We start from the raw sequence: 72,089 nt of genomic DNA, 5'->3' as shown, positions 1-72,089 counted from the left end.
CTGACTGAGGAGAGAAACCAGTTACAACACCCTGACTGAGGAGAGAGATTAGTTACAACACCCTGACTGAGGAGAGAGACCAGTTACAACACCCTGACTGAGGAGAGAAACCAGTTACAACACCCTGTCTGAGGAGAGAAACCAGTTACAACACCCTGACTGAGGAGAGAGATTAGTTACAACACCCTGACTGAGGAGAGAAACCAGTTACAACACCCTGACTGAGGAGAGAAACCAGTTACAACACCCTGACTGAGGAGAGAAACCAGTTTCAACACCCTGACTGAGGAGAGAAACCAGTTACAACACCCTGACTGAGGAGAGAAACCAGTTACATCACCCTGACTGAGGAGAGAAACCAGTTACAACACCCTGACTGAGGAGAGAAACCAGTTACAACACCCTGACTGAGGAGAGAGATTAGTTACAACACCTTGACTGAGGAGAGAAACCAGTTACAACACCCTGACTGAGGAGAGAAACCAGTTCCACCTGCTGTTCAAAGAAGGTAGAGCTGGTGGTAAAGGAGAGGGCAGGCAACGTGGGTGTGTGTTTGGGCTCAGTGAAAGACGTGGTGGGGTGGTTGTGAGCTCTACAGCCCAGGGCCCGGTTTCCCAAAAGCATCGTAAGTCTCCATCATTATTACCACAGGATCCTTTTGTTCTAAGATGAACTTAGACTTAAAATTATTTTGGGAAACCGGGCCCAGGTCTCTGTCACCAACACTACAGCTGTACCTGTAGTTAGTACTACATCCACCCAGGTCTCTGTCACCAACACTACAGCTGTACCTGTAGTTAGTACTACATCCACCCATGTCTCTGTCACCAACACTACAGCTGTACCTGTAGTTAGTACTACATCCACCCAGGTCTCTGTCACCAACACTACAGCTGTACCTGTAGTTAGTACTACATCCACCCAGGTCTCTGTCACCAACACTACATCTGTACCTGTAGTTAGTACTACATCCACCCAGGTCTCTGTCACCAACACCACAGCTGTACCTGTAGTTAGTACTACATCCACCCAGGTCTCTGTCACCAACACTACATCTGTACCTGTAGTTAGTACTACATCCACCCAGGTCTCTGTCACCAACACCACAGCTGTACCTATAGTTAGTACTACATCCACCCAGGTCTCTGTCACCAACACTACAGCTGTACCTGTAGTTAGTACTACATCCACCCAGGTCTCTGTCACCAACACTACAGCTGTACCTGTAGTTAGTACTACATCCACCCAGGTCTCTGTCACCAACACTACATCTGTACCTGTAGTTAGTACTACATCCACCCAGGTCTCTGTCACCAACACCACAGCTGTACCTGTAGTTAGTACTACATCCACCCAGGTCTCTGTCACCAACACTACAGCTGTACCTGTAGTTAGTACTACATCCACCCGGGTCTCTGTCACCAACACTACAGCTGTACCTGTAGTTAGTACTACATCCACCCAGGTCTCTGTCACCAACACTACATCTGTACCTGTAGTTAGTACTACATCCACCCAGGTCTCTGTCACCAACACTACAGCTGTACCTGTAGTTAGTACTACATCCACCCAGGTCTCTGTCACCAACACTACAGCTGTACCTGTAGTTAGTACTACATCCACCCAGGTCTCTGTCACCAACACTACAACTGTACCTGTAGTTAGTACTACATCCACCCAGGTCTCTGTCACCAACACTACAGCTGTACCTGTAGTTAGTACTACATCCACCAGAGGGCCACCTTTGACTCTGTCCCTGTATCTCAGGATCTGTGTGATGCTTTCTCTCCTCCTGTGGAATAGAGTAGAGCTATGGAGTTGTATAATAGTTAATGTAGGTAGATGTCATGTGGAACAGTGGAATCAGTGCAGAGAGAGTTGTGTCATTAGATGTAACCGGTATGTATATGTTATGTTGTACTGAAAGACAGGGTGGAAATATGAACGTTTTTGTCATAAAACATGTGAAGGGTTTTAATTCCTCTTTCTATTCTATTACATCTGTCAAACTGAAACTATAGAGATATTGTCAGAACGTCTGCTTTTTCATTCTGAGAAACTCTTAACCCTCAGCATAGTTAAAAAAAGACCCCTACTATAAATGGCCATTGGTGGCCGGTCACACCACGGGGGGAAGTCTCCCCTAGGTACAGATCTAGGATCAGGTTTCTCTCCCCCAATCTTAACCTTAACCATTAGTGGTGGAAATGTAAAACCAACCTAAGATCAGCATCTAGGGGCAACTACACTACTAGTCACAGAGTGAGATCCATAATGTGGTCTCCATTTGAAGGCTGGGGGTGCTGTAAACTCAGTCAGGACATATGTAGTGTACATGTCAATTAACAGGATCCCAATTTATTTTAGCAGATACAAAATTGTGACCCTATGAATTCATACATACATCATATAATATGATATAGAGTCACATCATGTATTATATTATCAAACTAAGGCTGGTTGGAGTCATATCATGTATTATATTATCACACTAAGACTGGTGGGAGTCATATCGTGTATTATATTATCAAACTAAGAATGGTCGGAGTCATATCATGTATTATATTATCAAACTAAGGCTGGTGGGAGTCATATCATGTATTATATTATCAAACTAAGACTGGTGGGAGTCATATCATGTATTATATTATCAAACTAAGGCTGGCGGGAGTCATATCATGTATTATATTATCAAACTAAGACTGGTGGGAGTCATATCATGTATTATATTATCAAACTAAGGCTGGTGGGAGTCATATCATGTATTATATTATCAAACTAAGGCTGGTGGGAGTCATATCATGTATTATATTATCAAACTAAGACTGGTGGGAGTCATATCATGTATTATATTATCAAACTAAGACTGGTGGGAGTCATATCATGTATTATATTATCAATTAAGACTGGTGGGAGTCATATCATGTATTATATTATCAAACTAAGACTGGTGGGAGTCATATCATGTATTATATTATCACACTAAGGCTGGTGGGAGTCATATCATGTATTATATGATCAAACTAAGGCTGGTGGGAGTCATATCATGTATTATATTATCAAACTAAGGCTGGTGGGAGTCATATCATGTATTATATTATCAAACTAAGACTGGTGGGAATCATATCATGTATTATATTATCAAACTAAGGCTGGTGGGAGTCATATCATGTATTATATAATCAAACTAAGGCTGGTGGGAGTCATATCATGTATTATATTATCAAACTAAGACTGGTGAGAGTCATATCATGTATTATATTATCACACTAAGACTGGTGGAGTCATATAATGTATTATATTATCACTTCAGTTCAATCACATGTTTAATACTGATGAGCCCTGTGGGAAACATACATGTTTAGATTAGACACTAAGTCACGTGGTGACCAGGGTTGTGTTGATTTGACAGTTTCCTCTTCACTGTGGTTGACTATTTAAAAACATGTATCACTATAATAAGTCATACAGACCCAGGACAGTCCAGAGAGAACACCTAGATACAGACGTACATTAGAGCTGAGATAAGTAGAAGTTACTGTATTGGACCACAAGTGTGTTAAGATGTCAGAGGGAGACTATGAAAACACAGATGGATTTGAAGACGAGGAGCCTGATGCAATGAAGAACACAGACATTGATGGCCAATTATATGCCAATATAAGAGTATTCAAGCCCAGGCCAAGAGATGGAGTTGTTGCTTCTGGTAAGATTGCACGAACACACACACACACAAAAACATTTACAGGTGTGATGACCTTGTAGAACTCTAGCTTTATTTGTCTCAATCCTGGATGAAACATGACCAAAGATCTTTAATCATTTGTTATTCAGTACATGTTCAGTGGTGGAAGAGACCCTCTGGAGTTGCTGCAGTGTGTCTGGGGCTGCTGTGTGTTCTCCTACTGGCTGGGATCATAGGCCTGTCTGTCTACTGTAAGTTTAGTATGTTGTCAGTGAGACTTAAGGAGCCTACTTAATCATACTTACTCATTAAAGGTGTGGTAGTTACATGTTTGATTAACTTTTCCCTTTTACAGATCGAGTCATTGGTCATCACGACTCAACAGAGAGAGAAGAGCTACAGGACGTAAACAGCCTTCTGACTGAAGAGAGAGACCAGCTACAGACCAGATACAACAACCTGACTAAAGAGAGAGACCAGCTACACACCAGATACAACAACCTGACTAAAGAGAGAGACCAGCTTCAGACTAGTTACAACAACCTGACTGAAGAGAGAGACCAGCTACAGACTGAGAGAGATTTTCTTAATGGGAGGTTTACCAATCTCAGTGAGTAAACATACAATAGTACATTTTCTTTAATCCCACACGCTTTATTGTGTGTCTGAATTTTTAACTTTAGTATCTTGTGTGGTAAATTGAAGGAAATTCACGTCTTCATCTTGTAGAACAAACCTGTCCTGAAGGCTGGCAGAAGTTTGAATCCAGTTGGTACTTCCTGTCTACTGAGACTAAAACCTGGAACGAGAGCAGAAAGGACTGTCTGGAGAGAGGAGCAGACCTGGTGATCATAAACAGTAATAAGGAACAGGTGAGAGAGAGAGAGAGAGCGAGAGAGCGCGAGAGAGAGAGAGATAGATAGAGATTATATATATATAAATATCTATCTATCTATCTATCTATCTATCTATCTATCTATCTATCTATCTATCTATCTATCTATCTATCTATCTATCTATCTATCTAGAGAGAGAGAGAGAGAGAGAGAGAGAGAGAGAGAGAGAGAGAGAGAGAGAAAGAGAGAACTGTATGCTGTTGTATGTGTTACAGTATGTTGTCATGGTGATGTTAAAGAGAGGGTATGGGTGTGCAGGCGGTAAATATGATCAAACATATACGTATATATATATTTATCTTTTTCAACAACAGGAGTTTCTCTTCAACCTCAACAAGGGAGTCTGGATTGGTCTGACTGACTCTGTTACTGAGGGGAACTTGATATGGGTGGACGGCACACCACTGACCACCCCAAGGTAATATACTACTGCTCTAATAACACTGACCACAGAGTAAGGAGAAGGACTGATTATCTGTGTTGTTCATACTCTAGGTCCTCCATACTCAACTAGTGGACCAACACTGACCACAGAGTAATAGATGATAACTACTCTGACAATAAGGCTCCAATGTTCAGTTCATTCAACCTTTATCTATACAGGTTATTGTCATTGATGGCAGCAGTCAACAAAGTTGAATTTAAGGTGAAACATTTCTGTATATTATTTAGGATTGTGATGTTCTAACTGTGATATCTGACTGTTGTTAACCCTGTAGGTGCTGGTATTAACCATGATATCTGACTGTTTTTAACCCTGTAGGTACTGGTATTAACCATGATATCTGACTGTTGTTAACCCTGTAGGTACTGGTATTAACCATGATATCTGACTGTTATTAACCCTGTAGGTACTGGTATTAACCATGATATCTGACTGTTGTTAACCCTGTAGGTGCTGGTATTCAACCATGATGTCTGACTGTTGTTAACCCTGTAGGTACTGGTATTAACCATGATATCTGACTGTTTTTAACCCTGTAGGTACTGGTATTAACCATGATATCTGACTGTTTTAACCCTGTAGGTACTGGTATTAACCATGATATCTGACTGTTTTTAACCCTGTAGGTACTGGTATTAACCATGATATCTGACTGTTTTTAACCCTGTAGGTACTGGTATTAACCATGATATCTGACTGTTATTAACCCTGTAGGTACTGGTATTAACCATGATATCTGACTGTTGTTAACCCTGTAGGTGCTGGTATTAACCATGATATCTGACTGTTTTTAACACTGTAGGTACTGGTATTAACCAGGATATCTGACTGTTTTTAACCCTGTAGGTACTGGTATTAACCATGATATCTGACTGTTTTTAACCCTGTAGGTACTGGTATTAACCATGATATCTGACTGTTTTTAACACTGTAGGTACTGGTCTCCACATCAGCCTGATAATGGTGATGGCAAACCAGAATATGGTGAGGAGGACTGTGTTCAGATACATAAACAACAGAGTCCTCTGGAGTCATGGAATGACATGTCATGTGACAGAAAACTCAACTGGATTTGTGAGAAAGTGCTTTAGCATCACCATGACAACATACTGTAACATATACAGCAGCCCGCAGTACACACACCTTCCTCTTTCATTCTCTCTCTTTCTGTCTCTCTCTCTCTCTTTCACACTCTCTCTCCATCTCAACCCCCCCCTCCCCCACCACACACACACACACACACACACACACACACACACACACACACACACATCGTCTCACCTAATTATCCCCAGTTTACAATTGGCTCATTCATCCCCCTCCTCTCCCCTGTAACTATTCCCCAGGTTGTTGCTGTAAATGAGAAAGTGTTCTTAGTCAATTTGGCTGGTAAAATATGGCAAAAAGCATTTTTAAACACATGCACGCAAACGCACCTATTGTTGTATTTGTTTGTATTATCATATTAATAAAAGTTCTACTTATTTCCTGTTTGTTGCTTCCTGTGTACCAGTAGTTATGTTTCACACGTCATCAGAGTCAACATGAAGTTAGTACATTTGTGACCAGTTTCCGGAAACTAGGCATATGTCGCGGGTCACTACTTCACAGGAGAGCCGTTTCAACGTACAATTAAAAAGAACATCTAAATTAGTTTTCTGTGGACAGAAATGCCTTCTCCAACATGTGACCTTTCATGTGCCTGAATAACAAACTTGTATGCCACCTGTAAATATGAATACAATTGTTAAATTACGAGCCTTGTTGGTTTAGCCACAGAAAAAGCCAGCAACCTTCCCGCTAGCCATGATTGGCGAAGATAAAGTATAGGCTGGACATGAGTTTGGATTGGTCTGCCATATAGCACGATTCGAGCTGGTCAGTATGTCTAGGTAATCCTAACTAACGCAGCTTTTTAAAACATCTATCATGTAGTGAACGCTGTTTATATAATAACGCTGTTTATATAATAGCCTCAGAAATTAGGTTTACATCTAATTGTTGTATAAGATGAATGAGTGAAGATGATACTGTTTGTAAAATTGTGTAATGTGATTTTGGACTGTTTAATGAAGGAAACTCCAATTCCCCTTTGAGTTTAACTAAATCAGAGGACCGTCCATGAGCCCAGTTCGGACCTGGCGTCATGAGACAGCCTTTTTCTGCTCTCCCGAATAAAACCCCCACTTTGAGAATTTCTCAACAGACCATGTTGCTCTCAATTACGAGAGGACAAAGGTTGCAGACCTGCTTACCTAGATAACAAGAGGGCCAAGGTTTGAGTAGAAGGGCTCTCCAGTTGTACTACCAAAATATACATGTTCTCAAAAGTGAGTTTACAAGTTTATCAACTTTCAAAGCAGAATTACTTTTCTATTGTTCCTCAAATGCAGTGTAGTGTATGATATACCATTTTGTAGCTCCAAGTCTCTACTTTTATCCAATGTTAAAAAAACACAATTTAACATTTTGCTACAAAAGACCGATTTGAGCAAGTCGGTTACATTTGACTTTGTGCACACTCTGCGTGCATTTCATTTCATTAATTCCAATTCAAATACATTCTTCTTACTTACTAGAGATATCTACATGCTCCAATTTAGGCCTGGTGATAACATTCTCAATAGTACCAAACCACCATTACATACACTGTATAGGAGTTGACTGTATCACTAATCAATGAGTATAGTAGAGATATCAAAGGGTATCAAAGGATGTTACTTAAAAATCTTTGACCATCAGTCTTTGTTGTCAAGTTACATGTTACGCTTTATTGTGTGTCTGAATTTTTAACTTTAGTATCACTTTACCACTTGTGTGGTAAATTGAAGGAAATTCACGTTTTCATCTTGTTTAACAAACCTGTCCTGAAGGCTGGCAGAAGTTTGAATCCAGTTGGTACTTCCTGTCTACTGAGACTAAAACCTGGAAAAAGAGCAGAGAGGACTGTCTGGAGAGAGGAGCAGACCTGGTGATCATAAACAGTGATAAAGAACAGGTGAGAGACAGAGAGCGAGAGAGCGAGAGAGAGAGATAGATAGTGAGAGATTATATATATATATATATATATATCTATCTATATATATATATATATCGAGAGAGAGAGAGAGAGAGAGAGAGAGAGAGAGAGAGAGAGAGAGAGAGAGAGAGAGAGAGAGAGAGAGAGAGAGAGAGAGAGAGAGAGAGAGAGAGAGAGAGAGAGAGAGAGAGGATATGGGTGTGCAGGCGGTAAATATGATCAAACATATACGTATATATTTTTTTTTCTATGTCAACAGGAGTTTCTCTTCAACCTCAACAAGGGAGTCTGGATTGGTCTGACTGACTCTGTTACTGAGGGGACCTGGAGATGGGTGGATGGCACCCCACTGACCACCCCAAGGTAATACACTACTGCTCTAATAACACTGACCACAGAGTAAGGAGAAGGATGTAGATGCTGGTATTAACCATGATATCTGACTGTTTTTAAAATCTGTTTGTACTGTTATTAACCATGATATCTGACTGTTGTTAACCCTGTAGGTACTGGCATCAACCACAGCCTGATAATGGTGCTGGCAGACTAGACTATGGTGAGGAGGACTGTGTTGAGATACGTAAAGATCAGCGTCCTCTGGAGGCATGGAATGACTTGTCATGTGACAGGGAAATCTACTGGGTTTGTGAGAAAGTGGTTTAACATCACCATGACAACATACTGTAACACATACAGCAGCACACAGTGCACACAACTTCCTCCTTCATTCTCTCTCTCTCTCTCTCACAGACATTCTCTCTCTGTCTTAAACCCACATACACAACCTCACACACACATCCACACACACAGCATGCACACATGCATGCAAACGCATCTTTTGTTGTGTTTGTTTGTAGTATTATATTAATAAAAGGCCTACTTATTTCCTGTTTGTAACTTCCTGTGTTTAATACGTCATCAGGTTCAACATGAAGTCAGTACATTTGTATTTTCTATACACATCATTTCTAATTCAAATATATTCTACAGATATTTACATGTTCCAATTTAGGCCTGGTGATAACATTCATTCTCAACAGTACCAAACCACCATTACATACACTGTATAGGAGTTGACTGTACCACCAATCAATTAGTGTAGTAGAGATATCAAAGGATATTCTCTAAATAATATTTAACAGTCAGTCGTTGTTGTCAATTTACATATAAGCACAATATCAAATGCTCATACTTGACTGCTGTTCTCCTTTATGGGTCCCAAAAGAGGGAAGTGTAATGGATATTTTCAGTGGTTCAACCAGCTGTCACTCAAAAACTCTTCAACCAATCAGGTTCATTAAGAGAGAGGGCAGCAGGTAGCCTAGCGGTTAAGATCGTTGGGCCAGGAACCGAAAGGTTGTTGGTTTGAATTCCTGAAACGACTATTTGAAAAATCTGTTGATGTGCCCTTGAGCAAGGCACTTAACCCTAATTGCTCCTGTAAGTCTTTCTGGATAAGAGCATCTGCTAAATGACTAAAGGGTAAATGTAGAGGTGAGCCACGATGGTTTCTGTTGTCATCTCATCCTCACTGGTTAAGACAACCCACCCTCAATATCCACTTGGACCAGTTTGTAGTGTCACATTTATTGTCTGGACATTACAATGACCCATGGTTGTAGTCCTGGACCTCCTGAACATGTTGATGTATATTTGGGAGTAAACAGAGGGTCCAGATCAGCAGAAAGGTGAAAGGAAGGAGGAGTTCTGGAAACTCCCTGAATTATCTTGGGGCTGTTACATATGATATTTAATATATGTTAACAACTAGCCTTTGTTGTCCACTTCCCCTCTATGATCTATATATTCCTGGTATGACAGTGTCCTGTCCATCATCACAAATAGCAAGTCCCATTCCCTGGACAGGAGGACTGTGTTGAGATATACTCTGGACAAGATGACCATGTAGAGACATGGAATGATTTATATTGTGCTGCAGAAAATGGTTTAACAATAACCACTCTAACAATCTCTCACACTCACAAATATGCACACAAGTATGCCAACTTGTTCTATTTTTTGTATTAGCATAGCCACAACTACCCGTGTCATTTTGCTGATACTTCCCTAGAGTTAATACCTACAGATGTCACACAGACAGAGACACACAGATGACTCAGAGACAGAGATATCAGTAGAAGCAGAGACTTAACGTATAGAGGACTTGCAGTTGACGTACGACGCCTCCTGGCGGCCATGTTGGAAGACCACATTCATTCTAGAAGCGGAGACTTAATGTATAGTTGAGCTACATAGAAAGAAAGACCCAGGTATTGTTAAAGATGTCAAAGGTCATCTATTCTGAACCAGATATGAACAAGAAGGTCAAGTTTAACAGAGGTGAGACGGAGGAGAGGATTGTGGATATCTACGTCAGTGCAGAAAACCAGAGAGACGGTGAGACCAGCACCAAGAGAGAAGAGACAGCAGACACTGCTCCTATTAATGGACCAGGAGACCAGCACTCAGGTAACACACACACACACACACACAAAACATAACAGTATCTTGTATGTGTCCACAGAGCTCAGGGAAGAGACCCTTCCTAGTTGCTGCAGTGTGTCTGGGGCTGCTGTGTGTTCTACTGGCTGGGATCATAGGCCTGTCTGTCTACTGTGAGCAGCTCAACATTATGTTACACTAAACCTCACATAGACTGTGTCATATCAGTATGTGATTTCTGTGGAGCAGTGTATGTTATTAATAAAGGAGAGCCGCACACTCTAGGAGCTCAGATGCAAAAATGTAATGTCCAACGTTTCGACAGCCAAGCTGTCTTCATCAGGGTATGATCAAACACTGCGGTATGACTCGTTTATATAGTGTCAAAAGACACAGGTGTCTGTAATCATGGCCAAGTGTGGCCTAATATCATTGGTTAATTATCAAATATTAAAATGGTATACAAAGAACAGCATACAAAAAAACAAATGGATAGCATACAATCATAGATTCATTTTAGACTACACAAGCTTACAAACAATTACAATATGCAACACGAATGAATGCCAAAATAACATGCAAAAAATAGGCCAATTATAAATGACGGGTCACCACTGCAACAGAGGTAGTTTTGTGTTGTTCAGCTTCAGGACTTGTGTTTGCAGACCGTCTGATAAAATCTACTTAAACCTGGTCAGAGATCTGACTTTACAAGCAGACTGTAACGGATGTCGTCGGAAGGAAGAGACCAAGGCGCAGCGTTCTTAGAGTTCCACATCATTTAATCACGAAGTGAAACTAAAACAGGACAAAACAATAAAGAATACAACGACCGACCAGCTTCGATGTGCAAACTCCCTGCACACAAACAAAGAACAAGATCCCACACAGAAAGAGGGAAAATGGCAGCCTAAGTATGATCCCCAATCAGAGACAACGATAGACAGCTGCCTCTGATTGGGAACCACACTCGGCCAGAAACAAAGAAATACAAAACCTAGAATACAGAACATAGAATGCCCACCCAAATCACACCCTGACCAAAACAAAATAGAGACATAAAAAGGATCTCTAAGGTCAGGGCGTGACACAGACATGACTACAAACCATGTTCCCACACTGAAGCACCACATACGTGCACAAAGTCATGCAGACCTTCATGTCTGAACATCAGTGGCGGCTGGTGGGAGGAGCAATAGGAGGATGGGCTCATTGTAATGGTTTGAATGGAATTCATGGAACTGAGTCAAACGTGGTTAACATATGTTTAATGTGTTTGATACCGTTCCACAAATTCCATTCCAGCCATTGCAATGAGCCCGTCTCCTATAGCTTCTCCCACCAGCCTCTTCTACAGCACATGCACACACACAAACACACACGCACACACACACACACACGCGCACGCTCACTCACAATCACGCATGAGAATGTACACAGCTCTACCTTGGTTCACCACAGGCCCATTTTACACTAAAAGTGAAGCTGCTGAGAAAGAGTTAACTCTCCCCCGTTCTGTCTTTCTGACCCTCAACTCAGAGTCAACCACTACACCTTGTGGTCAGTTACCAGTTGTCATGGTCACCGTCTCTCAGGTTGTGTGACTGGTAGTGACGTCACTGGATGAGTTCTAGCTATTTCTGAGTAACAGGTTTAATTAAAAAATGTTGTGGCAGAATCAAGTATGATAATTTCAATAGAATAAAATAGAACATTGTCCATGAAAATATTTGATATAATATATCACATTAGTTAAATATGGAATGATACCAGTCATCAGTCAGTCATCAGGGGGACTTCACTCATAACCTCTGACTGCTGTTTAGCGATTTCCTACCCTGAGTCCCAGATCTGTTTGTACTGTCTTGATAATTCATATATTGTTGTCACGCCAAACAATGACAGCACAAAATATATGTGACTCAGGCTAGCTGTTTCCCACTAACAAGTATATTTTTCTGTTATTTTCCCCCTCAGATCCCACACTAAAGTTTGAGGCCCTGTTGAAGGTGTGACACAGTCATCATCAGACTGAATTTGGTGTAAACTTCAACCACAACACAAACAACTTGACAAAGATAAATGTCTTTCAGTTTCCCAGATGTAACTATGCAGGTGTCATCATTACTGTACAGTGTTTTATACATGGGGTGGCCAGGGGGTGGCCAAGGCTACTTCAGGGGGTCAACAGACCATGACAGAAAATTGGTGTGTAACCTTAACCTGGCATCTAAGGAGCATGAATGAATCCTATGATTGCTGATTAGTGGTAGAAGTGATAATTCACTTAACCCAGAGTTCTTCAATGTGGCAGATAGTGTGATCCAAAAGGGTTTCTTTGCTAGAATTCTTCTTAGGGATAGCCCAATTTTTTAAATTTTTGCCTAAAATGACACCAAATCTAACTGCCTGTTGCTCTGGCCTTGAAGCAAGGATATGCATATTCTTGGTACAATTTGAAAGGAAACACTTTGAAGTTTGTGGAAATGTGAATTGAATGTAGGAGAATATAACACAATAGATCTGGTAGAAGAAAAAAACAAATAAAAACACAAAAAAACAGTTTTTTCTACCACCATCTTTGAAATGCAAGAGAAAGGTCCCCGTTCTAGCCATCCCTCTGGTAATTCCGATGGTGTCCACAAGATGGCAGCAGTGTATGTGCAAAGTTTCAGACGGATAACTTGAAGTATGAGCGAACTACATGACATTTAGCGTGAAGTCACCCAGGCACATTTGGGCAAATCGTGAAGGAGACATTTTTTTGCAAGAATATCGTCATATCTGTATACTTGGACTTTGATTTAGCTTTTCCAGTATTAGAAGCCATAATATAAGTTCAACATTTGCAAAACAGACAGTTTTCATAACTTCAAAACTCATTTTTGTCCAAAAAGGAAAAGGCATGCTGTTGCACAAGGTTGGCAGCTACATTTGACCACAGATAACAGGGTTTCCAGATAATCCCGTAAAGCCCAGCTCATTGGCTATCTAGCTAGCTTTGTTTGACCCCGATTGGTGCATATTTGACAAAGTTAGAGTCGTTCAAGTGAAGACTGCCCGCGTCATCGGCGTGCCATGAAGGCGTCGCTCTCTGACCAAATATGGTGTCCTATAGGATATACTACACCCCGAATGATATAGTGAAGTCTGGTTACGTTCTAGGATCTCTGAGGAATACATAAAAACGTGATTTGACTGGTTGAAACAACGTTTAGGGTTAGATTTTCCCCTATTCCTTTCTTTGCGAATTGAACGAGTGGAAATACAAAATTGATCGTGCGTGCTATATGGACCGTTTCAGGATATGAACAAAACGACACTTCATGTTATCTCTGGGACCCTTTGGATGAACCTGTTATGGCTGCAGCCCGACGCCGGTACACCTATGACAACATCCAGCTCAAGTGCAGGGCGCGAAATTCAAAATCTATTTTTTTAAAATATTTAACTTTCACACATTAACAAGTCCAATACAGCATTTGAAAGATAAACATCTTGTCAATCCAGCCAACATGTCCGATTTTTTAAATGTTTTACAGAGAAAACACCACATATATTTATGTTAGCTCACCACCAAATAAAAAAGAGGACAGACATTTTTCACAGCACAAGTAGGATGCAAGTAGGATGCACAAGCCAACCTAACTAACCTAGAACCAACCTAAATAACCTAGAAAAAACTACCTCAGATGACAGTCCTATAACATGTTACACAATAAATCTATGTTTTGTTCAAAAAATGTGCATATTTTAGCTATAAATCAGTTTTACATTACTGCTACCATCATAGCTACAGTCAGAAATCGCACGGGAGTAGCCAGAGAAAATACAGACACCAACGTCAACTACTAATTACACATCATAAAACATTTCAGAAAAATATATGGTGGATAGCTAATGAAAGACAAAGATCTTGTGAATAGAGCCAATATTTCCGATTTTTGAAGTGTTTTACAGCGAAAACACAATATATCGTTATATTAGCTTACTACAATAGCTAGCACACAGCAGCATTGATTCTAGTCAAACGGGAGCGATAGCACAGTTCGACAGATATATGAAAAAGCATCCCAAATTGGGTCCTTATCTTTGTTGATCTTCCATCAGAATGTTCTCCAAGGGGTCCTTTGTTCAGAACCGTCTTTATTTGGATCCAGAACGAACGATTTCCCTCTTGAATTAGCAAGCACACTGGCCGTGCGGTGCTAACCTCTCCGTCTTGACAAAATTCTTGCGTCGCATCACGTCTAAAGTCCAGAATAAATTTCAATAATATAATTAAACTATATTGAAAAAACATACTTTAGGATGATATTGTGACATGTATCAAATAAAATCGAAGCCGGAGATCATATTCACCTATAACGAGGGTTTTCCAGGAGCCGAGTCCAGGTCCTACTTCGCGCCCAGAAAAAAAAATAAAGTGCGCAACTCTCACTCCAAGAGGTTGTGTTCAATCCCAGGACGAGATAATCAAGTCATTTCTGCTCTCACTTCCGCATGACACCCAGGGGAAGGCGTATGACGTGTTTCTACAGTCTTAAGTGACATGCCCTTTTATAGACAAGCTCTTGAAGAGAGACATCGATTTTGGAAATCTCACTTCCGGATAGGAAATGGGCTGTAAAAAGAGTTCTGTTCCACTTAGAGAAATAATTCAAACGGTTTTAGAAACTAGAGACTGTTTTCTATCCAATAGTAATAATAATATGCATATTGTACGAGCAAAAATTGAGTAAGAGGCCGTTTGAAAATGGGCACATATTTTCCAGTTTTTCAATACGCCCCCTGCAGCCATAACAAGTTAAATCAGAGCAAGATTTCAGAATGTAACTACACATTTTACCTTCAGAGGTGAATTTATCAAACCTGTCGCGGTGAAAAAAGTGTTTTGTTGTTAGGAGCATGGCTGTCACGTTCTGACCTTTATTTCCTTTGTTTTATCTTTATTTAGTAGGGTTAGGGCGTGAGTTGGGTGGGTTGTCTATGTGTGATTTTCTATGTTGGGATTTTGTGTTCGGCCTGGTATGATTCTCAATCAGAGGCAGCTGTCAATCGTTGTCCCTGATTGAGAATCATACTTAGGCAGCCTGGGTTTCAGGTGTGTTTTGTGGGTGTTTGTTTCCTGTGTCAGTGTTTGTACCACACGGGACTGTGACGGTTAGTTTGTTTGTTAGTTTGTATAGTGTCTTGTTTTCATGTATATTAAATCATGGAAACTTACCACGCTGCACATTTGTCCTCCGATCCTTCTCGCCTCTCCTCGTCCGAGGAGGAGGAAGAGCTAGACAGCCGTTATAATATCATGTATTATATTATCAAACTAAGGCTGGTGGGAGTCATATCAATTATTATATTATCAAACTAAGGCTGGTGGGAGTCATATCATGTAGTATATTATCAAACTAAGGCTGGTGGGAGTCATATCATGTATTATATTATCAAACTAAGGCTGGTGGGAGTCATATCATGTATTATATTATCACACTAAGACTGGTGGAGTCATATCATGTATTATATTATCAAACTAAGGCTGGTGGGAGTCATATCATGTATTATATTATCAAACTAAGGCTGGTGGAGTCATATCATCTATTATATTATCACACTAAGACTGGTGGGAGTCATATCATGTATTATATTATCACACTAAGGCTGGTGGAGTCATATCAAGTATTATATTATCAATCTAAGGCTGGTGGGAGTCATATCAAGTAGTATATTATCAATCTAAGGCTGGTGGGAGTCATATCATGTATTATATTATCAAACTAAGGCTGGTGGGAGTCACGTGGTGGCCAGTGTTTCTAATCCACTGTGGTTGACTGATAAAGAGTTTCACTATCATACAGTATGTCAAGGTATGCTTGTAATCGTTAAAGACTGGGGAGATTTTCAGAAGAAAAAAACTAAACTGAATGGAGCTCAACACAGGAAAAATCCTAGAGGAAAACCTGTTTCAATCTGCTTTCCACCAGACACTGGGAGATTAATTAATTCGCCTTTAAGCAGGACAACAACCTAAAACAGAAGGACAAATATACACTGGAGTTGCTTACCAAGAAGACAGTCAATGTTCCTGAATGGCCAAGTTACAGTTTTGACTTAAATCTACTTGAAAATCTATGGCAAGACCTGAAAATGGTTGTCTAGCAATGATCAACAACCAATTTGACAGAACTTAAAGAATTTTGAAAAGTATAATGGGAAAATGTTGCACAATCCAGGTGTAGAAAGCTCCTAGAGATTTAACAGAAATAGTCACAGCTGTAATCGCTGCCAAAGGTGCTTCTACAAAGTATTGACTTAGGGGTTTGAATTCTTATGTAAATTCTATATTATATTTCATTTTCAATACATTTGCAAACATTTCTAAAAATATGTTTTAACTTTGTCGTTATGGGGTGTTTTGTGTAGTTGAGTGAGAGAGAAAATATATTTACCACATTTTAAATTCAGTCTGCAACACAACAAAATGTGTAAAAAGTCTAGGGGTGTGAATACTTTCTGAAGGCACTGTATGTTAAGATAAATGCTCTAATTGTAAGTCTGATAAATGACTCAAATGGAAATGTAATAGAAATTCATGGTAAATAATGTATTGTGTAACTTTGGAGTCACTTTTATTGTAAATAAGAATAGAATACGATAAAGCTACCTGAGTTAAAGAGTTACAACGGTTAACAGAATCATCTTAAATTGGATTATCTTAAATTTGTTTGTCTTTATTAAAATTGCATGGCATGCACAAGTCATCTCCCGACATGGATCAATGTTGAATATTGCAGGTCCTCCGGTCTGACCATGCTGAATAAGAGGTTATACACCACAGTCTATTTCACAACAGGAGGATTTCAACCAAACCAAATAGAAGGGATGTTGTACCCTCTAAATAATCACACACTCTATCCAACACATTTACATGTGTACTACATTTAGTGTGTATACTTTATACGTTTTCTTACATGAGCTTTATACATTAGGTGAAGAAGTCAAAACAAGGGCAGGTATTTATGACATAAGCTACTGAAAGAATGTTGATGCTAGTGTTGAAGAGCAAGTCTCCCTTGAGCCGCATGATTGAAGTTGGGCCGAGTGCTGCACCTGTTGAGGCAGGTCTGAGGTTGTTGGGGCTGGGTCTTGTTCTGCCCATGTTGAGACTGGGCCTGGTTCTTCCCATGTTGAGGCTGGGCTGGGGTTGTTGGGGTTAGGTCTTGTTCTGCCCATGTTCAGACTGGGCCTGGTTCTTCCCATGTTGAGACTGGGCCTGGTTTATCTCATGTTGAGGCTGGGCTGGTGTTGTTGAAGCTGGGCCAGGTGCTGCCCCTGTTGTGGCTGGGCTCGGGGTTGTTGGGGCTGGGTCTTGTTCTGCCCATTTGAGACTGGGCCTGGTTCTTCCCATGTTGAGGCTGGGCTGGGGTTGTTGGGGTTAGGTCTTGTTCTGCCCATGTTCAGACTGGGCCTGGTTCTTCCCATGTTGAGACTGGGCCTGGTTTATCTCATGTTGAGGCTGGGCTGGTGTTGTTGAAGCTGGGCCAGGTGCTGCCCCTGTTGTGGCTGGGCTCGGGGTTGTTGATGTTGGGCCCAGTGCTTCCCCTGTTGAGGCAGGTGTGAGGGTGTTGAGGCTGGGCTGAGTGTGTTGAGGCTGGTCCAGGTGCTGCCACTGTTGAGACTGGGCTATGGGTTTTGAGGCTGGGCCTGGTACTACCCCTGTTGAGGCAGGTCTGAGTGTTTGGAGGCTGTCCAGGTGCTGCCCCTGTTAAGGCTGGGGCTGATGCTGGTGGCCCTGTTAGGCCCTGTGGGCTGGGGCCTCCCGCTCTCTTGCCCTGTAGGGTGAAAGGAACCGTACACATAAATAGCAACACAAGAACATAGATGGCGAGAGTAAGCAGTACCTGAACATATAGAAGAGCATGTAGGCACTCCGGGCTCTGGTCCTCAGCACAGTGGCTTCATTGGACATTGACACCTGGCTGTCGTTACAGCAGAACCAGTTTCCACTGACATGCAAGATGTCACTAATGTAGTGCCCTGTGGAACAAGGAAGACAGACTAGAGGTCAAAGGTCAGGTTATTGTGGGTAATAGAGTGTGTTGTAACAGTTAAACAGTTCATTTGGGAGGTATTTTATCTGTTACATGTGTCGAGTTTTGAAATCAGAGATAAACAAATACACGTTGCATATAATTAGGCATGCCTCTCCATTCTTTTGAATTAAATTGCGTAAACTCTAAACATATTGCAGTGCTTGTTGGGATGGCACTTCACTCTGAAGCCTGCAGACTTGCTCGCTTGGCCGAAGTGGCTATTGGAGGGTCTAATTATCCCCTACTCCAGGGTTTCACAAATGGCGGCCCGCGGGACAAATTTGTCCCAAGTGTGATTTTATTTGTCCCCCCATGTTTCTGACCAAATAAAATGTAATTGTTAAAAGACTGTAAAAACACCAGCAAATCAGCTCCAAGTGATTTTCATTTTGGAAATCTGTTTCAAAGTATTCCCACGCACAATAAAGAGATATGTGATTGTGACAAATGTAAGCAATGTTTGAAATGAGTCAAATATTATATCTGTCTGGCCTTCTTACAGTCAATTTGCGGTCTACAAATTATTTGTAATTTTGTTCCATACCGTTGCCCATCTGGCTAAGAAAAAAAATGGACCCGAGTATGAATCTTGTTGATGATCCCTGGCCCTCAATAATATTCACTCCCTCAGCTTTGGGATACTTGTGTATACGGCAGAGGCACACGTGAACGCGTAAATTGAGAGCCGAGGAGAAGGAAGTGATTTGGAATTAATCTGATGTCATATGTATTGTGCATCTGCATGTGTGTGTTTTATGGTATTTACTTACCGGAGTTTGCGGAGCCTCCCAAATGAGAGACTACGCCAGTCAGCTGGTAGTAACCATTCACTGACTGCACTGGCTGCTGCTTCTGTAAGAAAACACATGTGATCGTAGGATTCTCATTTCCTCTACAGTCCACCACACTGTCTACAGTCTACTACAGTACTAGTCTACTACAGGAGGTCTACTACATCGTGTACTCCTCATAACTATCTCAGTGTTCTGTCATAACTTATTTTTCACTGGTTTCACTCTCTATCTCTCTCTCTCTTCTCACCACTGAGGCTGTCAGCAGCACTTTTCCTGGTTCCTGGTCATTTGAATCTGAGGGGTCAAATATACATATCAAGAGCTGTGAAAACGTGGTCACTTGTCTGAAATGCTCTGGACTAAAACAGCTCCCATACATCACTACAGATGTCTGAGAAACATTTTAAATTGCAGCTTCCAGCTTCTCTGTCAGCAGGACCGTTTTGGGAGTGGGTGGTTTGTGTGGTGTTGGAGCAAGAAGAGTGTTATGGTGCCATGACCTACCTGAACAGCAGAGGGCGCTGTATTTGGCCTCTCCAGGTGGGCTGGAGACTTGGCTGGCGAAGGTCTGGGGGATGGACCCCTGGATGCTGGGGGCCTGGTTGGTGAGGGCCTGTGGGCTGGCACTGTGCAGGAGTGGCACCATGTCCCCACAGAGGGTGGAGAGCCTCAGCTCCGAAGGAAACAAAAGAGGAGCCTCCAGCTTCTCCAACCCCCCAGGTCCTCCAAACCTCTTCAGATGCAGAACCAGCACACTGCCCAGAGACAGAGAGGAAGATAGATGAACAGACAGACAATGAAACCAGTCAACAAAATAACAGAGGAGTGAAATGTGTTCGGTGGTGCTCATCCCTAAGTCCTACAACCTGCTCAGGAAGGTAACTACTCCTAAAGGCTCAGGACACAATGACCACTCATTTCATGAAACACTGCTAGTCCTATGAGAGGTTATAAAGGGACAACTCACAGAGGCAGTGTGTGGAACTGCTCCACCTTTAAGGCGTGGAGGCCTTTACAACCCTCACATGTGAATTCAACCTTTTCACCCTGGTTAGAAACAAAAGCATTACAAAATGAATGACACCACTACAATAATAAGAGCGTATTCTGAGGCAGTGGGCAGCTTGCCCTGGGTGTTAGTCTCTACATGCAGGGCTGAGCCCTAAGTGCTGACTTTGAAAGTGAGTGCTAGGCTGCTCAGCAAGGTGCGCTCAGGGCTGAAGTCCAATGAGAGGTGGTTGTAGTCCTCTCTGGTGGACGACTCGCGCCCACAGCTTCAGAAGCAGCACAAAGAGAAGGAAAATGCATCAAGTCTGTTTCTGTGTCAGGTCTCTACAATGTTTCTGTTATGCCATGTGTTTTGTGATATTATTTGTAGAAAGATCATGTTCACAGTAGATACATTACAACCAATGGGAGCTCTTACCTGGTACATGTGCGCACCGACACAAGCTGGAACTCCAGCTGAGAAACAGGGCAGGTATAGTTCACCCCGAGTGTCTTCAGTATCATGCCCTCCTCCTTCAGCTGGCACAGCATGTTCACAAGTAACTCGTGTGCGTCCTATGATGAGGAAGAGAGAGAAACACACCAAGATAAAAGCAAATGATGAAGATAATAAACCCTTTCAAAAAGAGTGCTCGTACACAAGAGAGTAGTGCCTCAGTTACCTGTTGCGTGTCCCCCAGATACTTCAAATCGTATCCCGACAAGGAGTACTTGACCTTCCACATGAGGTCTGCTTTTGAGGTCTGGTTTGCACCACTGTCAGGTAGACTCAAACGGTGCACATCAGAAAGACACCTGTAGGGGAGACAGAGAGTAAATTAGCAGCTGACTGGATGGTGTCAACCTACTGGCTTACGCCTGAAGAGGCAGATGAGTATATACAAATATGTTTTATCTAGCGGCACCCCATCATTAGAAATGATTAATTTGAGTCAAAGCAATTTCACCTTTGAGGACGGACAATGAAGCCAAACAACAAAAATGTGTTGTTTATTCTCCTAAGATATTTGGTTTGGATACTGCTCTCAATTCCAGAGCATTTTAAAAAACGAACAAATTTCCCACGGTAAGGTGGAATGTTCAGTCAATGAGCATTATGGGTCATGTAGTCATTCTACACTTTCCAAATTGGCCTACAAATGCCTACATCATAATCATTGTGTCATTGTTGTTCCTCTTGGTTATGAAGATTCCGAAAACAAAAAGAAACTGGAAAATAAACCAAAAATACAATACACAGCAAAATATGAAGTGGTTAAGGTTAGGAAAAGGGTTAGGATTAGTGAAAATGCTCTCCTAACCTGCTACGACAATCACTTTCTATAGAAGTGGCGTGAAAATAGTGTCCCTTCTTTAATTTATGACCACAAATAATGGGTGTGTGGGGTGAGTGTCTGCTTTTGAGCCTTCCTTACCTGAGCAGGTTGGAGAAGGGGGAGGAGCTCCAGAGTTGTTCCTGGTGCAGGATTGCCTTTGAGAAGGACGGCAGGACCAGGAGGCACTGCAGGGTGGCGTTAAGGAAGCAAGTGTTGCCAATGTTAGGCAACCTGTGAAGAAGAAGCAGCCATCAGTACACACATAGAGATGAATCATAAACCTTCATATCTCTATAAAGTGGTGATAATGGCAGCCATCTTGGTCAGGGATAAATGATATTTAACACAAAGAAGTGGATGTCCTTTAGACCAAGGTTGACATAGTTCATGGGTTTATAAATATCTAATAAAACGAACATGCTCGATAGTAAGCCCTATCCCCATAGTATATCAGACACTTATCTTTAAACAATAAAGAACTTATATTCAATACATTTGCAGTGTGTTGTGGTTTACCCAAGAAGTTCCATGTTGACCAGTGCCCCCCGTTCTCCTCTGGCCCCCTGGGTCTCTTCTGGCCCTCTGGTGGCTGAGCTGGCCCTGGGAAGAGTCATGCTTCTGGTGGCTGAGCTGGCCCTGGAAAGAGTCATGCTTCTGGTGGCTGAGCTGGCCCTGGGAAGAGTCATGCTTCTGGTGGCTGAACTGGCCCTGGGAAGAGTCATGCTTCTGGTGGCTGAACTGGCCCTGGGAAGAGTCATGCTTCTGGTGGCTGAGACTGGCCTCTGGGGTCTTGGGCTAGAGTGTTCCTGAAGAGACAGAGGTCTGGAGGAAGGAGAGAAACAGGTCTAAAGCCTCCAACACAGAGATAGTATCACTCTACACAGTCTCTCTATTAAATACTATACTGTTCTATAAACACAGTCTGAGTAGTTATGCATGTACTGATGTCCATATACATGCAGTGTACCAAGTATACCAGGGCAATAGGTTAGTACTCTCTTTATCCACTAGATGTGGATAGAAGAGCCTAAAACTACAGTTTGAGGAAAATAACTTTCTGGGACTGTGTTTATCAAGCGTCTCAGAGTAGGAGTCTGATCTAGGATCAGTTTTGCCTTTTAGATCATAATAAATCAGATTATTAGGGACAGAGAGGACCTGATCCTTGATTAGCACTCATACTCTTGATAAACACTGGCCCTGGTCTTGTAGCACTAAACCCAACTCTCCAAAGAGACTCTAGGATGGCACTGTACTTTATGTTTGAATTACCTGACTGTTGCGCCCTCCTGGCTGGTGTCTCCATGACAGTCCAGAGGGTTGGTAGGAGTGGGAGAACTAGGATGGGACACCACTGGACAGGATTTCACTGGGGAAGGGTGTTTGGCAGGTGACCGGGGTACAAAGGGCCATTTAGCAGGAGAGCAAGGCTGAGAGGAACATTTAACAGGAGAGGGAGGTGGATGGAGGGAGGAGAGTTGGTCAGAGGGTGAGGGGTCAGAGGTGGCGAAGCCATTCTGTTCAGAACGGTCAGATGGAATTGGAGAGGGGGATGAAGTGCCCCTCTCCTTCTTCTTTCTTGTCTTCTGCTCCACATCAACTGAATTTGCTTTCTGACGTTTTTTCTGTTGACAAGAAAATGTGATAGTGCTAAATACTTTTTTCCTTGATCCCCAGCCAATGGAAGAGGGGGGGTCATCAGAATAGGAAAAGGCAGGCCTAAATTAGAGGAACTTAGCTATCTATCCTTAACCTCAAATAACACAGTATAGACAGGTTACATTGAGTGACATTTGCAAAAGCCAAACTTCATATACATTTCATGTACACTTTATGTATTTGTCAATCAGAATGTACTTTAACTTGTACTCATCCCACTAGGTCTATATAAAGAATACTACTCCAGAATATAAGTAGTTGTAAATCGATTAAATGACCTGATTTCATACCTTTTTGCAGCAGCAGAAACAAGCCATGTCAATAACCAATGAAGACTGATACATTTCCTCATTAACCCATTGTTCAAATTGGCTTTAAGACCATTGTGATGTCATCGGTCATGTATGACACCACCATCTGGCAACCCAATCTATAATATTTTAAAATATATTGTTCAATGAACAAATATGTTTTATTGAAGAGCAAAGTTATGCAGTATACATACAATATTGTAGATAATATGTTCCATTGTTTTCTTGTTTCTTTTTTTACATTCATTTTTTGTGTGTTGTTTCATTGAACGTACGACCACAATAAAGGCATTTTAAGTGCCTTCATCTTCCTTGTTTTTTGACAGCTTCCATGTTGTTTGTGGTTTGGTCATCGGTTTATTTAAATGCTCAATGCTTTTTCTCTTATTCACCAGCAGATGGACAAAGGGTTGGTTAAAAGAATGTGAACAGGTGATAGAGATTTAGCCTAAACCTCAAACAACAATCCAGATTGGTTAGGGACAGTTATCCTTATTCAATCTTGCCCTGAGGGCAGCTCTTCCTCAAGGACATAATGAATGTGATTGGTTCAATTAAAGCTCAATGGTCAGTGGGCAGAGCTTACAGTGCCCAGTGCGAGTTAAATACACTTACTAGGTGATAGGTTGGTGGTGAATGTAAGGCATAACACAAGGTTACTGGCTTGAATTTTGTTTTCTAACCTCACTCCAACCCCTAAACAATTCTTCTTACCTAAACTTAACCCAACCCTAGCTAGAGTCCCAGATCTGTTTAGTGCTGTCTTGCCAACTCCTACAGAAGTTCTTCCTTAAAAACCTCTCTGGGATAGCGGGACGGTAGCGTCCCACCTGGCCAATAGCCAGGGAAAATGTAGAGCGCCAAATTCAACAAAAATTATATAAAATCAAACTTTCATTAAATCACACATATAAGATACCAAATTAAAGCTACACTCGTTGTGATTCCAGCCAACATGTCAGATTTCAAAAAGGCTTTTCGGCGAAAGCATAAGATGCTATTATATGATGATAACACAATGTCAACAAAGAGAGTGAATCATTATTTCAACCATGCTGGCGCTACTCAAAACGCAGATATAAAATATAAAACATGCATTACCTTTGACGAGATTCTTTTGTTGGCACTCCAATATGTCCCATAAACATCACAAATGGTCCTTTTGTTCGATTAAATCCGTCCATATATATACAAATTGTCCATTTATTTGACGCCATTGATCCAGAAAAATACTGCTTCCAATTTGCGCTAAGTCACTACAAAAAATCTAAAAAATTACCTCTAAACTTTGCCAAAACATTTCAAAGTACTTTTGCAATACAACTTAAGGTATTTGTAAACGTTAATAATCGATCAAATTGAAGACGGGTCTATCTGTTTTCAATACAGGAGATCAACAAACAAACGCTACATTTTTTAGTCTTGCTCAACTCTCAAACACATGACGTTCCTCTACTTCCTGATGGCCTTCTTCTTCATTGCAGAAATGAATAACCTCAACCTATTTCCTAAGACTGGTGACATCCAGTGGAAGCAGTAGGAACTGAGATCACAGTGATTAGAAATCTGGCTTTCCAATGAAATCTCATTGAACAGACAGTGACTTATAAAAAAATAAAAAAATAAAAAAAAATGTTTTAATGGTTATGGGTTTTGCCTGCTACATATGTTCTGTTATACTTACAAATATGATTCAAACAGTTTTAGAAACCTCAGAGTGTTTTCTATCCAAATCTGCTAATAATATGCATATCTTATATTCTGGGGATGAGTAGAAGGAAGTTGAAATTGGGCACGCTATTTTTCCCAAAGTGAAAACTCTGCCCCTATCCTAGAGAAGGAAAAAAAGTTGCATCATACTGCAGCACAACTTGCAGGCTGCCGCAGAATTCTATGACACGTTATTTAAGTGTCAGACATTGTTGTCATTAACGCTAGTTAGAGCTAGTTTGACCACCAGAGGGCGTCTTTGAGAAGCGTTTGACTGTTTTTAATATTAAACTAATGGTTGGATAACAGATCGGCTCTCGGAACTCATTAACACGCCTTACTGTGTGTGTTTTGATCCTCTCTCTCTCTCTCTCTCTCTCTCTCTCTCTTTCTCTCTCTCTCTCTCTCTCTCTCTCTCTCTCTCTCTCTCTCTCTCTCTCTCTCTCTCTCTCTCTCTCTCTCTCTCTCTCTCTCACTCTCTCTCTCTCTCTCTCTCTCTCTCTCTCTCTCTCTCTCTCTCTCTCTCTCTCTCTCTCTCTCTCTCTCACTCTCTCTCTCACTCTCTCTCTCTCTCTCTCTCTCTCTCTCTCTCTCTCTCTCTCTCTCTCTCTCTCTCTCTCTCTCACTCTCTCATTCTCTCACTCTCACTCACTCACTCACTCACTCACTCACTCACTCACTCACTCACTCACTCACTCACTCACTCACTCACTGTCTTGACCTCTGAATGCTCGGCTATGGAAAGCCAACTGACATTTACTCCTAAGGTGCTTACCGGTTGCACCCTCTATATCCACTCTTTATATTTACAGTACAGTAGTTTACATTTTGTTTTTCACAAGCTAGCAGGCTGTGAATTCTGCCAACAAGCCAACCTAACTAAGAAATACATTTCATTGGTTGCCATGGTGAATAATCCAATAATAATTGGTTGGACACATGAAAGGAAACATCAAAGAGTTTACCGGAATCTCTAAATGAAAATACTTACAGATCAATGCAGATCAACAAATTACAGTAGTAGATCTAATTACATTTAGAGGATTCTAAATTAATATCTAATGGGCTTTTATACAATTATGATGCAGGGCTAATATTAAATTTATATATTTGTAGGGGTTGGGCAAATCTGGTTTGAGAGTACTTAATCATTGAATACATTGCAAGTTTGCCCATTTTTGCCTTTAGGCTGCACTTTACAATAGGACTCATCTCTGACTGACTGCAACATCTACAGTGGTACATTATAAATATATTTTTGAATTACTTGTATATGTTTATTAAGTAGTCTTGCTTGTCTCAGAGCAGCACAAAACGGTGCTGAAATAGTTGACCATACGCGGGTAGGCTTTTGCTTCAAATCCCATTGTAACAATTGGATGACTTTGGAAGTTTCAGTAAGCAACAGTTTGTTGCCTTCATTAGCCTACTTTATTCTTAAAATAACTCCAGCAGAGAGAAGAGAAAGGAGCCTTAAATAATTAAACATTAAAGTGATTTAATTCACAAATCCATTTGACTGTATTTAATATTGGCCATCAACCAAAAACACACCGTGGTAGAACATGTTATTGAAATCCATAATTTTTTTTACTACTTCAAAATGCATATGTTTATTAGGCTACTGTGCAGTCTGGCAATAAACATAGCCTACAGTACATAGCAAACATGGCAAAGATGCCTAATTCCTTTCATAAGGGAGAGCAGGCCATGTCCAGACTTTCTCGTGACCTCAAGTCCTCATTAACTCTGTCTTTATTGCTTTTTTGGGGTTGCATCAGTCATGGACAGAAACTTCTGAGACACAGTATTAATGATGAACACCTGGAGGTTCACTGGTGAGCCACATTTTCCTCGGGATCCATCCCGGTTGGTATTCTGTCTCTGCTAACGACGAGTAATACTGATCCACGTGCACCTTCATCAGATGAGCAGAATGGTACTGCTCTGAGCCACCATCAACTACAGTGGGCTATGATAGAAACAGTAGATCAATTAAGAATTAAATGTGAATCCAACACACAAATTCTGTGTACAGAAACACATTATAAGAATCTTGCAAAACCAACCGCCTTCTTGGGAACCATGTGTTTTTTCAGTGCGGACCATTGTCCAGTCCTTTGTCCACCGATCTCAATGGATGGTTGTCTGCATGGTTTACACAGTATGTCTACACATTGATAGGCTTTATGCATTTAAAAAATATATATATAATGCATTGAAACTAAAACACCTTTAGTTTTGGTGATTCTCTCAGCTCCGGCATATTTTGAAGTCCTCTGGTGGTTACAGTCCTAACCCTGGAATGGGTAGCAACATAGAAAGAAGCTGGCTTGATAAAACCTATGTCCATTTCGTCTGTTACCATTCAAAAACAGATCGTTGTATTAATTGCAGTAATTTATCATTCTCATTCTCAAAGTGGAAACACTGTTTACAGAGTTCGTAATCTCATTTTCAAGTCCTTGTTTAAAAAAACAATGATATTTTGAAGACTATTTACTTTTCAAATAACCGAAAGTGAGCGGTTGTAATTTGAATAAAGGGAAAAAGGCCACTCTTGAACATGGGGCTAGACAATAGGAAAAAACACGCTGGTTGACTTGAACATACAAGACGAACTGGCACAGAGAGACATGAAACACAGGGATAAATACACCGGGGAAAATAAACGACACCTGGAGGGGGTGGAGACAATCACAAGGACAGGTGAACCAGATCAGGGTGTGACATCTTCATCCTCATCATTCAGTTCATTGAAATCCAATTTTGAATGAACAGTTATGAGTTTCTATTTGGTTTATACCGCCCATTCATTGACAGCATTAATTCAGGTAGAGACACATTAGGCCTTGGGACCCAAAATAATAATCAGTCCTCTACCTCCCCCTTGTGGTCTGGAGCAATGAAGCCGTGACGCAAGGTAACATACTAAACCACAAATTACCTCTAAATCCTGCGGCATAATCTCAAAACGTTTAATTGAGGAACTACTGTAAGGCACACAGACGCAGGACAGTGCAGGGAGAAGACACAGCTACAGATGTATATTAGAGTTGAGGTAAGAAGTAGAAGTTACTGTATTTGATCACACTCACATACTCACACACACAAACACCAGCAACCGTAAGTAAACTGTAAGTTTAGTATGTTGTCACTGAGACTTAAGGAGCCTACTTAATCATACTTAATTAATAATGATGTGGTAGTTACATGATTGATTAACTTTTCCTTTATACAGATTGAGTCATTGGTCATCACGACTCAACAGAGAGAGACCAGCTACAGAACAGTTACAGCCTTCTGACTGAAGAGAGAGACCAGCTACGGACCAGTTACCACAACCTGACTAAAGAGTGAGACCAGCTACGTACCAATTACAACACCCTGAGTAAAGAGAGAGAACAGCTACAGACCAATTACAACACCCTGACTAAAGAGAGAGACCAGCTACACACCAGATACAACAACCTGACGAAAGAGAGAGACCAGCTACAGGCCAGTTATAGCCTTCTGACTGAAGAGAGAGACCAGCTACGGACCAGTTACAACAACCTGACTAAAGAGAGAGAGCAGCTACAGGCCAGATACAACAACCTGACTAAAGAGAGAGACCAGCTACACACCAGATACAACACCCTGACTAAAGAGAGAGACCAGCTACAGGCCAGTTACAACAACCTGACTAAAGAGAGAGACCAGCTACACACCAGATACAACAACCTGACTAAGGAGAGAGACCAGCTACGGACCAGTTACAACACCCTGACTAAAGAGAGAGGCCAGCTACGAACCAGTTGCAACACCCTGACTAAAGAGGGAGACCAGCTACGGACCAGTTACAACACCCTGACTAAAGAGAGAGACCAGCTACGGACCATATACAACACCCTGACTAAAGAGAGAGACCAGCTACAGTCCAGCTACAACACCCTGACTAAAGAGCGAGACCAGCTACGGACCATATACAACACCCTGACTAAAGAGTGAGACCAGCTACGGACCAGTTACAACACCCTGACTAAAGAGAGAGACCAGCTACGGACCAGTTACAACACCCTGACTAAAGAGTGAGACCAGCTACGGACCAGATACAACAACCTGACTAAAAGGAGAGATCAGCTACGGACCAGTTACAACACCCTGACTAAAGAGTGAGACCAGCTACGGACCAGTTACAACAACCTGACTAAAGAGAGAGACCAGCTACGGACCAGTTACAACAACCTGACTAAAGAGAGAGACCAGCTACACATCAGCTACAACAACCAGACTGAAGAGAGAGACCAGCTACGGACCAGTTACAACAACCAGACTGAAGAGAGAGACCAGCTACGGACCAGTTACAACAACCTGACTAAAGAGTGAGACCAGCTACGGACCAATTACAACACCCTGAGTAAAGAGAGAGACCAGCTACGGACCAGTTACAACACCCTGAGTAAATAGAGAGACCAGCTACGGACCAGATACAACACCCTGAGTAAATAGAGAGACCAGCTACGGACCAGTTACAACACCCTGAGTAAATAGAGAGACCAGCTACGGACCAGTTACAACAACCAGACTAAAGAGTGAGACCAGCTACGGACCAATTACAACAACCTGACTAAAGAGTGAGACCAGCTACGGACCAATTACAACACCCTGAGTAAAGAGAGAGACCAGCTACGGACCAGTTACAACACCCTGAGTAAATAGAGAGACCAGCTACGGACCAGTTACAACACCCTGAGTAAATAGAGAGACCAGCTACGGACCAGTTACAACACCCTGAGTAAATAGAGAGACCAGCTACGGACCAGTTACAACAACCAGACTAAAGAGTGAGACCAGCTACGGACAAATTACAACACCCTGACTAAAGAGAGAGACCAGTTACAGAACAGTTACAACACCCTGAGTAAATAGAGAGACCAGCTACGGACCAGTTACAACACCCTGAGTAAATAGAGAGACCAGCTACGGACCAGTTACAACACCCTGACTAAAGGGAGAGACAAGTTTCGGACCAGATACAACACCCTGACTAAAGAGAGAGACCAGCTATGGACCAGATACAACACCCTGAGTAAATAGAAAGACCAGCTACGGACCAGTTACAACAACCTGACTAAAGAGAGAGACCAGCTACGGACCAGATACAACACCCAGAGTAAATAGAGAGACCAGCTACAGACCAGTTACAACACCCTGACTGAAGAGAGAGACCAGCAACGGACCAGTTACAACACCCTGACTGAAGAGAGAGACCAGCTACGGACCAGATACAACACCCTGAGTAAATAGAGAGACCAGCTACGGACCAGTTACAACACCCTGACTAAAGAGAGAGACCAGCTTCGGACCAGATACAACACACAGAGTAAATAGAGAGACCAGCTATGGACCAGTTACAACACCCAGAGTAAATAGAGAGACCAGCTACGGACCAGTTACAACACCCTGAGTAAATATAGAGACCAGCTAAGGACCAGTTACAACAACCTGACTAAATAGAGAGACCAGCTACAGACCAGTTACAACACACTGACTAAATAGAGAGACCAGCTACAGACCAGTTACAACACCCTGACTAAATAGAGAGACCAGCTACCAACCAGTTACAACACCCAGAGTAAATAGAGAGACCAGCTATGAACCAGTTACAACAACCTAACTAAAGAGAGAGACCAGCTACGGACCAGATACAACACCCAGAGTAAATAGAGAGACCAGCTACAGACCAGTTACAACACCCTGACTGAAGAGAGAGACCAGCTACGGACCAGTTACAACACCCTGACTGAAGAGAGAGACCAGCTACGGACCAGATACAACACCCTGTGTAAATAGAGAGACCAGCTACGGACCAGTTACAACACCCTGACTGAAGAGTGAGACCAGCTACGGAACAGATACAACACCCTGAGTTAATAGAGAGACCAGCTACGGACCAGTTACAACACCCTGACTAAAGAGAGAGACCAGCTTCTGACCAGATACAACACACAGAGTAAATAGAGAGACCAGCTTTGGACCAGTTACAACACACAGAGTAAATAGAGAGACCAGCTTTGGACCAATTACAACACCCTGACTAAAGAGAGAGACCAGCTACACACCAGATACAACAACCTGACGAAAGAGAGAGACCAGCTACAGGCCAGTTATAGCCTTCTGACTGAAGAGAGAGACCAGCTACGGACCAGTTACAACAACCTGACTAAAGAGAGAGACCAGCTACAGGCCAGATACAACAACCTGACTAAAGAGAGAGACCAGCTACACACCAGATACAACACCCTGACTAAAGAGAGAGACCAGCTACAGGCCAGTTACAACAACCTGACTAAAGAGAGAGACCAGCTACACACCAGATACAACAACCTGACTAAGGAGAGAGACCAGCTACGGACCAGTTACAACACCCTGACTAAAGAGAGAGGCCAGCTACGAACCAGTTGCAACACCCTGACTAAAGAGGGAGACCAGCTACGGACCAGTTACAACACCCTGACTAAAGAGAGAGACCAGCTACGGACCATATACAACACCCTGACTAAAGAGAGAGACCAGCTACAGTCCAGCTACAACACCCTGACTAAAGAGCGAGACCAGCTACGGACCATATACAACACCCTGACTAAAGAGTGAGACCAGCTACGGACCAGTTACAACACCCTGACTAAAGAGAGAGACCAGCTACGGACCAGTTACAACACCCTGACTAAAGAGCGAGACCAGCTACGGACCAGATACAACACCCTGACTAAAGAGAGAGACCAGTTACAACACCCTGACTAAAGAGTGAGACCAGCTACGGACCAGTTACAACAACCTGACTAAAGAGAGAGACCAGCTACGGACCAGTTACAACAACCTGACTAAAGAGAGAGACCAGCTACACATCAGCTACAACAACCAGACTGAAGAGAGAGACCAGCTACGGACCAGTTACAACAACCAGACTGAAGAGAGAGACCAGCTACGGACCAGTTACAACAACCTGACTAAAGAGTGAGACCAGCTACGGACCAATTACAACACCCTGAGTAAAGAGAGAGACCAGCTACGGACCAGTTACAACACCCTGAGTAAATAGAGAGACCAGCTACGGACCAGATACAACACCCTGAGTAAATAGAGAGACCAGCTACGGACCAGTTACAACACCCTGAGTAAATAGAGAGACCAGCTACGGACCAGTTACAACAACCAGACTAAAGAGTGAGACCAGCTACGGACCAATTACAACAACCTGACTAAAGAGTGAGACCAGCTACGGACCAATTACAACACCCTGAGTAAAGAGAGAGACCAGCTACGGACCAGTTACAACACCCTGAGTAAATAGAGAGACCAGCTACGGACCAGTTACAACACCCTGAGTAAATAGAGAGACCAGCTACGGACCAGTTACAACACCCTGAGTAAATAGAGAGACCAGCTACGGACCAGTTACAACACCCTGACTAAAGGGAGAGACAAGTTTCGGACCAGATACAACACCCTGACTAAAGAGAGAGACCAGCTATGGACCAGATACAACACCCTGAGTAAATAGAAAGACCAGCTACGGACCAGTTACAACAACCTGACTAAAGAGAGAGACCAGCTACGGACCAGATACAACACCCAGAGTAAATAGAGAGACCAGCTACAGACCAGTTACAACACCCTGACTGAAGAGAGAGACCAGCAACGGACCAGTTACAACACCCTGACTGAAGAGAGAGACCAGCTACGGACCAGATACAACACCCTGAGTAAATAGAGAGACCAGCTACGGACCAGTTACAACACCCTGACTAAAGAGCGAGACCAGCTTCGGACCAGATACAACACACAGAGTAAATAGAGAGACCAGCTATGGACCAGTTACAACACCCAGAGTAAATAGAGAGACCAGCTACGGACCAGTTACAACACCCTGAGTAAATAGAGAGACCAGCTATGGACCAGTTACAACACCCTGAGTAAAGAGAGAGACCAGCTACGGACCAGTTACAACACCCTGAGTAAATAGAGAGACCAGCTATGGACCAGTTACAACACCCAGAGTAAATAGAGAGACCAGCTACGGACCAGTTACAACACCCTGAGTAAATAGAGAGACCAGCTACGGACCAGATACAACACCCTGAGTAAATAGAGAGTCCAGCTACGGACCAGTTACAACACCCTGAGTAAATAGAGAGACCAGCTATGGACCAGTTACAACACCCTGACTGAAGAGAGAGACCAGCTACGGACCAGTTACAACACCCTGACTGAAGAGAGAGACCAGCTATGGACCAGATACAACACCCTGAGTAAATAGAGAGACCAGCTACGGACCAGTTACAACACCCTGACTAAAGAGAGAGACCAGCTACGGACCAGATACAACACCCTGACTAAATAGAGAGACCAGCTACGGACCAGTTACAACACCCTGAGTAAATAGAGAGACCAGCTATGGACCAGTAACAACACCCAGAGTAAATAGAGAGACCAGCTATGGACCAGTTACAACACCCAGAGTAAATAGAGAGACTAGCTACGGACCAGTTACAACACCCTGAGTAAAGAGAGAGACCAGCTACGGACCAGTTACAACACCCTGAGTAAATAGAGAGACCAGCTATGGACCAGTTACAACACCCTGAGTAAATATAGAGACCAGCTAAGGACCAGTTACAACAACCTGACTAAATAGAGAGACCAGCTACAGACCAGTTACAACACACTGACTAAATAGAGAGACCAGCTACAGACCAGTTACAACACCCTGACTAAATAGAGAGACCAGCTACCAACCAGTTACAACACCCAGAGTAAATAGAGAGACCAGCTATGAACCAGTTACAACAACCTGACTAAAGAGAGAGACCAGCTACGGACCAGATACAACACCCAGAGTAAATAGAGAGACCAGCTACAGACCAGTTACAACACCCTGACTGAAGAGAGAGACCAGCTACGGACCAGTTACAACACCCTGACTGAAGAGAGAGACCAGCTACGGACCAGATACAACACCCTGTGTAAATAGAGAGACCAGCTACGGACCAGTTACAACACCCTGACTGAAGAGTGAGACCAGCTACGGAACAGATACAACACCCTGAGTAAATAGAGAGACCAGCTACGGACCAGTTACAACACCCTGACTAAAGAGAGAGACCAGCTTCTGACCAGATACAACACACAGAGTAAATAGAGAGACCAGCTTTGGACCAGTTACAACACCCAGAGTAAATAGAGAGACCAGCTACGGACCAGTTACAACACCCTGAGTAAAGAGAGAGACCAGCTACGGACCAGTTACAACACCCTGAGTAAATAGAGAGACCAGCTATGGACCAGTTACAACACCCAGAGTAAATAGAGAGACCAGCGACGGACCAGTTACAACACCCTGAGTAAATAGAGAGACCAGCTACGGACCAGTTACAACACCCTGAGTAAATAGAGAGACCAGCTACGGACCAGTTACAACACCCTGAGTAAATAGAGAGACCAGCTACGGACCAGTTACAACACTTTGAGTAAATAGAGAGACCAGCTACGGACCAGTTACAACACCCTGAGTAAATAGAGAGACCAGCTATGGACCAGTTACAACACCCAGAGTAAATAGAGAGACCAGCTACGGACCAGTTACAACACCCTGAGTAAATACAGAGACCAGCTACGGACCAGTTACAACACCCTGAGTAAATAGAGAGACCAGCTACGGACCAGTTACAACACCCTGAGTAAATAGAGAGACCAGCTACGGACCAGTTACAACACCCTGAGTAAATAGAGAGACCAGCTACGGACCAGTTACAACACCCTGACTGAAGAGAGAGACCAGCTACGGACCAGTTACAACAACCTGACTAAAGAGAGAGACCAGCTACAGGCCAGTTACAACAACCTGACTAAAGAGAGAGACCAGCTACGGACCAGTTACAACAACCTGACTAAAGAGAGAGACCAGTTACAGACCAGTTACAACACCCTGACTAAAGAGAGAGACAAGCTACAGACCAGTTACAACACCCTGACTAAAGAGAGAGACCAGCTACAGACCAGTTACAACACACTGACTAAATAGAGAGACCAGCTACAGACCAGTTACAACACCCTGACTAAATAGAGAGACCAGCTACGGACCATTTACAACAACCTGACTAAAGAGAGAGACCAGTTACAGACCAGTTACAACACCCTGAGTAAATAGAGAGACCAGCTACAGACCAGTTACAACACCCTGACTAAATAGAGAGACCAGCTACGGACCATTTACAACAACCTGACTAAAGAGAGAGACCAGTTACAGACCAGTTACAACACCCTGAGTAAATAGAGAGACCAGTTACAGACCAGTTACAACACCCTGACTAAAGAGCGAGACCAGCTACAGGCCAGTTACAACAACCTGACTAAAGAGAGAGACCAGCTACGGACCAGTTACAACAACCTGACTAAATAGAGAGACCAGTTACAGACCAGTGTAACAGTAGTCCTCCTCCTCTTCAACCGAAAAGGAGGAGTATTGAGGGAACCAAGGCGCAGCGGGTTGTGAACACATAATATTTATTAAAGACAAGACGAAAACACGAACTTCACTATAAACTAACAAAACAACCAACGGAGTAGACAGACCTGAACGACGAACTTACATTACACACGAGAACGCACGAACAGGGAAAATAGCCTACACATAAAAATGACGATGTACAACACAAACCGAGACAGTCCCGTATGGTGCGACAAACACTGACACAGGAGACAACCACCCACAAACAAACATTGTGAACAGCCTACCTAAATATGACTCTCAATCAGAGGAAACGTCAAACACCTGCCTCTAATTGAGAGCCATACCAGGCAACCCTAAACCAACATAGAAACAGACAACATAGAATGCCCACCCAAACTCACGTCCTGACCAACTAACACATAAAACTAACAGAAAACAGGTCAGGAACGTGACAACCAGTTACAACAACCTGACTAAAGAGAGAGAGACCAGCTACGGACCAGTTACAACAACCTGACTAAAGAGAGAGACCAGTTACAGACCAGTTACAACAACCTGACTAAAGAGAGAGACCAGCTACAGACCAGTTACAACAACCTGACTAAAGAGAGAGACCAGCTACAGACCAGTTACAACAACCTGACTAAAGAGAGAGACCAGCTACAGACCAGTTACAACACCCTGACTAAAGAGAGAGACCAGCTACCGACCAGTTACAACAACCTGACTAAAGAGAGAGACCAGTTACAGACCAGTTACAACAACCTGACTAAAGAGAGAGACCAGTTACAGACCAGATACAACACCCAGAGTAAATAGAGAGACCAGCTACAGACCAGTTTCAACACCCTGACTAAAGAGAGAGACCAGCTACAGACCAGTTACAACACCCTGACTAAAGAGAGAGACCAGCTACAGACCAGTTACAACACCCTGACTAAAGAGAGAGACCAGCTACAGACCAGTTTCAACACCCTGACTAAAGAGAGAGACCAGCTACAGACCAGATACAACACCCTGACTAAATAGAGAGACCAGCTACGGACCAGTTACAACACCCTGAGTAAATAGAGAGACCAGCTACGGACCAGTTACAACACCCTGAGTAAATAGAGAGACCAGCTACGGACCAGTTACAACACTTTGAGTAAATAGAGAGACCAGCTACGGACCAGTTACAACACCCTGAGTAAATAGAGAGACCAGCTATGGACCAGTTACAACACCCAGAGTAAATAGAGAGACCAGCTACGGACCAGTTACAACACCCTGAGTAAATACAGAGACCAGCTACGGACCAGTTACAACACCCTGAGTAAATAGAGAGACCAGCTACGGACCAGTTACAACACCCTGAGTAAATAGAGAGACCAGCTACGGACCAGTTACAACACCCTGAGTAAATAGAGAGACCAGCTACGGACCAGTTACAACACCCTGACTGAAGAGAGAGACCAGCTACGGACCAGTTACAACAACCTGACTAAAGAGAGAGACCAGCTACAGGCCAGTTACAACAACCTGACTAAAGAGAGAGACCAGCTACGGACCAGTTACAACAACCTGACTAAAGAGAGAGACCAGTTACAGACCAGTTACAACACCCTGACTAAAGAGAGAGACAAGCTACAGACCAGTTACAACACCCTGACTAAAGAGAGAGACCAGCTACAGACCAGTTACAACACACTGACTAAATAGAGAGACCAGCTACAGACCAGTTACAACACCCTGACTAAATAGAGAGACCAGCTACGGACCATTTACAACAACCTGACTAAAGAGAGAGACCAGTTACAGACCAGTTACAACACCCTGAGTAAATAGAGAGACCAGCTACAGACCAGTTACAACACCCTGACTAAATAGAGAGACCAGCTACGGACCATTTACAACAACCTGACTAAAGAGAGAGACCAGTTACAGACCAGTTACAACACCCTGAGTAAATAGAGAGACCAGTTACAGACCAGTTACAACACCCTGACTAAAGAGCGAGACCAGCTACAGGCCAGTTACAACAACCTGACTAAAGAGAGAGACCAGCTACGGACCAGTTACAACAACCTGACTAAATAGAGAGACCAGTTACAGACCAGTGTAACAGTAGTCCTCCTCCTCTTCAACCGAAAAGGAGGAGTATTGAGGGAACCAAGGCGCAGCGGGTTGTGAACACATAATATTTATTAAAGACAAGACGAAAACACGAACTTCACTATAAACTAACAAAACAACCAACGGAGTAGACAGACCTGAACGACGAACTTACATTACACACGAGAACGCACGAACAGGGAAAATAGCCTACACATAAAAATGACGATGTACAACACAAACCGAGACAGTCCCGTATGGTGCGACAAACACTGACACAGGAGACAACCACCCACAAACAAACATTGTGAACAGCCTACCTAAATATGACTCTCAATCAGAGGAAACGTCAAACACCTGCCTCTAATTGAGAGCCATACCAGGCAACCCTAAACCAACATAGAAACAGACAACATAGAATGCCCACCCAAACTCACGTCCTGACCAACTAACACATAAAACTAACAGAAAACAGGTCAGGAACGTGACAACCAGTTACAACAACCTGACTAAAGAGAGAGAGACCAGCTACGGACCAGTTACAACAACCTGACTAAAGAGAGAGACCAGTTACAGACCAGTTACAACAACCTGACTAAAGAGAGAGACCAGCTACCGACCAGTTACAACAACCTGACTAAAGAGAGAGACCAGTTACAGACCAGTTACAACAACCTGACTAAAGAGAGAGACCAGTTACAGACCAGTTACAACAACCTGACTAAAGAGAGAGACCAGCTACCGACCAGTTACAACAACCTGACTAAAGAGAGAGACCAGTTACAGACCAGTTACAACAACCTGACTAAAGAGAGAGACCAGTTACAGACCAGATACAACACCCAGAGTAAATAGAGAGACCAGCTACAGACCAGTTACAACACCCTGACTAAAGAGAGAGACCAGCTACAGACCAGTTACAACACCCTGACTGAAGAGAGAGACCAGCTACAGACCAGTTACAACACCCTGACTAAAGAGAGAGACCAGCTACAGACCAGTTTCAACACCCTGACTAAAGAGAGAGACCAGCTACAGACCAGATACAACACCCTGACTAAATAGAGAGACCAGCTACAGACCAGTTACAACACCCTGACTAAAGAGAGAGACCAGCTACAGACCAGTTACAACACCCTGACTAAAGAGAGAGACCAGCTACAGACCAGATACAACACCCTGACTAAATAGAGAGACCAGCTACAGACCAGTTACAACACCCTGACTAAATAGAGAGACCAGCTACAGACCAGTTACAACACCCTGACTAAATAGAGAGACCAGCTACAGACCAGTTACAACACCCTGACTGAAGAGAGAGACAACTTTCACCTTAGTATATTTTCCTCCAAATCGGTTGAACCGTTTAGAAATGACAGAACTTTTAGGGGACCAAAACATTGGGACAAATTCATTTATATGTGTATTAAAGTTACAGACTCACAAATATTGTACCCCTAAGACATGCTAACCTCTCACCATTACCATAACAGGAGAGATTAGCGTGTCTTGGGGTATAATATTTGTGCATTCACTCATCATTATTCACAATTAATTCAGGACTATCCATAATCATGGTAGAATCCTCGTTAATGTACACATGTTTAGAAACATATTCTATTATAATTTACAATAAAAGTGACTCCAAAATGACACAATACATTATTTACCGTTCATTTCTAAATAATCTGAAACACAACCAAAGCAAACAGCAAATGCAGACAACAAGTTTTTAGAATGCCAAAAATATGGGATCAAATACTAAACCTTGACTACTTTAATACACTTATAAGATCATTTGTCCCAATCATTTTGGTCCCTACAGTATGTACAAAATGTTCTGGCATTTCTAAACAGTTCACCCGATATGGACAAAAAAAACTAAAATGAAAGCTGACAGTCTGCACTTTAACCTCATAGTCATTGTATCATTTCAAACTGCTGGAGTACAGAGACAAAACAACAAGACGTGTCAAGGTTGAAATAGTTTTGGAGCTCACAGTATATATATTTACATTTCTCAACATCAGACATTTATCTTCAACCTGAAGAAGAGAGTCTGGATTGGTCTGACTGACTCTGTTAATGAGGGGACATGGAAATGGGTGGACGGCACCCCACTGACGAAGGGTGAGAGATGATAACTAATCTGTCAATAAGGCTCCATTCAATATTTTTCTATACACGTTATTGTCATTGATGGCAGCAATCAACAAAGTTAACTTTAAGATGAAACATGTCTGTATATTATTTAGGATTGTGACGTTCTAACTGTGATATCTGACTGTTGTTAACCCTGTAGGTACTGGTATTAACCATGATATCTGACTGTTTTTAACCCTGTAGGTGCTGGTATTAACCATGATATCTGACTGTTATTAACCTTGTAGGTACTGGTATTAACCATGATATCTGACTGTTTTTAAACCTGTAGGTACTGGTATTAACCATGATATCTGACTGTTTTTAACCCTGTGGGTACTGGTATTTACCATGATATCTGACTGTTTTTAACCCTGTAGGTACTGGTATTAACCATGATATCTGACTGTTTTTAACCCTGTGGGTACTGGTATTTACCATGATATCTGACTGTTTTTAACCCTGTAGGTGCTGGTATTAACCATGATATCTGACAGTTTTTAACCCTGTAGGTACTGGTCCCCACATCAACCTGATAATGGTGATGGCAAACCATAATATGCTGAGGAGGACTGTGTTGAGATATGTAAAAATTAGAGTCCTCTGGAGGCATTGCATGACTTGTCATGTGACCGGAAACTCAACTGGATTTGTGAGAAAGTGGTTTAACATCACCATGAAGACACATGCAGCAGCCTTCAATGTACACATCTTCCTCCTTCATTCTCTCTGTCTCTCTCTCTCACACACACACACATGCATGTATGTACACCTATTGTTGTATTTGTTTGTAATATCATATTAATAAAAGTCCTACTTATTTGGTGTTTGTAACTTCCTGTGTACCAGCAGTTATGTTTCACACGTCATCATGTTCAACATGAAGTTAGTATATTTGACTTTTGCATACATATAATTTCCAATTTGAATATATTCAACAGATATTTACATGCTCCAATTTAGGCCTGGTGATAACATTCTCAACAGTACCAAACAACCATTACATACACTGTTTAGGAGTTGACTGTATCACCAATCAATGAGTGTAGTTGTCACGTTCCTGACCTGTTTTCTGTTAGTTTTTGTATTTGTTAGTTGGTCAGGACGTGAGTTTGGGTGGGCAGTCTATGTTTTCTGTTTCTATGTTGGTTAATGGGTACCTAATATGGTTCTCAATTAGAGGCAGGTGGTTTTCATCTCCTCTGATTGAGAATCATATTAAGGTAGGTGGTGTCACATTGTTTGTTTGTGAGTGGTTGTCTCCTGTGTCTGTGTTTGTTTGCACCATAAGGGACTGTTTCGTTCGTTCGTCGTTTTGTGTAGTCATTTTCCTGTTCGTGAGTTCTTCGTGTTATGTAAGTTCTTATGTTCAGGTTCGTCTATTCCGTTTGTTGTTTTGTATATTTTCAAGTGTTATTTCGTGTTAGTGTTCGTTTACGTCTTGTTTAATAAATTCATTTAGTCTTCAAATTACGCTGCATTTTGGTTCAATCCCTGCTCCTCCTCTTCGGACGAAGAGGAAGAGGAACGTCGTTACAGAACCACCCACCAATCCAGAACCAAGCAGCGTAAGTTTGAGCAGCGGCCAAGTAAGCAGGACTCGTGGACTTGGGAGGATGTATTGGACTTCAAGGGTTGCTACACATGGGAGGAGATCCGAGCTGGAAGAGATCGCCTTCCATGGGAACAGCTGGATGCGATTAGGAGAGCAGAGGCAACGGGAGAGAGGAACCGCAGATATGAAGGTACGCGGCTAGCAAGGAAGCCCGAGAAGAAACCCCAAAAATTTCTTGGGGGGGGCTAAGAGGTGTTGGGCCGAGGGCAGGTAGGAAACCTGCGCCCACTTCCCATGCTTACCGTGGAGAGCGGGAGTACGGGCAGACACCGTGTTACGCAGTAGAGCGCACGGTGTCTCCTGTACGTGTGTAACAGTATAACTTTAGACCGTCCCGTCGCCCCGACACGGGCGCGAACCAGGGACCCTCTGCACACATCAACAACTGACACCCACGAAGCGTCGTTACCCATCGCTCCACAAAAGCCGCGGCCCTTGCAGAGCAAGGGGCAACACTACTTCTAGGTTTCAGAGCAAGTGACGTAACTGATTGAAACGCTACTTGCGCGTACCCGCTAACTAGCTAGCCATTTCACATCCGTTACACGTGTGCATAGCCCGGTGCGGGTTATTCCACCTCCCCGCACTGGTAGGGCTAGATTGAGCATTGAGCCAAGTGCCATGAAGCCGGCTCTACATATCGGGCCACCAGTGCGTCTCTTTGGGCCGGCTTACATGGCACCAGCCTTACGCATGGTGTCCCCGGTTCGCCTACATAGCCCGGTGCGGGTTATTCCACCTCCCCGCACTGGTCGGGCTACGGGGAGTATTCAACCAGGTAAGGTTGGGCAGGCTCGGTGCTCAAGGGAGCCAGTACGCCTGCATGGTCCGGTATTTCCGGCGCCACCTCCCCGCCCCAGCCTAGTACCACCAGTGCCTACACCACGCACCAAGCCTCCTGTGCGTCTCCAGAGCCCTGTACGCACTGTTCCTTCTCCCCGCACTCGCCCTGAGGTGCGTGCCCTCAGCCCGGTACCACCAGTGCCGGTACCACGCACCAGGCCTATAGTGCGCTTTGAGAGTTCAGTATGCCCTGTCCCTGCTCCCTGCACTAGCCCTGAGATGCGTGTCTCCAGCCCGGTACCACCAGTTCCGGCACCACGCACTAGGCCTAATGTGCGTCTCCAGGGTCCAGTATGCCCTGTCCCTGCTCCCCGCACTAGCCTGAAGGTGCGTGTCCTTAGCCCGGTGCCTCCAGTTCCGGCACCACGCACCAGGCCTACAGTGCGCCTCATCCGGCCAGAGCCATCCGTCTCCCCAGCGCCATCTGAGCCATCCGTCTCCCCAGCGCCATCTGAGCCATCCGTCTCCCCAGCGCCATCTGAGCCATCCGTCTCCCCAGCGCCATCTGAGCCATCCGTCTCCCCAGCGCCATCTGAGCCATCCGTCTCCCCAGCGCCATCTGAGCCATCCGTCTCCCCAGCGCCATCTGAGCCATCCGTCTCCCCAGCGCCATCTGAGCCATCCGTCTCCCCAGCGCCATCTGAGCCATCCGTCTGCCCAGTGCCGTCTGAGCCGTCTGTCTGTCCCGAGCCGTCAGAGCCGTTCGTCAGTCAGGAGCCGCTAGAGCCATTCGTCAGACAGGATCTGCCAGAGCCGCCAACCAGACAGGATCTGCCAGAGCCGCCAACCAGACAGGATCTGCCAGAGCCGCCAACCAGACAGGATCTGCCAGAGCCGCCAACCAGACAGGATCTGCCAGAGCCGCCAACCAGACAGGATCTGCCAGAGCCGCCAACCAGACAGGATCTGCCAGAGCCGCCAACCAGACAGGATCTGCCAGAGCCGCCAACCAGACAGGATCTGCCAGAGCCGCCAACCAGACAGGATCTGCCAGAGCCGCCAACCTGACAGGATCTGCCAGACCCGTCAGCCAGCCATGAGCGTCCAGAGCCGCCAACCAGACAGGATCTGCCAGAGCCGCCAACCAGACAGGATCTGCCAGAGCCGCCAACCTGACAGGATCTGCCAGACCCGTCAGCCAGCCATGAGCAGCCAGTTCCGTCAGCCAGCCATGAGCAACCCTCCAGTCATGAGCAACCCTCCAGTCATGAGCAGCCCTCCAGTCATGAGCTACCCCTCAGTCCGGAGCTACCCCTCAGTCCGGAGCTACCCCTCAGTCCGGAGCTACCCCTCAGTCCGGAGCTACCCCTCAGTCCGGAGCTACCCCTCAGTCCGGTGGCGCCCTCTGGGATGGTCTTCAGTCCGGGACTTGCGACAAGGGTCGCCGCTCCAGAGGCGCCACCAAAGCGGGTATTGACAATGGTGGAGTGGGGGCCTCGTCCCGCGCCCGAGCCGCCGCCATGATGGGGGCCACGCCGGACCCTCCCCTTCTGTTTCAGGTTCTGCGGCCGGAGTCCTCACCTTTGGGGGGGGGTACTGTCTCACCCTGGCCTTAGTATTCTTTGTTTTCTTTATTATTTTAGTTAGGTCAGGGTGTGACATGGGGAATGTATGTGTTTTTGTAGTGTCTAGGGTGTTTGTATGGTTTAGGGGGTTAAGTAGAGTAGATGGGTTTGTGTTTAGTATAGAAGTCTAGCTGTGTCTATGGTTGCCTGAATGGTTCTCAATCAGAGACAGATGTCATTAATTGTCTCTGATTGGGAGCCATATTTAAGGCAGCCATAGGCACTAGGTCAATGTGGGTAATTGTCTATGTCTATGTTGCATGTGTGCACATAGTTTGAATTAGCTTCACGATCGTTTGTTGTTTTGTTAGTTTGTTAAAGTGTTTCGTGTCGTGTTCATTCATCTTCGTTAATAAAGAGAAGATGTATCATTATCACGCTGCGCCTTGGTCCACTCTTTCACCACAAGACGATCGTGACAGTGGACAGACAGTAGATGTTATGACAGTTAACCTGTGGATAGACAGTAGATGTTATGACAGTTAACCTGTGGATAGACAGTAGATGTTATTTCTTTTTATTATTATTATTTTTTTTTATCCCCTTTTCTCCCCAATTTTTCGTGGTATCCAATCGCTAGTAATTACTATCTTGTCTCATCGCTACAACTCCCGTACGGGCTCGGGAGAGACGAAGGTCGAAAGTCATGCGTCCTCCGAGGCACAACCCAACCAAGCCGCACTGCTTCTTAACACAGCGCGCCTCCAACCCGGAAGCCAGCCGCACCAATGTGTCGGAGGAAACACCGTGCACCCGCCTCCCTCAGTTAGCGCGCACTGCGCCCGGCCCGCCACAGGAGTCGCTGGTGCGCGATGAGACAAGGATATCCCTACCGGCCAAACCCTCCCTCACCCGGACGACGCTAAGCCAATTGTGCGTCGCCCCACGGGTCTCCCGGTCGCGGCCGGCTGCGACAGAGCCTGGGCGCGAACCCAGACTCTGGTGGCGCAGCATAGCACTGCGATGCAGTGCTCTAGACCACTGCGCCACCCGGGAGGCCCAGACAGTAGATGTTATGACAGTTAACCTGTGGATAGACACTAGATGAAATGACAGTTAACCTGTGGATGGACAGTAGATGTTATGACAGTTAACCTGTAGATAGACAGTAGATGCTATGACAGTTAACCTGTGGATAGACAGTAGATGTTATGACAGTTAACCTGTGGCTTGACAGTAGATGTTATGACAGTTAACCTGTGGCTAGACAGTAGATGTTAACCTGTGGACAGACAGTATATGTTATGACAGTTAACCTGTGGACAGACAGTATATGTTATGACAGTTAACCTGTGGATAGACAGTATATGTTATGACAGTTAACCTGTGGACAGACAGTAGATGTTATGACAGTTAACCTGTGGATAGACAGTATATGTTATGACAGTTAACCTGTGGACAGACAGTAGATGTTATGACAGTTAACCTGTGGATAGACAGTAGATGTTATAACAGTTAAAACCTTTTGTCAATAGGGGGAGCTGTTAGCACTTTTTTTTGACATTGCCAAATTAAACTGCCTAGTATTCAATTCTTGCTCGTACAATATGCATATTATTGTTATTATTGGATAGAAAACACTCTCTAGTTTCTATAACCGTTGGAATTATGTCTCTGAGTGGAACAGAACTCATTCTACAGCACTTTTCCTGACAGGGAGTGAGATTTCAGAAATCTTGGCCTCTGGTCCCAGGTCAGTTTTAATGTCCCTGTGAATGCTATCAGGATACAAACACTGCCTACGCCTTCCTCTAGATGTCAGTAAGTGGTGACAATTTGAATGGAGTCGATTGCGCAATCAGGGCCTGTATAAAACACCAAAGACCGGAAGTAGCTTTCTTTTGGACCCTGCGCTCGACGCACGATGGACGTCGGACTGGCCTCTTTCCAAGCCTTGGTTTAGCCAGTAATATATCGCCGGTCATGTTTTTACTCGTTATAGGTGTTAAAAACATCATAAGGTAGTTAATTTAAACCGTTTTATAGCAATTTATATCCGTTTAGTGCGATTTTGAGGCATTTATTTGTGACGTCCTTCCATGAGCTGGGCACTTTTCCTGTACATACCGAACGTTAGTGGCCATTTCGACGGGACAAGAGGACATCTTTCGACCAAAAGACGATTAGACCGGAGAAAGGATACATTGCCCAAGATTCTGATGGAAGAACAGCTCATAGTAAGAACTATTTATGATGATAAATCGCTGTTCTGTTGAAAAATGTTAAACGCATATATCGCCATTTTGTTTTGTGTAGCTTCGCTTTGGCGGACCCGGTATTGCACAGTAAGGATAATTTTAGAAATGTAATTCAGCGATTGCATTAAGAACTAATTTGTCTTTCGATTCCTGTCAACCCTGTATTTTTTAGTCAAGTTTATGATTAGTTATCGATTAGACGAGATCACTCTCAAAGATGGCGCCCGACATTTTCAGGCCAGTTTTGCTACTATTCTCATTGTATAACCAAGGTTTTTTGTGGCTAAATATGCACATTTTCGAACAAACTCTATATGTATGTTGTAATATGATGTTACAGGAGTGTCATCGGAAGAATTCTGAGAAGGTTAGTGAAAAAATTAATATATTTTGGTGATGATAACGTTATCGCTCCCTTTGCCTTGAATTCATGCTGGGGTAACGTTTGCACATGTGGTATGCTAATATAACGATTTATTGTGTTTTCGCTGTAAAACACTTAGAAAATCTGAAATATTGTCTGGATTCACAAGATGTTGGGCTTTCATTTGCTGTAGGCTATGTATTTTTCAGAAATGTTTTAAGATGAGTAATTAGTTATTTGACGTTACATTACAAGTGGAAATAAAATTGGATGGACAACAGAAATAGAGGAAGGACTAAGAACAAATAAGAGAGAACTATTGTAAAGTGGACTGTGTCTGTAAGATAGGTATAAGATGTAGAAATTGAAGGTAAAAGCAGAAGTGTTTATAAGTTTACTCCAATTGGGGGATTGGTGGTAGGGTCGCGGGGAATAATAATAAAGGCATATTCTTTAAAAAAGTATGTATGTCTATATAGGTATGTGTATGTATATATGTGTATATGTATGCATGCGTGTATGGATATATATATTTACCCCAAAAAATATGGGGGAATGGAAATGATGCAGACAATTACATTGGAAGCAACATTCTTTCCGCAATACTAAGCTGATCCACCCCTAAAAAAAAAAAAAAGTTATTTGACGTTGGTCTCTGTAATTATTCTGGCAGCTTCGGCACTATTTCAGATTGTAGCTGCAATGTAGAACTGTGATTTATACCTGAAAAATGCACATTTTTCGAAAAAAACCTATGCTATACCATAAATATGTTATCAGACTGTCATCTTATGAAGTTGTTTCTTGGTTAGTGGCTATATATATCTTTATTTAGTCGAATTAGTGATAGCTTCTGATGGAGTAAAAAACTGGTGGTGTAAGAAAAGTGGTGTCTTTTGCTAACGTGGTTAGCTAATAGATTTACATATTGTGTCTTCCCTGTAAAACATTTTAAAAATCAGAAATGATGGCTGGATTCACAAGATCTGTATCTTTCATCTGGTGTCTTGGACTTGTGATTTAATGATATTTAGATGCTTGTATTTACTTGTGACGCTATAATAGGCTATGCTAGTCAGCTTTTTTACTGTGGGGGGTGCTCCCGGATCCGGGATGGTGTGCAAGTAGAAGTTAACCTGTGGATAGACAGTATATGTTATGACAGTTAACCTGTGGACAGACAGTATATGTTATGACAGTTAACCCGTGGACAGACAGTAGATGTTATTACAGTTAACCTGTGGATAGACAGTAGATGTTATAACAGTTAACCTGTGGATAGACAGTATATGTTATGACAGTTAACCTGTGGACAGACAGTTTATGTTATGACAGTTAACCTGTGGACAGACAGTATATGTTATGACAGTTAACCTGTGGACAGACAGTATATGTTATGACAGTTAACCTGTGGACAGACAGTATATGTTATGACAGTTAGCCTGTGGACAGACAGCAGATGTTATGACAGTTAGCCTGTGGACAGACAGTAGATGTTATGACAGTTAACCTGTGGACAGACAGTATATGTTATGACAGTTAGCCTGTGGACAGACAGTAGATGTTATGACAGTTAACCTGTGGATAGACAGTAGATGTTATGACAGTTAACCTGTGGATAGACAGTAGATGTTATGACAGTTAGCCTGTGGACAGACAGTAGATGTTATGACAGTTAACCTGTGGACAGACAGTATATGTTATGACAGTTAGCCTGTGGACAGACAGTAGATGTTATGACAGTTAACCTGTGGATAGACAGTAGATGTTATGACAGTTAACCTGTGGATAGACATGAGATATTATGACAGTTAACCTGTGGATAGACAGTAGATGAAATGACAGTTAACCTGTGGATAGACAGTAGATGTTATGACCTCTGTTGTCTCTGCTAGTCAACATGATGGCTGCTGAAAGATTCCTTCATTACCAAGTCCCGCCCTCTCTCTCCTCTAACCCCACTCATGACATTGGCCACGTTCCAGTTTGATTACATTGAAGTCGCCTGCCAGATCTCACAATGCCTGGATTGGTGTTTAACACATCAGTTAATCACATCATGTTGTACAGTCATCTGATGCGCTTTTGTTGATGCGTGCAACTCAACTGCAATTTAGTCATTCTTGAACGAGACTGTTCTCTCCTCATTGTAGTTGATAGATTGATTAGTTCTGAGCTCTGACTTCACAGACACAGGAAACTACTAACCCTGCTACTGTTCTCCCTCCCATCTCACTCTGACAGCCACAGTTTCCTTTTCTCTCTCTGGTTGGACAGCATACTTGTTACTCTTTGGCCTCAAGTTTATTTCAAAGCCATGTCTTAGTGTTACTTTTGTGTAAAACTATGTCTAATGATTCATTTGAAAGTCAACAATAGGTTTTTCTATATGTCCTGTTTTTTCTATTAACCTGTTTTTGCTTAGTCATTATGGGGTATTGTGTGTAGATTGATCAGGGGAAAAAACAATGTAATCAATTTTAGAATAAAGCTGTAACGTAACAAAATGTGAAAAAAGTGAAGGGTCTGAATACTTTCTGAATGCACTGTACAGTACATGGTATTTGGTGGCCAGTCAAACTCTGGGGGGGAGTTTCCCCTAGGTATAGATCTATGATCAGCAATCCCTTCCCTGATCCTAACCTTAACCATTTGTGGTGGAAATTCAAAAAACGGACCTAAGATCAGCGTCTAGGGACAACTTCCCCCTACACCACCAGTCACAGAGTGAGATCCATAATGTGCTCTCCATTTGAAGGCTGGGGGTGCTGTAAACTCAGTCAGGATATATGTAGTGTAATGTCAATTAACAGGATCCCAATTTATTTTAGCAGATCCCAAATTGGGACTCTGTGAATTCACACATACATCATATAGCATGATATAGAATCATATAATGTAGTATATTATCAAACTAAGGCTGGTGCAGGTCACGTGGTGTGTTGATTTCACACTTTGGTTGACTGATAGAGAGTTTCACTACCTAAAGTTGCACAGACGCAGGACAGTGCAGGGAGAAGACACAGCTACAGACGTACATTAGAGTTGAAGTAAGGAGTAGAAGTTACCGTATTTTAGCACAAGTGTGTTAAGATGCCAGAGGGAGTCTATGAAAACTCAGATGGATTTGAAGACAACAAACCTAATGCAATGAAGAACACAGACATTGATGGCCAATTTTATGGCAACTTAGGAGCCTTCAAACCCAGTCCAAGAGAGGGAGGTGTTGCTTCAGGTAAGATTGCATGAACACACACACACACACACACACACACACACACACACACACACACACACACACACACACACACACACACACACACACACACACACACACACACACACACACACACACACACACACACACACACACACACACACACACACACACACACAATATATTAAACAGGTGAGATTACCCTGTATTACTAAACCTTCATTTGTGTGGTGTGGATGATACAGTAAAACATATTACCAAAGATCTTTAATAATGTGTGTATCAGTACATGTTCAGTGGTGGAAGAGACCCCCTAGAGTTGCTGCAGTGTGTCTGGGGCTGCTGTGTGTTCTCCTAATAATCTTTGAAAGTCAGTCTGTTGTCAAGTTACATATAAGCACAATATAAAATGCTCATAGTTGATTGTTGTTCCCCTATATTTGTCTCAAAAGAGGGAAGTGAAGTGGATCTTTTCAGTGGTTCAACCAGCTGTCACTCAAACTCAACCAATCAGATTCATTAAGAGAGAAGAGCGCTGCGGCCAGTTATGTCGCCATCTCATCCTCACGGGTTAAGCCTCCCCATCCTCATTATCCAATTGGAGCAGTTTGTAGTGTCAAATATATTGTCTGGACATTATAATGACCGATGTTTGTAGTCCTGGACCTTCTGAACATGTTGTATATTTGGGAGTAAACAGAGGGTCCAGATCAGCAGAAAGGTGAAAGGAAGGGAGAGTTCTGGAAACTCCCTGAATTATCTTGGGGCTGTTACATATGATATGTAAAATATGTTAACAACTAGCCTTTGATCTCCACTTCCCCTCTATGATCTATATATTCCTGGTATGACAGTGTCCTGTCCATCATCACAAGCAGCAAGTCCCATTCCCTGGACAGGAGAACTGTGTTGAGATATACTCTGGACAAGATGACCATGTAGAGACATGGAATGATTTATATTGTGCTGCAGAAAATGGTTTAACAATAACCACTGTAACAATCCCTCACAAGCATCCACACACACACACACACACACACACATACACACTCACACAAACACGTACACAAGTATGCAAACCTTTTCTATTTTTTGTATTAGCATAGCCACAACTGCCGTGTCAACCAGCTGTCACTCAAAATCTCCTCAACCAGGTTCATTTTAGAGAGAGGGAGGCAGGTAGTCTAGCGGTTAAGATTGTTTGGCTAGTAACCGAAAGGTTGCTGCTTCGATTTCCCGAGCCAACTACGTGACAAATTGGCCGATGTGCCCTTGAGCAAGGCACTTAATCCTAATTGGTCCTGTAAGTCGCTCTGGATAAGAGCGTCTGCTAAATGAAATGGTTAAGGCTACCCACTCTCAATATCCATTAGGAGCATTTTGTAGTGTCACTCTGGGACACTAGAAGGCCAGCATCCTGGAGTCGTCTCTTCACTGCCGCCGTTGAGACTGATGTTTTGCGTGTACTATTTAATGCTGCCAGTTGAGGACTTGTGAGGCATCTGTTTCTCAAACTAGACACTCTAATGTACTTGTCCTCTTGCTCAGTTGTGCACCGGGGCCTCCCACTCCTCTTTCTATTCTGGTTAGAGCCAGTTTGCACTGTTCTGTGAAGGGAGTAGTACATGGCGTTGTATGAGATCTTAAGTTTCTTGCCAATTTCTCGCATGGAATAGCATTCATTTCTCAGAACAAGAATAGACTGACGGGTTTCAGAAGAAAGGTCTTTGTTTCTGGCCATTTTGAGCCTGTAATCAAACCCACAAATGCTGATGCTCCAGATAGTCAATTAGTCTAAAGAAGGCCAGTTCAGTACAACAGTTTTCAGCTGTGCTAACATAATTGCAAAAGGGTTTTGTAATGATCGATTAGCCTTTTAAAATAATAAACTTGGATTAGCTAACACAACGTGCCACTGGAACACAGGAGTGATGGTTGCTGATAATGCGCCGCTGTACGCCTATGTAGATATTCCATAAAATATCTGCCATTTCCAGCTACAATAGTCAGGTAGCCTAGTGGTTAGAGCGTTGGTGTCACGATCGTCATGGGAAGAAGTGGACCAAAGCGCAGCGTGGTACATGTTCATTCTATTTATTTATTTAATGAACACCGACAATGTCACGTTCCTGACCTATTTCTGTTAGTTTGTTGTATGTGTTAGTTGGTCAGGACGTGAGTTTGGGTGGGCATTCTATGTTGTCTGTTTCTATGTTGGTTTAGGGTTGCCTGGTATGGCTCTCAATTAGAGGCAGGTGTTTGGCGTTCCTCTAATTGAGAGTCATATTTAGGTAGGTTGTTTCACAGTGTTCGTGGTGGGTGGTTGTCTCCTGTTTCAGTGTTTGTCGCACCATACGGGACTGTTCGGTATGTTTGTACATCGTCATTTTTGTGTAGTCTATTTTTCCCTGTTCGTGCGTTCTGCATGTTTTATTGTAAGTTCGTATGTCTAGGTTTGTCTACGCCTTCGTTTTGTTATTTTGTTAGTTATTCAAGTCTAGTTCGTTTTCTGTCTTAGTTGTTTGGTCGTGTCCTTATTAAAATCATGTCATTTCACAAAGCTGCGCCTTGGTTCGATCACTACTCCTCCTCTTCGGTTGAAGAGGAGGAGGACTACCGTACAGAACCACCCACCAAATTACCAGAACCAAGCAGCGGGGAAAAGGGCAGCGACAGCAACCGCAGAGATCCCAGGATTCATGGACATGGGAGGAGATCCTGAACGGCAAAGGACCCTGGGCTCAGCCAGGGGAATATCGCCGTCCCAAGGCGGAGCTGGAGGCAGCAAAGGCAGAGAGGCGCGGGTATGAGGAGGCAGCGCGGCGACGCGGTTGGGAGCCCGAGAGTCAGACCCAAAAATTTCTTGGGGGGGGGAACACGAGGAGTGTGGCAAAGCCGGGTAGGATACCTGAGCCAACTCCCCGTGCTTACCGTGGAGTGAGAGGGCGTCGTACTGGTCAGACACCGTGTTATGCGGTAAAGCGCACGGTGTCCCCAGTACGCGTGCTTAGCCCAGTGCGGGCTATTCCACTTTGCCGCACTGGGAGGGCTAGGTTGGGCATCGAGCCGGATGTCATGAAGCCGGCCCAACGCATCTGGCCACCAGTGCGTCTCCTCGGGCCGGCGTACATGGCACCAGCCTTACAGGTGGTGTCCCCGGTTCGCCTGCATAGCCCAGTGCGGGCTATTCCACCTCGCCGCACTGGCAGGGCTACGGGGACCATTCAACCTGGTAAGGTTGGGGAGGCTCGGTGCTCAAGAGCACGTGTCCTCCTTCACGGTCCGGTATACCCGGTGCCACCTCCAAGTACCAGTCCACCGGTGGCAGCCCTCCGCACCAGGCTGTCTCTCCGGGTTCTCTCTCCAGCTGCTCCCACCTGTCCAGCGCTGTCAGAGCTTTCCTCCTCTCCAGCGCAGCCAGTGCCTATACCACGCACCAGGCTGTCTCTCCGTCTCCTCCCTACAGGTGTGCCCGTCTGCCCAGCGGCGCCTGAACTGCCCGTCTGCCCAGCGGCGCCTGAACTGCCCGTCTGCCCAGCGGCGCCTGAACTGCCCGTCTGCCCAGCGGCGCCTGAACTGCCCGTCTGCCCAGCGGCGCCTGAACTGCCCGTATGCCCAGCGGCGCCTGAACTGCCCGTCTGCCCAGCGGCGTCTGAACTGCCCGTCTGCCCCACGCCGTCTGAACTGTCCGTCTGCCATGAGCCTGCAAAGCCGCCCATCTGCCACGAGCCTACAGAGCCGTCCGCCAGACAGGAGCCGCTAGAGCCGTCCGCCAGACAGGAGCCGCTAGAGCCGTCCGCCAGACCGGATCAGCCAGAGCCTTCCGCCAGACCGGATCAGCCAGAGCCTTCCGCCAGACCGGATCAGCCAGAGCCTTCCGCCAGACCGGATCAGCCAGAGCCTTCCGCCAGACCGGATCAGCCAGAGCCTTCCGCCAGACCGGATCAGCCAGAGCCGTCCAGCCAGGACCTGCCAGAGCCGTCCAGCCAGGACCTGCCAGAGTCCCTCAGCCAGGACCTGCCAGAGTCCCTCAGCCAGGACCTGCCAGAGTCCCTCATCCCGGAGCTGCCGCCCCTTATCCCGGTGCTGCCCCTTATCCCGATGCTGCCCCTTCATTTAGGTGGGTTTAGTTGGAGGGTGGTCATTGGGAGGGGGATACAGAAGCGGGGAGTGACTATGGTGGTGTGGGGACAGCGTCCGGAGCCTGAGCCACCACCGTGGTCAGATGCCCACCCAGACCCTCCCCTAGACTTTGTGCTGGTGCGCCCGGAGTTCGCACCTTAAGGGGGGGGTTATGTCACGTTCCTGACCTATTTCTGTTAGTTTGTTGTATGTGTTAGTTGGTCAGGACGTGAGTTTGGGTGGGCATTCTATGTTGTCTGTTTCTATGTTGGTTTAGGGTTGCCTGGTATGGCTCTCAATTAGAGGCAGGTGTTTGGCGTTCCTCTAATTGAGAGTCATATTTAGGTAGGTTGTTTCACAGTGTTCGTGGTGGGTGGTTGTCTCCTGTTTCAGTGTTTGTCGCACCATACGGGACTGTTCGGTATGTTTGTACATCGTCATTTTTGTGTAGTCTATTTTTCCCTGTTCGTGCGTTCTGCATGTTTTATTGTAAGTTCGTATGTCTAGGTTTGTCTACGCCTTCGTTTTGTTATTTTGTTAGTTATTCAAGTCTAGTTCGTTTTCTGTCTTAGTTGTTTGGTCGTGTCCTTATTAAAATCATGTCATTTCACAAAGCTGCGCCTTGGTTCGATCACTACTCCTCCTCTTCGGTTGAAGAGGAGGAGGACTACCGTAACAGACAACAACAAAACAAAATACGAACGTGACGTTCTGCAGGGCAAAATAACAACCAATGCAAAAATAAGAACCCACAAATGAAAGAGGGAAAAAGGACTGCCTAAGTATGATTCCCAATCAGAGACAACGATAGACAGCTGCCTCTGATTGGGAACCACACTCGGCCAAAAACAAAGAAATAGAAAACATAGAAATAAAGAAACTAGAAGGCCCACCCTAGTCACACCCTGGCCTAACCAAAATAGAGAATAAAAACCTCTCTATGGCCAGGATGTGACAGTTGGACTAGTAACTGAAAGGTTGCAAGATCAAATTCCTGAGCTGACAAGGTAAAAATCTGTCGTTCTGCCCCTGAACAAGGCAGTTAGCCCACTGTTCCTAAGCCATCATTAAAAATAAGAATATGTTCTTAACTTACTTGCCTAGTTAAATAAAGGTAAAAAAGTACAACATTAACATTGTCTACACTGTATTTCTGATCAATTTGATGTTTTTTTATTGGACATTAAATGTGCTTTGTTTTAAAAAACAAGGACATTTGTAAGTGACCCCAAACTTTTGAACGGTAGTGTATGTTAACAACTAGCCTTTGATCTCCACTTCCCCTCTATGATCTATATCTTCCTGGTATGATAGTGTCCTGTCCATCATCACAAATAGCAAATCCCATTCCCTGGGCAGGAGGACTGTGTTGAGATATACTCTGGACAAGATGACCATGTAGAGACATGGAATGATTTATATTGTGCTGCAGAAAATGGTTCAACAATAATCACTGTAACAATCTCTCACATGCACACATGCACACAAGTATGTCAACTTGTTCTATTTTTTGCATTAGCATAGCCACAACTACCCGTGTCATTTTGTTGATACTTCCCTAGAGTTAACACCTACAGCAGTCACACAGACAGAGACACACAGATGACTCAGAGACAGAGATATCACTAGAAGCAGAGACTTAACGTATAGAGGACTTGCAGTTGACGTACGACGCCTCCTGGCGGCCATGTTGGAAGACCACCACATTAATTCTAGAAGCAGAGACTTAATGTATAGTAGACCTACATAGAAAGAAAGACCCAGGCATTGTTAAAGATGTCAAAGGTCATCTATGCTGAACCAGATATGAACAAGAAGGTCAAGTTTAACAGAGGTGAGATGGAGGAGAGGATTGTTAATATCTAAGTAAGTGCAGAAAACCCGAGAGACGGTGAGACCAGCACCAGGAGAGAAGAGACAGCAGACACTGCCCCTGATAATGAACCAGGAGACCAGCGCTCAGGTAACACACACACACACACACACACACACACACACACACACACACACACACACACACACACACACACACACACACACACACACACACACACACACACACACACACACACACACACACACACACAAATATAAAAGTCTCTTGTATGTGTCCACAGAGCCTGATAGCTCAGGGAAGAGACCCTTCCTAGTTGCTGCAGTGTGTCTGGGGCTGCTGTGTGTTCTACTGGCTGGGATCATAGGCCTGTCTGTCTACTGTGAGTCTGTCTCCAAGTTCATTGCTTATCACCTAGTTGTAAGAAGTGCTGGTTACTAGGCCTATTTACCTGGTGTTTTACCTAGTAACTATTTGTTTATACTTTGTAGATAACAGAGCCATCAAAGATTCTGAGGATAAAAGGAACACATTGTTCCAGAGTTTCTCCCTTTATAAAATCAACACAACTGAAGAGAGAGACCAGCTACAGACCAGATACCACAACCTGACTGAAGAGAGAGACCAGCTACAGACCAGATACAACAACCTGACTGAAGAGAGAGACCAGCTACAGGCCAAATACAACAACCTGACTGAAGAGAAAGGCCATATTCAGGCAAAGTTTTTTGTGATAGGTGAGATATAACTGTGATAAATTAGAAGTAAAATCAACAGTAATTATATATCAATGGGTTTTTGAGGATAGAGAAACTGACTAAGTTTCTCAACATGTTCAACTTTGCTCTTCAACAGAGCAGCATTGTCAGCAGGGATGGAGATACTTTGACTCCAGTTTGTACTTCCTCTCTACTGAGAAGAAAACCTGGGAGAAGAGCAGACAGGACTGTCTGGAGAGAGGAGCAGACCTGGTGATCATAAACAGCAGAGAGGAACAGGTGAGTGAGAGAGAGAGAGAGAGAGAGAGAGAGAGAGAGAGAGAGAGAGAGAGAGAGAGAGAGAGAGAGAGAGAGAGAGAGAGAGAGAGAGAGAGAGAGAGAGAGAGTCTCTCTTTTCATCAGTACACTAATATGTTTGCAATATTTTATAAATATATTAAGAGTGAAATAATCTTTATCTTTCTCAACAATAGACATTTCTCTTCAACCTCCACCTGAAAGCCTGGATTGGTCTGAAGGACTCTGTTACTGAGGGGACCTGGAAGTGGGTGGACGGCACCCCACTGACCACAGGGTGAGAGATTTGACCATTTTACCTTGTGATATGGAGATACAAAACAACAATGATATATTGCTTCCAATCATGTTCATCAAAATGTATGTTCCGACTCATGGATGTCATTCTATGCTAACTATAGATGTATCTTAGAAATCAAGTCATACTTTTAGATTAAAATGTCATTATATAAAAAATACATGTCATTGTTAATGGTCCATTCTTGATAACATCTTACAGAGTGTGTCTTTAAAACGTAGGACTTTGTCTTTAATTGAGGAGGATGTTTGTACCACAGTGTCTGACTGTCTGGTTCTCTGTGTTGTTTAGGTATTGGGGGACAGGACAGCCTGATAATAGTGGTCTGTTCTATGGGCAGGAGGACTGTGTTGAGATATACTATGGACAAGATGACCCTCTAAAGACATGGAATGATGACAAATGTGGCACAAATCATAACTGGATCTGTGAGAAAGTGGTTTGACAATAACCTACTGTAACAATCTCTCTCTTTCCCTGTCTCTCTCTCTCGTAGTTATTATGTTGATGTTTGGATACAGTACTTAATGGTTAAGTGATAATCCCACTTAGTGGTTAAAGTGAGAGATGAACTCAACATACAGGTGAAATAGTTATATTACAGACTTGTCTATGAGCTCTTTTTCAATTCGGCTTTACTCGATTCCTCCTCACATCCTCTCTCCTCCCCTCCTTCTCCAAACACATTGGAGAATACAATCCTAGGGGAGGTGCCTTGTACCTTCTCCTCTAATAGGGTTGAAAGGAGGAGAGGAGACAGGAGGAGAGGAATCTAGGAAAGACTAATTGAGATAGAGCCTTAGTGTCAGAGAGAGACAGAGGAGGAAGAACATTAAGAGAATGAGGAAGAGATAAACAATAAGACAAATAATTGTTGTGTTTAGATTTAGAGGAGAGTATGTAGACATACTGTACTCTGTAAAATGATTCTTCATTATTTTATTAGAAACATGTCATGTGATTTGCAGTAGGCTTGTGCTTAGTAAAAAGAAAGGCGGGACAAATTATTAACCTATGCTTATCACTTTAATAAAAGAATAACAAAGTCACAATAAATAAAGGAACAATGTTTTAACAAGGTCTACCAGCTTCCTGAGTGAATGTGATTGGATACTTAAAACAGTGTGGCCTGGACACACACACAGGGCAGAACAGTACTGAGAGGGCACACACACACACACACACACACACAATGCTAATGAAAGGTGAGAATGACTCACAACCTTCATTGTACAAGGGACAACGTGTAGGTTAACAATAGCAAAATCAAGCAAAATGCACCAGTGGAGCTGTCTGCTACATACCCACACACTCATCATGGTGTCTATCTGCTGTCGTGTCTCTTCCTGGAGGTTGCTGTCTACTACATATCCACACACTCATCATGGTGTCTATCTGCTGTTGTGTCTCTCCTGGAGGTTGCTGTCTGCTCAAACCACTGGTTAAGGTGTGAAGTCCTCCCTAAATCTATAACACTGTATGTTCTCAGACACAACAGACTGTTAAACTAAAGCAGCTGTTTAACAGGATATACAACATAATATACTGTCTGTTGTACTGTGTGCAGCTCCATAATGACCCAAGTATATGTATAATAACCCAAGAGCTGTGTACAGGATACTGTGAACAGGACCATAGATAAACAACCTGAATCTCAGAACACTGGTAAATACATCGTAGTCATAGAGACACACACATGGAAGTTTAAACCAATGGTTATTATCCCTCCACTTGCCACACAAACTGTTTAACTTAAGATAATGAGGTTGGCCGATGTCCAATGCCTGAACACAAATCTTCCAAACTCAACTGAGTAAAATAAACCTTAACAAACAGATTATTAATATTTTAAAAACAGAACACAACTTGTCTTCCAAACGATGGTGTCTTACTTCACAAGGGAAAGGTTTTGAAACAGTCATTAAAATTATTTATGTGTGGAAATTGATACATGAAATGCAACATGCTATGTGTCCCAGGTGAAATGTTCTGAAATGATGGAGGCTCCTAAGGTGTATTTTAGGATGTATACTAACTGCTGAAAGTTATTTCAATGTCCATGTAGTCCTGTGTACTGTAACTGGCCACTATGTACTTCCTGTTGCTGTGAAAACTTGTATGGTTAACAACCACATGCACATCCCCCTCAACAGGAAAGAGATGTGGGTGAGAAACCAGCACTTTAAAAGTACAGCTATTGTTATTTTTTCATTAACAGATGATCCAGAAGAGAATCTTTATACTTGGGATCACTCAATACGGGGTGAATTCTATCTTCCACTTAGGTCATATTTTAACTTAATGATACTGGAAGACTAAGTGACATTTGACTAAAGCTGAAGTTAGGGTTCACCCCTATATCAGTCGCTATAGTCCATGTTTGATTGTGTCTCATTGATGATGCTATGTACAGTATCTGTCTCCACAGAGTCTGATAGCTCAGGGAAGAGACCCTTCCTACTTGCTGCAGTGTTTCTGGGGCTGCTGTGTGTTCTACTGGCTGGGATCATAGGCCTGTCTGTCTACTGTGAGCAGCTCAACTTCATGTTACACTAAACCTCACATAGACTGTGTCATATCAGTATGTGATTTCTGTGCAGAAGTGTATGTTATTGGTTAGGGATGTTGTGTTTGGTTATTATTCCTCTCCACCAGTGGCGGTCGGTGCCGTTTAAAATGAGGGAGGATGATTTTATTTTTCATGAGCATGGCCTTTTTCAATTACAGCATACTGGATGACTGTCATTCATATTCTATTCACCTAGTTCAATGTAACAGCAATAGGTTTAGGCTACTACATGACACTTAAAATGTCCCTTCACCCATCATGATGTTGCTACGACCTAGCCTATAAATGAAAATGTACAACGTAGGTGCACGCAGGTCGAGAGAACATTTCACACATTCAATACCACCTTCCACACTCTTGCCTGCATCTAGCTTATCTAGGGTGTAATTATTAGTCCAACAGTTGCAAACAAGAGTTTCTATTGGACAAATTCAGGTATGTTTATCCCCATTTCTTATATTTGCTTCCGTTTAAGAAACATTTTTCAAAAGACTCAGCAGAATGAATACACCCCTGATCACAGTTCACTTTCATAGCAGCCACTTTGTATTCCTTCTCGCAACAATGCGCTCTCCTCCTCTCACCGTTTCCCTTCGCTTGTGGACTTCAATGCACATTACTCCAGCTGTATGTGACCAGGTGAAAAAACCCTTCCAAACCAAACCATATCATAACCGGTACACACAGCCTACATCGTTGTCACCATATTAGCTGAAGTAGCGTCATAGTCAACATCAGTGGTGATTTTGCAATGTAAATCTTGGTGGGAAAAAATCTAATGCAAACTCCAACAAAACACAACACAACACTAAACAATACATTAACTATAATGGTGACAAATGGTGCACACAAACTGTTAGGGCCTACATAAAGCTGTCCCAACAGCAGAGTCTCAACAGCAGTCCCAACACCTTACCACTGCTACACCTGGCTATCAGCAGAACCTTGTTTGGCATTGAAACAGTTAATTTCACTGGCTGCCCCACCACCACAGAAAGCTCTGAGCGAGGCTGAAACAACTGCAGTTTGGAGCTGCCTTACTCAAGAAACCATGTTTGTATACAGCTTTATTAACTCAATTATTTCTTTTTTCACATTGTTTGCAAACTGAAATGCAACACGAATGAATGCCAAAATAACATGCAAAAAATAGGCCAATTATGAATGACGGGTCACCAGTGCAAAATAATTTGTTTTGTATTGTTCATCTTCAGGACTTGTGTTTGCAGACTGTCTGATAAAATCTACTTAAACCTGGTCAGAGATCTAACTTCACAAGCAGACATGACTACAAACCATGTTCCCACACTGAAGCACCACATACGTGCACAAAGTCATGCAGACCTTCATGTCTGAACATCAGTGGTGGCTGGTGGGAGGAGAAATAGGAGGATGGGCTCATTGTAATGTTTGGAATGGAATTCATGGAATGGAGTCAAACATGTGGTTTCCATATGTTTGTGTTTGATACCGTTCCACAAATTCCATTCCAGCCATTACAATGAGCCCGTCTTCCTATAGCTTTTCCCACCAGCCTCTTCTGCTGCACGCACACTCACACTCACGCATGAGAATGTACACAGCTCTACCTTGGTTCACCACAGGCCCATTTTACACTAAAAGTGAAGCTGCTGAGAAAGAGTTAACTCTCCCCCGTTCTGTCTTTCTGAAGCTCCCCTCAACTCAGAGTCAACCACTACACCGTGTGGTCAGTTACCAGTTGTCATGGTCACAGTCTCTCAGGTTGTGTGACTGGTAGTGACGTCACTGGATGAGTTCTAGCTATTTCTGAGTAACAGGTTTTCTTAAAACATATTGTGGCAGAATCAAGTATTATAATTCAATAGAATAAAATAGAACATTGTCCATTAAAATATTTGATATAATATATCACATTAGTTAAATATGGAATGATACCAGTCATCAGTCAGTCATCAGGGGGACTTCACTTATAACCTCTGACTGCTGTTTAGCTCTTTCCTAGCCTGATTCACACATCTGTTTGTACGGTCTTGATAACTCATATATTGTTGTCACGTCAAACAATGACAGCACAACCATATATGGGACTCAGGCTAGCTGTTTCCCACTAACAAAGTATATTTTTCTGAATTCTTCCCCCTCAGAACCCAAACTAAAGTTTGAGGCCCTCTTGAAGGTGTAACACAGTCATCATCAGGCTGAGTTTGAAACCACAACCCTAACACAAACAACCTGACAAAGATAAATGTCATTCTGTTTCCCAGATGTAACTATGCAGATGTCATCATTACTAATAATTTCCATCTCTTAGAGATATTGTGTTTTATAGTGGTGTCAAAGCAACAGTTAGTGTCAAAGTAACCTGTGGATAGACAACAGATGTTATGACAGTTAACCTGTGGATAGACAGTAGATGTTATGACAGTTAACCTGTGGATAGACAGTAGATGTTATGACAGTTAACATGTGGATAGACAGTAGATGTTATGACAGTTTACCTGTGGATAGACAGCAAACATTATGACAGTTAACCTGTGGATAGACAGTAGATGTTATGACAGTTAACTTGTGGATAGACAGTAGACGTTATGACATTTAACCTGTGGATAGACAGTAGATATTGTGACAGGTAATCCGTGGCTAGACAGTATATGTTATGACAGTTAACCTGTGGATAGACAGCAAACATTATGACAGTTAACATGTGGATAGACAGTAGACGTTATGACAGTTAACCTGTGGATAGACAGTAGACGTTATGACAGTTAACTTGTGGATAGACAGTAGACGTTATGACAGTTAACCTGTGGATAGACAGTAGACGTTATGACAGTTAACCTGTGGATAGACAGTAGACGTTGTGACAGGTAATCCGTGGCTAGACAGTATATGTTATGACAGTTTACCTGTGGATAGACAGTAGACGTTATGACAGTTGTTATGACAGTTAACCTGTGGATAGACAGCAAACATTATGACAGTTACCCTGTGGATAGACAGTAGATGTTATGACAGTTTACCTGTGGATAGACAGTAGACGTTATGACAGTTGTTATGACAGTTAACATGTGGATAGACAGTAGACGTTATGACAGTTAACCTGTGGATAGACAGTAGATTATATGACAGTTAACCTGTGGATAGACAGTAGATCTTTTGAAAGTTATGCTGTGGATAGACAGCAGATATTGTGACAGTTAACCTGTGCATAGACAGTAGATATTATGACAGTTAACATGTGGATAGACAGCAGACGTTATGACAGTTAATCTGTGGATATACAGTAGCTGTTATGACAATTAGCCTGTGGATAGACAGTAGACGTTATGACAGTTAACCTGTGGATAGACAGTAGACGTTATGACAGTTAACCTGTGGATAGACAGTAGACGTTATGACAGTTAACTTGTGGATAGACAGTAGACGTTATGACATTTAACCTGTGGATAGACAGTAGACGTTGTGACAGGTAATCCGTGGCTAGACAGTATATGCTATGACAGTTTACCTGTGGATAGACAGTAGACGTTATGACAGTTGTTATGACAGTTAACCTGTGGATAGACAGCAAACATTATGACAGTTAACCTGTGGATAGACAGTAGATGTTATGACAGTTAATCTGTGGACAGACAGTAGATGTTATGACAGTTAACCTGTGGATAGACAGTAGACGTTATGACAGTTAACCTGTGGATAGACAGTAGACGTTATGACAGTTAACCTGTGGATAGACAGTAGATTATATGACAGTTAACCTGTGGATAGACAGTAGACGTTGTGACAGGTAATCTGTGGATAGACAGCAGACGTTATAACAGTTAATCTGTGGATAGAGAGCAGATGCTATGACAGTTAACCTGTGGCCAGACAGTAGATCTTTTGAAAGTTATGCTGTGGATAGACAGCAGATATTGTGACAGTTAACCTGTGCATAGACAGTAGATATTATGACAGTTAACATGTGGATAGACAGCAGACGTTATGACAGTTAATCTGTGGATATACAGTAGCTGTTATGACAATTAGCCTGTGGATAGACAGTAGACGTTATGACAGTTAACCTGTGGATAGACAGTAGATGTTATGACAGTTAACCTGTGGATTGACAGTAGATGTTATGACAGTTAACCTGTGGCTAGACAGTAGATGTTATGACAGTTAACCTGTGGATAGACAGTAGATGTTATGACAGTTAACCTGTGGATAGACAGCAGACATTATGACAGTTAACCTGTGGATAGACATTAGACGTTATGACAGTTAACCCGTGGATAGACAGTAGATGTTTTGACAATTAGTCTGGGGATAGACGGCAGATGCTATGACAGTTAACCTGTGGATAGACAGTAGATGTTGTGACAGTTAACCTGTGGATAGACAGCAGATATTGTGACAGTTAACCTGTGGATGGACAGTAGACGTTATGACAGTTAACCTGTGGATGGACAGTAGACGTTGTGACAGGTAATCTGTGGATAGACAGCAGACGTTATGACAGTTAACCTGTGGATAGATGGTAGATGCTATGACAGTTAACCTGTGGATAGACAGTAGATGTTGTGACAGGTAATCTGTGGATAGACAGTAGATGTTATGACAGTTAACCTGTGGATGGACAGTAGACGTTATGACAGTTAACCTGTGGGTAGACAGTTGATGTTATGACAGTTAACCTGTGGATAGATGGCAGATGCTATGACAGTTAACCTGTGGATAGACAGTAGATGTTATGACAGTTAACCTGTGGATAGACAGTAGATGTTATGACAGTTAACCTGTGGATGGACAGTAGACGTTATGACAGTTAACATGTGGGTAGACAGTAGATGTTATGACAGTTAACCTGTGGATAGACAGTATATGTTGTGACAGGTAATCTGTGGATAGACAGTAGATGTTATGACAGTTAACCTGTGGATAGACAGTAGATGTTATGACAGTTAACCTGTGGATAGACAGTAGATGTTATGACAGTTAACCTGTGGACAGACAGTAGATGTTATGACAGTTAACCTGTGGATAGACAGTAGATGTTATGACAGTTAACCTGTGGATAGACAGTAGATGTTATGACAGTTAACCTATGGATGGACAGTAGACGTTATGACAGTTAACCTGTGGATAGACAGTAGCTGTTATGACAGTTAACCTGTGGATAGACAGTAGACGTTGTGACAGGTAATCCGTGGCTAGACAGTATATGTTATGACAGTTTACCTGTGGATAGACAGTAGACGTTATGACAGTTGTTATGACAGTTAACCTGTGGAAAGACAGCAAACATTATGACAGTTAACCTGTGGATAGACAGTAAATGTTATGACAGTTAATCTGTGGACAGACAGTAGATGTTATGACAGTTAACCTGTGGATAGACAGTAGACGTTATGACAGTTAACCTGTGGATAGACAGTAGACGTTATGACAGTTAACCTGTGGATAGACAGTAGATTATATGACAGTTAACCTGTGGATAGACAGTAGACGTTGTGACAGGTAATCTGTGGATAGACAGCAGACGTTATAACAGTTAATCTGTGGATAGGGAGCAGATGCTATGACAGTTAACCTGTGGCCAGACAGTAGATCTTTTGAAAGTTATGCTGTGGATAGACAGTAGATATTGTGACAGTTAACCTGTGCATAGACAGTAGATATTATGACAGTTAACATGTGGATAGACAGCAGACGTTATGGCAGTTAATCTGTGGATATACAGTAGCTGTTATGACAATTAGCCTGTGGATAGACAGTAGACGTTATGACAGTTAACCTGTGGATAGACAGTAGATGTTATGACAGTTAACCTGTGGATTGACAGTAGATGTTATGACAGTTAACCTGTGGCTAGACAGTAGATGTTATGACAGTTAACCTGTGGATAGACAGTAGATGTTATGACAGTTAACCTGTGGATAGACAGCAGACATTATGACAGTTAACCTGTGGATAGACATTAGACGTTATGACAGTTAACCCGTGGATAGACAGTAGATGTTTTGACAATTAGTCTGGGGATAGACGGCAGATGCTATGACAGTTAACCTGTGGATAGACAGTAGATGTTGTGACAGTTAACCTGTGGATAGACAGCAGATATTGTGACAGTTAACCTGTGGATGGACAGTAGACGTTATGACAGTTAACCTGTGGATGGACAGTAGACGTTGTGACAGGTAATCTGTGGATAGACAGCAGACGTTATGACAGTTAACCTGTGGATAGATGGCAGATGCTATGACAGTTAACCTGTGGATAGACAGTAGATGTTGTGACAGGTAATCTGTGGATAGACAGTAGATTTTAATGACAGTTAACCTGTGGATGGACAGTAGACGTTATGACAGTTAACCTGTGGGTAGACAGTAGATGTTATGACAGTTAACCTGTGGATAGACAGTAGATGTTGTGACAGGTAATCTGTGGATAGACAGTAGATGTTATGACAGTTAACTTGTGGATAGACAGTAGATGTTATGACAGTTAACCTGTGGATAGACAGTAGATGTTATGACAGTTAACCTGTGGACAGACAGTAGATGTTATGACAGTTAACCTGTGGATAGACAGTAGATGTTATGACAGTTAACCTGTGGATAGATGGCAGATGCTATGGCAGTTAACCTGTGGATAGACAGCAGACGTTATGGCAGTTAATCTGTGGATATACAGTAGCTGTTATGACAATTAGCCTGTGGATAGACAGTAGACGTTATGACAGTTAACCTGTGGATAGACAGTAGATGTTATGACAGTTAACCTGTGGATTGACAGTAGATGTTATGACAGTTAACCTGTGGCTAGACAGTAGATGTTATGACAGTTAACTTGTGGATAGACAGTAGACGTTATGACATTTAACCTGTGGATAGACAGTAGATATTGTGACAGGTAATCCGTGGCTAGACAGTATATGTTATGACAGTTAACCTGTGGATAGACAGCAAACATTATGACAGTTAACATGTGGATAGACAGTAGACGATATGACAGTTAACCTGTGGATAGACAGTAGACGTTATGACAGTTAACTTGTGGATAGACAGTAGACGTTATGACAGTTAACCTGTGGATAGACAGTAGACGTTATGACAGTTAACCTGTGGATAGACAGTAGACGTTGTGACAGGTAATCCGTGGCTAGACAGTATATGTTATGACAGTTTACCTGTGGATAGACAGTAGACGTTATGACAGTTGTTATGACAGTTTACCTGTGGATAGACAGCAAACATTATGACAGTTACCCTGTGGATAGACAGTAGATGTTATGACAGTTTACCTGTGGATAGACAGTAGACGTTATGACAGTTGTTATGACAGTTAACATGTGGATAGACAGTAGACGTTATGACAGTTAACCTGTGGATAGACAGTAGATTATATGACAGTTAACCTGTGGATAGACAGTAGACGTTATGACAGTTAACCTGTGGATAGACAGTAGATTATATGACAGTTAACCTGTGGATAGACAGTAGACGTTGTGACAGGTAATCTGTGGATAGACAGCAGACGTTATAACAGTTAATCTGTGGATAGAGAGCAGATGCTATGACAGTTAACCTGTGGCCAGACAGTAGATCTTTTGAAAGTTATGCTGTGGATAGACAGCAGATATTGTGACAGTTAACCTGTGCATAGACAGTAGATATTATGACAGTTAACATGTGGATAGACAGTAGACGTTATGACAGTTAACCTGTGGATAGACAGTAGACGTTATGACAGTTAACCTGTGGATAGACAGTAGACGTTGTGACAGGTAATCCGTGGCTAGACAGTATATGTTATGACAGTTTACCTGTGGATAGACAGTAGACGTTATGACAGTTGTTATGGCAGTTAACCTGTGGATAGACAGCAAACATTATGACAGTTACCCTGTGGATAGACAGTAGATGTTATGACAGTTTACCTGTGGATAGACAGTAGACGTTATGACAGTTGTTATGACAGTTAACATGTGGATAGACAGTAGACGTTATGACAGTTAACCTGTGGATAGACAGTAGATTATATGACAGTTAACCTGTGGATAGACAGTAGACGTTATGACAGTTAACCTGTGGATAGACAGTAGATTATATGACAGTTAACCTGTGGATAGACAGTAGACGTTGTGACAGGTAATCTGTGGATAGACAGCAGACGTTATAACAGTTAATCTGTGGATAGAGAGCAGATGCTATGACAGTTAACCTGTGGCCAGACAGTAGATCTTTTGAAAGTTATGCTGTGGATAGACAGCAGATATTGTGACAGTTAACCTGTGCATAGACAGTAGATATTATGACAGTTAACATGTGGATAGACAGCAGACGTTATGACAGTTAATCTGTGGATATACAGTAGCTGTTATGACAATTAGCCTGTGGATAGACAGTAGACGTTATGACAGTTAACCTGTGGATAGACAGTAGACGTTATGACAGTTAACCTGTGGATAGACAGTAGACGTTATGACAGTTAACTTGTGGATAGACAGTAGACGTTATGACATTTAACCTGTGGATAGACAGTAGACGTTGTGACAGGTAATCCGTGGCTAGACAGTATATGTTATGACAGTTTACCTGTGGATAGACAGTAGACGTTATGACAGTTGTTATGACAGTTAACCTGTGGATAGACAGCAAACATTATGACAGTTAACCTGTGGATAGACAGTAGATGTTATGACAGTTAATCTGTGGACAGACAGTAGATGTTATGACAGTTAACCTGTGGATAGACAGTAGACGTTATGACAGTTAACCTGTGGATAGACAGTAGACGTTATGACAGTTAACCTGTGGATAGACAGTAGATTATATGACAGTTAACCTGTGGATAGACAGTAGACGTTGTGACAGGTAATCTGTGGATAGACAGCAGACGTTATAACAGTTAATCTGTGGATAGAGAGCAGATGCTATGACAGTTAACCTGTGGCCAGACAGTAGATCTTTTGAAAGTTATGCTGTGGATAGACAGCAGATATTGTGACAGTTAACCTGTGCATAGACAGTAGATATTATGACAGTTAACATGTGGATAGACAGCAGACGTTATGACAGTTAATCTGTGGATATACAGTAGCTGTTATGACAATTAGCCTGTGGATAGACAGTAGACGTTATGACAGTTAACCTGTGGATAGACAGTAGATGTTATGACAGTTAACCTGTGGATTGACAGTAGATGTTATGACAGTTAACCTGTGGCTAGACAGTAGATGTTATGACAGTTAACCTGTGGATAGACAGTAGATGTTATGACAGTTAACCTGTGGATAGACAGCAGACATTATGACAGTTAACCTGTGGATAGACATTAGACGTTATGACAGTTAACCCGTGGATAGACAGTAGATGTTTTGACAATTAGTCTGGGGATAGACGGCAGATGCTATGACAGTTAACCTGTGGATAGACAGTAGATGTTGTGACAGTTAACCTGTGGATAGACAGCAGATATTGTGACAGTTAACCTGTGGATGGACAGTAGACGTTATGACAGTTAACCTGTGGATGGACAGTAGACGTTGTGACAGGTAATCTGTGGATAGACAGCAGACGTTATGACAGTTAACCTGTGGATAGATGGTAGATGCTATGACAGTTAACCTGTGGATAGACAGTAGATGTTGTGACAGGTAATCTGTGGATAGACAGTAGATGTTATGACAGTTAACCTGTGGATGGACAGTAGACGTTATGACAGTTAACCTGTGGGTAGACAGTTGATGTTATGACAGTTAACCTGTGGATAGACAGTAGATGTTGTGACAGGTAATCTGTGGATAGACAGTAGATGTTATGACAGTTAACTTGTGGATAGACAGTAGATGTTTTGACAGTTAACCTGTGGATAGACAGTAGATGTTATGACAGTTAACCTGTGGACAGACAGTAGATGTTATGACAGTTAACCTGTGGATAGACAGTAGATGTTATGACAGTTAACCTGTGGATAGATGGCAGATGCTATGGCAGTTAACCTGTGGATAGACAGTAGATGTTGTGACAGGTAATCTGTGGATAGACAGTAGATGTTATAACAGTTAACCTGTGGATAGACAGTAGGTTATGACAGTTAACCTGTGGATGGACAGTAGACGTTATGACAGTTAACCTGTGGATGGACAGTAGGTTATGACAGTTAACCTGTGGATGGACAGTAGACGTTATGACAGTTAACCTGTGGATGGACAGTAGACGTTGTGACAGGTAATCTGTGGATAGACAGCAGACGTTATGACAGTTAACCTGTGGATAGATGGCAGATGCTATGACAGTTAACCTGTGGATAGACAGTAGATGTTATGACAGTTAACCTGTGGATAGACAGTAGATGTTATGACAGTTAACCTGTGGATGGACAGTAGACGTTATGACAGTTAACATGTGGGTAGACAGTAGATGTTATGACAGTTAACCTGTGGATAGACAGTATATGTTGTGACAGGTAATCTGTGGATAGACAGTAGATGTTATGACAGTTAACCTGTGGATAGACAGTAGATGTTATGACAGTTAACCTGTGGATAGACAGTAGATGTTATGACAGTTAACCTGTGGACAGACAGTAGATGTTATGACAGTTAACCTGTGGATAGACAGTAGATGTTATGACAGTTAACCTGTGGATAGACAGTAGATGTTATGACAGTTAACCTATGGATGGACAGTAGACGTTATGACAGTTAACCTGTGGATAGACAGTAGCTGTTATGACAGTTAACCTGTGGATAGACAGTAGACGTTGTGACAGGTAATCCGTGGCTAGACAGTATATGTTATGACAGTTTACCTGTGGATAGACAGTAGACGTTATGACAGTTGTTATGACAGTTAACCTGTGGAAAGACAGCAAACATTATGACAGTTAACCTGTGGATAGACAGTAGATGTTATGACAGTTAATCTGTGGACAGACAGTAGATGTTATGACAGTTAACCTGTGGATAGACAGTAGACGTTATGACAGTTAACCTGTGGATAGACAGTAGACGTTATGACAGTTAACCTGTGGATAGACAGTAGATTATATGACAGTTAACCTGTGGATAGACAGTAGACGTTGTGACAGGTAATCTGTGGATAGACAGCAGACGTTATAACAGTTAATCTGTGGATAGGGAGCAGATGCTATGACAGTTAACCTGTGGCCAGACAGTAGATCTTTTGAAAGTTATGCTGTGGATAGACAGTAGATATTGTGACAGTTAACCTGTGCATAGACAGTAGATATTATGACAGTTAACATGTGGATAGACAGCAGACGTTATGGCAGTTAATCTGTGGATATACAGTAGCTGTTATGACAATTAGCCTGTGGATAGACAGTAGACGTTATGACAGTTAACCTGTGGATAGACAGTAGATGTTATGACAGTTAACCTGTGGATTGACAGTAGATGTTATGACAGTTAACCTGTGGCTAGACAGTAGATGTTATGACAGTTAACCTGTGGATAGACAGTAGATGTTATGACAGTTAACCTGTGGATAGACAGCAGACATTATGACAGTTAACCTGTGGATAGACATTAGACGTTATGACAGTTAACCCGTGGATAGACAGTAGATGTTTTGACAATTAGTCTGGGGATAGACGGCAGATGCTATGACAGTTAACCTGTGGATAGACAGTAGATGTTGTGACAGTTAACCTGTGGATAGACAGCAGATATTGTGACAGTTAACCTGTGGATGGACAGTAGACGTTATGACAGTTAACCTGTGGATGGACAGTAGACGTTGTGACAGGTAATCTGTGGATAGACAGCAGACGTTATGACAGTTAACCTGTGGATAGATGGCAGATGCTATGACAGTTAACCTGTGGATAGACAGTAGATGTTGTGACAGGTAATCTGTGGATAGACAGTAGATTTTAATGACAGTTAACCTGTGGATGGACAGTAGACGTTATGACAGTTAACCTGTGGGTAGACAGTAGATGTTATGACAGTTAACCTGTGGATAGACAGTAGATGTTGTGACAGGTAATCTGTGGATAGACAGTAGATGTTATGACAGTTAACTTGTGGATAGACAGTAGATGTTATGACAGTTAACCTGTGGATAGACAGTAGATGTTATGACAGTTAACCTGTGGACAGACAGTAGATGTTATGACAGTTAACCTGTGGATAGACAGTAGATGTTATGACAGTTAACCTGTGGATAGATGGCAGATGCTATGGCAGTTAACCTGTGGATAGACAGCAGACGTTATGGCAGTTAATCTGTGGATATACAGTAGCTGTTATGACAATTAGCCTGTGGATAGACAGTAGACGTTATGACAGTTAACCTGTGGATAGACAGTAGATGTTATGACAGTTAACCTGTGGATTGACAGTAGATG

General features: G+C 42.9%; 2 protein-coding genes and 2 pseudogenes across 12 annotated transcripts; 3 read left to right on the top strand and 1 right to left on the bottom strand.

The window, feature by feature from the left end:
- The first annotated feature begins 2,910 nt into the window (after positions 1-2,910).
- On the top strand, positions 2,911-8,931 carry LOC139579268 (CD209 antigen-like protein C). Of its 4 annotated transcripts, none has more exons than XM_071407773.1 (6): positions 2,911-3,706; positions 3,835-3,936; positions 4,041-4,295; positions 4,391-4,557; positions 4,896-4,999; positions 8,552-8,931. In XM_071407773.1, the coding sequence occupies exons 1-6, from the start codon at positions 3,565-3,567 to the stop codon at positions 8,706-8,708; spliced, it is 927 nt and encodes a 308-aa protein (XP_071263874.1). In that variant the 5' UTR covers positions 2,911-3,564; the 3' UTR covers positions 8,709-8,931. The 4 variants fall into 4 exon arrangements, with proteins under 4 accessions (XP_071263874.1, XP_071263875.1, XP_071263876.1 ...); XM_071407774.1 differs by lacking the exon at positions 8,552-8,931 and adding an exon at positions 5,961-6,516; XM_071407775.1 differs by having other exon boundaries at positions 2,915-3,706; positions 4,415-4,557.
- Positions 8,932-17,069: 8,138 nt separating this feature from the next.
- LOC139579267 (ubiquitin carboxyl-terminal hydrolase 37-like) lies at positions 17,070-25,099 on the bottom strand. 8 transcript variants are annotated; one of them, XR_011675702.1, is made up of 12 exons: positions 24,767-25,099; positions 22,968-23,320; positions 22,212-22,517; positions 21,795-21,926; positions 21,042-21,174; positions 20,798-20,934; positions 20,546-20,645; positions 20,339-20,418; positions 19,876-20,126; positions 19,348-19,429; positions 18,386-18,521; positions 17,070-18,316 (listed from the first exon to the last, which is right to left on the bottom strand). XR_011675702.1 is itself a non-coding variant. In XM_071407770.1 (11 exons), exons 3-11 carry the CDS (start codon positions 22,451-22,453, stop codon positions 18,509-18,511), a joined length of 1,170 nt encoding a protein of 389 aa, XP_071263871.1. In that variant the 5' UTR covers positions 22,454-22,517; positions 22,968-23,320; positions 24,767-25,099; the 3' UTR covers positions 17,070-18,508. The 8 variants fall into 8 exon arrangements, 5 of the variants coding, with proteins under 5 accessions (XP_071263871.1, XP_071263870.1, XP_071263869.1 ...); XM_071407770.1 differs by having other exon boundaries at positions 17,070-18,521; XM_071407769.1 differs by lacking the exon at positions 18,386-18,521.
- A 7-nt stretch (positions 25,100-25,106) lies between these two features.
- LOC139579751 (girdin-like) lies at positions 25,107-32,107 on the top strand (annotated as a pseudogene).
- A 6,379-nt stretch (positions 32,108-38,486) lies between these two features.
- LOC139579271 (C-type lectin domain family 4 member M-like) lies at positions 38,487-58,248 on the top strand (annotated as a pseudogene).
- Positions 58,249-72,089: the final 13,841 nt, after the last annotated feature.

This window comes from Salvelinus alpinus, chromosome 6 (genome assembly GCF_045679555.1).
Source record: "Salvelinus alpinus chromosome 6, SLU_Salpinus.1, whole genome shotgun sequence".
Classification (NCBI taxonomy): Eukaryota; Metazoa; Chordata; class Actinopteri; order Salmoniformes; family Salmonidae; genus Salvelinus; species Salvelinus alpinus.
The sequence above is the reverse complement of the archived record's forward strand: the minus strand, read 5'-3'. Positions and strand labels throughout refer to the sequence as shown.

Excerpts from the sequence above, each read along its gene's own strand:
- LOC139579268 (XM_071407773.1), top strand. The coding sequence starts at position 3,565 with ATGTCAGAGGGAGACTATGAAAACACAGATGGATTTGAAGACGAGGAG. Across the intron at positions 4,296-4,390 it reads TGGGAGGTTTACCAATCTCA|GAAATTCACGTCTTCATCTT; the intron begins GTGAGTAAACAT and ends GGTAAATTGAAG. Across the intron at positions 5,000-8,551 it reads ACACCACTGACCACCCCAAG|GTACTGGCATCAACCACAGC; the intron begins GTAATATACTAC and ends TTAACCCTGTAG.
- LOC139579267 (XM_071407768.1), bottom strand. The coding sequence starts at position 22,453 with ATGACTCTTCCCAGGGCCAGTTCAGCCACCAGAAGCATGACTCTTCCC. Across the intron at positions 21,175-21,794 it reads CCCTTCTCCAACCTGCTCAG|GTGTCTTTCTGATGTGCACC; the intron begins GTAAGGAAGGCT and ends TCTCCCCTACAG. Across the intron at positions 20,935-21,041 it reads ATCTGGGGGACACGCAACAG|GACGCACACGAGTTACTTGT; the intron begins GTAACTGAGGCA and ends TCCTCATCATAG.